This window comes from Bufo bufo, chromosome 9 (genome assembly GCF_905171765.1).
Source record: "Bufo bufo chromosome 9, aBufBuf1.1, whole genome shotgun sequence".
Lineage (NCBI taxonomy): Eukaryota > Metazoa > Chordata > Amphibia > Anura > Bufonidae > Bufo > Bufo bufo.
The window spans coordinates 171,014,147-171,086,235 of record NC_053397.1 but is presented as its reverse complement, the minus strand read 5'-3'; the positions used below and the strand labels follow the sequence as shown (position 1 = coordinate 171,086,235).

General features: G+C 43.8%; 1 protein-coding gene across 1 annotated transcript; it reads left to right on the top strand.

The window, feature by feature from the left end:
- The first annotated feature begins 27,839 nt into the window (after window positions 1-27,839).
- On the top strand, window positions 27,840-70,917 carry NCF4 (neutrophil cytosolic factor 4). Its single transcript, XM_040407264.1, has 11 exons — window positions 27,840-27,914; window positions 41,083-41,143; window positions 42,217-42,301; window positions 45,192-45,345; window positions 45,589-45,659; window positions 47,598-47,725; window positions 52,492-52,540; window positions 56,054-56,152; window positions 69,239-69,369; window positions 69,461-69,526; window positions 70,432-70,917. The coding sequence occupies exons 2-11, from the start codon at window positions 41,112-41,114 to the stop codon at window positions 70,625-70,627; spliced, it is 1,011 nt and encodes a 336-aa protein (XP_040263198.1). The 5' UTR covers window positions 27,840-27,914; window positions 41,083-41,111; the 3' UTR covers window positions 70,628-70,917.
- The last annotated feature ends 1,172 nt before the right edge of the window (window positions 70,918-72,089 follow it).

Below are 72,089 nucleotides of genomic sequence, written 5' to 3'. Positions count from 1 at the left end.
GGGGGTGGGTAAAAAAAAAAAAAAAGGGTTATTCACCTTTAGAAAGTCCCACTGTTCCAGTGACATGGCTTCCATCCCTGACAGTTCTGACCCCCCTGGATCACAAGTGATGACATTCCATTCTCATTCATAGTAATAATGGGAAGAGGGGGCAAACTCACCATGGAGTGCAAAAATGGTTTTAAAACTATAATAAACATAAACAAGACCAAGAAAAAACACAATAAGAATGCACATCACAAATGACTAAAATCTAATACCAGTTTTATTAAAGAAAAACACAAACATGGTAAAAATTGTATACACTAGGTAAAGTGGCAGAAATAATGTGACCTAGCACAGACAAAAGACTAACCAAGTCCAAAACAAGGACAAAGCATATAAAGTCACGGACAATATACAAACAAATAAGACAGGCAAAAAGAATCAAAGATAATGTGACATCAATAAGTGTAAGACTATACCTGTATATAAAATAAGTCCCAGACTAGAATGTGAGCATTGTCAGACAACCCCTTTAAAATGAATGCATCATCAGAAAATAACATTGTTCAAATCAAGTTTTTATGTTAAGCATTGATTTTCTTTAAACTGTAAAATAAAAATAATCTTGAAATCTTGCATTTTTCACTCCAGCTCACTTCTGGCCCCAACAATAGGCTGGCATTTCCCATTTTCTAGAGATCACTTTCAGCATATTATCACAGGATTGTATTGAAAAATTGGAGGCAGGTAATGTAGGATCCACCATTAACGACTTGTGATGGATACAGCTCACCTCTTCCCCTTCCTGCAAAATGCCTTTTGCAAAGATCACAGCGCATGTTCGCAAAATTCTCCCATAGAAGTAAATTTTACCAAGTCTTGCACATTCACAGTGTCAGGAAGATCCTTGTACAATGTAAGTTTTGGAACAGTTTATTGACTTTTAACATACAATATAGGTGGAGGTACTTTATGAGCACTTGTCTTCTAGAAACAATTGTATCAAATAATGAGACCTTACAAATGGCATCCCATCTTTTTTTGAAAATCCTTATTGTGATGTAGTACATGGATTTTTTTTTAATAACAACCATAATTCTTTCTAACCTATTTGACTCGAGTAGCTAATGTTGTCCTCCCCTTTCTCTCAACAATATTACATTCAAAATTCAATTTGGAATGCCCCTTGAGGTGAAGCCATTAACTATCTGCTCTAACTCATATTGATAATCAGATTATCTCTAGCAGGTTTGTTTAACCCTGGTTATCCTTTGAGGGATAGCCTCGATAATATGCTCCAGGTGACAGCTCACAACTTTGAGAATGATGTTAGCAGCCGTCGGCTGTTGACATGTAATTGTGTTGTCCTTATGCGAAAGAAAAAGATCTGCATGTGATGTGGGATCCAAAACAATTCTGAAGAACCTCAAGTATAAAATATATACCTATGAGTTCATAAGCAAGATAAACACTTGAGTAGTAGTTACTGTATGGACCCCTCTAGCCAAGGGATTCTTAACCAGGAATCTATGGAACCACAAATAGTCAGTGGACTTTAAGAGATCTGTAAACCTAGACTGGAAAAAAATCTGCATTTTCATTAAGGAGATTTTAAATGTATCCTCTATTCACAGGATAAGAAATTAGTGTCTGATCGGTGGGGGTATGACTGCTGGGAGAACAAGAACATGGGTCCTGTGTCTCCCCATATGAATGGAGTGCGCCCAAGCTTGGATTCTGGTGGTCCATTCATCTCTGTGGGATCTCCAAAGAGAAATAGAGTAGAGTGCTCAATCAACACTGCCCTAAGGCATGATGGGACAGCAGTCACATGACAAACTAGGAAGTAGGATTCAAGCAAGGGAGATAAGAGAATACTGCAAATGAGGTATATTTAAAAAAATATATATATCCAAGGAGGAATGGGAGCTAGAGTAATCGATGAAATACACTTTAGATAGAAAAAAATAGCTTATGGCACAACATCTTTATCACGTCTCATAAACACTGACACAGAGTCTGTACTACAGTGTACAAAGCCATCTAGCCATGGAGCATTGCTGTACTGACAGACATTAGTCGTGCTGCAAAGTGACTTTGAAAATATCCCTCACTATATTCACTAAAGAGATCTCTCCCATCATCTATTTATACCAAAGGACAAAGGAACATCTTCTACGTCTAGAGGAAAGAAGGTTTCTACACAAGAAGATTCTTTACTGTAAGGCTACTTTAACACTAGCGTTTCTATTTTCCGGTATTGAAATCCATCATAGGGTCTAAATACCGGAAAAAAACGCTTACGTTTTGTCCCCATTCATTTTCAATGGGGACAAAATGTAACTGAACAGAACGGAGTGCTCCAAAATGCATTCCATTCCGTTGTCATACCGGAGAGCAAACCGCACCATGCTGCTGTTTGCTTTCTGTCCTGGGATACGGAGCAAGATGGGTCTGTCATGACCCACAATGCAAGTCAATTAATGGGGATGGATCCATTTTCTCTGACACAATCTGACACAATAGAAAACTGATTCGTCCCCCAATTGACTTTTAATGCAGTTGATGACGGATCCGTCTTGGCTATGTAAAAGATAATACATAGTTGTATTATCAGTAACAGGAGCATTTCTGCTGAACCCTGCAGGATCCAGCAAACACGCTAGTGTGAAAGTAGCCTAAGAGTAGTGAGAACTCTCTGCCCGAGGAGGTGGTGATGGTAAATTCACTAAAAGAGTTCAAGAGGGGTCTGGATGTATTTCTGGAGTGTAATAATATTACAGGTTATAGTTATTAGATTTCTGGAGAAGGGTCGTTGATCCAAGGAGTTATTCTGATTGCCTGATTGTAGTCGGGAAGGAATTTTGTTCCCCTAAAATAAAGAAAATTGGCTTCTACCTCACAGGGTTTTTTTTACCTTCCTCTGGATCAACTTGCAGGATAAAAGGATGAACTAGATGAACATATGTCGTTTTTCAGCCCTACAAACGATATTACTATGCTACTATTCCCTGCATTACCTTTACTTGTCATTTTGGTATTTGGGTCTGGTTTTTGGGATACCTACTGACTTAGAGCATAGGGTGTGAACAGCTGCCAACTGATCCCTAAGGCTTGTTTACCAGAATGTATAGAGTAAATCACATTTTGTTATACTCAGGGCTTGATAAAGATCTAAAGAGAATCCTGGAAAACGTATTAGGACTATATATGTTGTTTAAATGGATGGTTATGAAAGTGGCAAAACAACTTTTACATACTTTGCTCAAAAAGAGAAAACGTAGACCTACATAGTACCAATATAAATTAAGGGGCAGTGTTAGTTTTTTTTTTCTCCGCTACCTCTAAGAGGTGACATCGCAGCTCCTCTTGCCTAGCCTTTAAAGCATTACTTGTTATGGTAGATGGGGTCAGCACAAAGGCTTCTTCCGCAAGCTTCATATTGACATGTTTTTGTAAGTCGAGCTCTCTAGATTTAGATTTAATCCAACTGACTGATTTAATTAGGGAGCCCTTGAGAAAGGCCTTCATCGCCTCCCAAACAACTATCGGAGATGCAGTTCCCTCATTTAGGCGGAAGTATTCCCTAAGGGATTTAAGCGTATCAGACGTATCACCCATCAGTGTTAACCAGAAAGCGTTCAAACGCCAGTATTTTGCCCCCGGTCTGGCTGTCTCAGAAATATCAAGGGCGACACTAAATATGGAGTGGTCCGATAGGGTCCTGGTAAGATACTCTGAGTTCCGTACAAGTGGAAACATGGGAGCATTCACCAAACCCATATCTATACGCGATAGGGAGCCATAGGTCGAGGAGTAACATGAGTACTTCCTTTCCAGGGGGTGGGTCTCCCTCCATATGTCCGTCAGACCTACTTCCCTCAGTAGTCTCGCGAATGGAGTTTCACCAGTACTACCATCACCAGGTGTGACCTGGCATCTATCTAACGAACTATTGAGCACGTTATTAAAGTCTCCCACTGTTAGCATTGGAAGCTCAGAAAATTCTGCCATAAATCCCAGAAGCTTTCTCAAAGGTACCGAGGAAAATGGTGGGGGTATATAGATTGTCGCCAACACCATTCTCATCCCTTGGACCACACAATGTACCCCTATAAACCTTCCCTCCTCATCCACACATTCCCTGAGGCATTCAAATTTGATATTTTTATGGACCAGGATACTAACCCCCCTGGAATGCGAGGAGAAGACTGAATGCACCGAGTATCCCAACCACGGCTTTTGCAGTACATGTATAGATTGTTTGGTCATATGCGTTTCTTGCAAGCATATTATTGCTGGCTGATATCTAGATAAGTAGCGAAATAAACCGTCTCTTTTCGTAGCATCTACCATTCCCCTCACATTCCAGCTAAGTATTCTTGTAACAGATCCCATAAGAGTGTATACAAAAATAAAAGTAGGTTAGGGCAACATACATCTCCGAGTCCCACAAGCTGCAAGAAAAAGCAATGTTAATCAACAGAGTATAGTCCCCCATCTCTTTCTCATTTCCCCCATCTAGGTGGATAAGGACTGTACGTTTCAACATCTTAGAACTACTATCATTGACACAGTTGGCAGTAGTAACCCTTAATAACACCCTTCCCTCCCCCCACCCACCCATCCCTACCCTCACAAGAAACATAAGTAGCATAACCGGATTTACTAAAGAACCTGGGGCCAATAGTGTGAACCTGGCCCAACAGCGCCTGGAGCAGCACAGCATCCAACACAATACCACTGGCAGGCACGATGAGATAATGGGGAGCATCCAAAGGCGTACGCTCTACCCAAGAAGCGTCTCCAGCAACCGGCTAGAGACAGAAGAGAAATGTCAACAGCAGCGAGTAGATAATCCAGGAGACACCAAAAATCCATCCGAAATCGAACATATCCAAAGCACAACTGGAACAACAGTTTCAGGTGTCAGTCGATGGGATCCTAAGGCGACGCTCATTCTGATCTAACCACTTGACCGCGGCATCCGAGTCTTCAAAGAACACAGCGGATCCAAACGCCACCACTGTGATCCTGGCCGGGAACATCATGGAATACTGGACTTGCAAGTCTCTCAGCCTCCTTTTAATATCCACAAAGCGAGCCCTCTTCTTTTGTACATCCGACGAATAGTCCGGGAACAGTGATACCTGCACCCCATTGATTTTCAAATCAGGGTGGGACCTCGCGGCTCTCAGTATAGTGTCCCTGTCGCGATAGTGCAGGATTTTAGCGAGTATTGGGCGTGGTGGACGCCCTGGTGGCAGGGGTCTGGTGGGGACCCGATGTGCCCGTTCAACCACATATAGTGCAGAAAGTCCTCTATCTCAGAATTTATCCGCAATTCACTTTTCAATGAATTCAGTAGGGTCTGGGCCTTCTGATTTCTCTGGTATTCCCACCAGCCGAATGTTGTTGCGGCGAGAGCGGTTTTCAAGATCATCGGTTTTTGCATAGAGCGCCGCTATGTCTTTTGTCGCGGTACGGCTCTCCTTCTGCAGAGTAGAAGCCCCATCTTACAGGTCCGAGACCCTCCTCTCTACCTCTGAGGTGCGTTCAGCCACCTTATGTAGGTCATGACGAATAATGGAGATATCAGCCTTTAGGCTTCCAATATTTATATTCATAGACTTGAGGGTGGCGTTGCAGTTAACAATAGCTGCCATCACATCTTTTAAAGTGGGCTCAGGAGTAGTGACATCTGGCAGACCTTCTTCAGTGCTGTATGGGATACTGCCCGCCCCCCCTATCTTGCTGGCTGAGGAGCTGCTGATCATCAGCACAGGGGCCTTCCCGCTCCCCTATGCCCTCATCTGATGGTGTCAGGGTGCCATCACTTGCACCCCATTCATGCCTGGGGGACTGCTGTGATTTGTGAGCAAAGCGCTCTAGCCGCGCTGCAGCTCCCTGACTCACCGCCGACCGCAAGTCAGGCCAGTCCTCCTCACAGCGCCATCTTGGAAGCGGCCTTCCTTCTCCTGTCGGCTCGGTGTTTTGCCCCTTTTCACCAGCATGATCCCTTGACACGGAGCCGGATCACTTGCGGAGTGTGTCCCCTGCCTCTCAGAGCAAATTCAGCGAAAATCGCCACCGCTGAAGGTGAAATATTCAGGATGATAGCCGGAGCTGATGCGACGTGCGCCTTACTCCATGCGCCGCTAGGATCCGCCCACCACCAATATAAATTAAGGGGCAGTGGTTTAAATATTATTTGCGGGATACAGGACCCATTGCGTAAATTGCGGAACGGGTGCGGACCCATTCATTCTCTATGGGGACGGAATGGAGGCGGAGAGTTCACTATGTGCTCTCCGCATCCGCATTTCCGGAGCGCGCCGCCAATCTTTCAGTCCGTGGCTCCTGTAAAAAATAGAACATGTGCTATTCTTGTTCGCAATTGCGGACAAGATTAGGCATTTTCTATTATAGTGCCGGCGATGTGCGGTCCGCAAAATGTGGAACGCACATTGCCGGTGTCCGTGTTTTGCGGATCTGCAAAACACATACGGATGTGTGAAGGGACCCTTAATCTAATAGTTATACTCTATCCAACTTTCTACTGGAATACCCCTTTGATTGTTAGATTGATCACTACCCTAAGTCCCATTTGCCATTAGATAATTGGTTGTAGAGAACCTGTAGTATAGTCATGTCAGTCTGGATCTGGAAAAGAGTCACAGCTGCCGGGGAAGAGCCCTTCTCCTCCTGCCTGTTGATGATTAGCAGTTTTCTCCTAGAGAGTAAACTAAGGAGAGAACTACCAATGATCAGTGAGTGGGTGGGGAGGGCAGGAGTTCTTTTGAATAAGGGCTGTTTCACACGAGCGGATGCCGTGCGTGGCATCCGCTCCGTGAAAGAGTGCCAAGACCCAATGCAGACTTCAGAGGCACAGAGCATTAACATGACTGATAATGCTCCGTGCCTCTCTGTGATCTCTTTACTACGAAATCACAGTGACAACTGTGATTTCGTAGTAAAGAGGTCACAGAGAGGCACGGAGCATTATCAGTCATGTTAATGCTCCGTGCCTCTGCAGTCTGCATCGGGTCTTGGCACTCTTTCACGGAGCGGATGCCACGCACGGCATCCGCTTGTGTGAAACAGCCCTAACCATTACTCTTCTCCGGCAGCCATGACTCTTTTCCAGGCCTAGGCTATGATGATTCTCTGGCTCTGCGCAGCCACTTAATATTCATGAAAGACACCCTGCTGAAATCAGCATGTCTGTCACTACGTTATGCTGCCCCAACTAAAGCATAATAAACTTGATGGCAGTTTCAATTTCTGCGATTTAGTTTTTTTACTCCCTGCTTTCCTGGAGCCATACCTTTTTCTGTTTTCCCATTCACTTAGCCATATACAGTAAGGGCTTGTTCTTTGCAGTACAAGTTGTACTTTATAATGATACTATTTAATATTGCATACAATGTAGTGGGAAGCTGGAAAAAAATTCCAAATGGGGTGGAATTGGAAATAAAATCACGCAATTTTGACTTCCGGTTCCAGCGCGCGCATGTAAGGCAGCAGGAGGAAGAAGCTCAGCCGTTCAGTGCCCAGGACTAAGCTGCCAAACCCTACAGAGGGGATAATTCCCTGTTTACAGTGTCTGCACCTCTCCAGCGGTTGATGGAGAGGTACTTGGTCAGAGGTTGCTCGTCTGCAGGAGGCCCTTTACCTCGAAGAGAAGGACGACACTAGAGTGGCAAGATGGCGGCTGCGCATGAACGCGCCATGCGCTCCACTCGATCTTGCTCACAGGCCTACAGGACTAGACTCGGAGGAGGACAAGGAACAGGAGGTACTAAAAGGGTTAGCCATATTTTGCAAAACACTAGCAGTCAAGGTGGCGATATAAAGACAACAATAGAGGCAATGGTGGCTGCAACTCTGACGCAGCTCCAGACAGACATTGAACTGCACTCCTCTCAGATAACGGAGGTAGAACAACGCCTGAGATTGCTAGAAGTCAGATAAACTAGACCCAAATGAAGCACATTCTGAAATCCAACAAATTCCTTCAAGAGAAGGAGGACTTAGAGAATAGATCCAGAAGGAGTAATGTGTGAATTATAGGCCTTGCGGAATCGGTTCCCCCTGGGCAGCTCTCCCGGATTTGCACCATAGAGATCCCTCAAGCCCTAGGCATTAATGCTTCATGTACAGTGGAAAGGGCACACCATATAGGACCACCAAGGGACTTAGAAAACAACAATGAGGACTCAAGGCCTTGCTGAACCATTGTCAAATATCTGAACTATGCGGATAAAGCAGCCATTTTGGGCAAGTTTAAAAAAGAAGGAAGGCCCATAGTAGTCATAGGCCATAACCTACTTTTATTTGGGGACCACTCTGCAGAGGTCTCAAGAAAAATAATTTGCTCAGCTTTGGTAAAGAGGAGACAGAAATTTGCCCTACAATTTCTCATCACCGGCCAGAAGACATCAGCAACAGAACAGTCCAGGCTCATCCAAGTCATCCAGATTGCCCAGAGGACGACGTGGGGTAAAACAGGAGACCACCTATAGAGACTGGGACTGAGTAACCTTATTCTTCTGCCGCTTCTCATATATATTTTTTTTTAATCACTATTATTATCTATATATAGGAAACATAATTTCATACACATCGGCTCATAAGAAACAGGCGAGAGCTAAGTTTCTAGATGCCACAACTACACTGCTTTCTTGCAGAATCCCACAGAGCAAAACAAACTTAGATGGGTGACAGCTAAACATAACTTTGACCATTATACTGAAAAATTAGAGAGGGTATATGCTGATCATACATCATTTTTAGGTAAATAAATTGGGCAAGCTTTTGGCAAGGCTTGCAAAAGGCAGGAGACCGCAACAACCAGTACCGAAACTCAGATCCAACATAGGAGGGATAACAGATGATCCTAGAGATACATTACAAATATTTAAACATTACTACGAAGCACTATATACACAGGATCCATATGACATGCAGATAAAGAAAGCCTTTTTGGATGATATACATCTACTGCAAGTGGAAGATCTTGCCATCCTGAATGCCCAAGTCACTGAACAGGAAATACATTCAGTAATTAAATCTTTGCGTAACGGGAAGACACTGGGTCCAGATAGAGTCCCGGCTGAGTTCTACAAGGTAGCAAGGAAATAACCCCCACCCTAATGTCACTATTCAAAATGTTATCCCATCAGGTAAGGTAGTTCACATTAAATTACTGCCCAAGCCAGATAAGGATCTAACTCACCCTGTATCCTATAGGCCGATTTCCCTGATCAATCAAGATTTGAAGATCCTATCCAAAATAATGGCCAATAGATTGGCTGACATTCTTCCTAAAATAATAGGTCATCAGGTGGGAATTGCCAAGGGGCGGTCAGCCACCACAAACATACATACTGTAACGGCAGTGCAAGATTAGGTAACAACAAAAGGAAATGAGAAGTGAGGGGGCCAAGCACTCTTGGTGATTGACGCAGAAAAAAACTTTTGATAATGTAAATTGGGAGTGGCAATATATACCTCACCGCAGACGAGAATTTGCCTAGCCTGGTTCCTGTCTGCTCCGATCCAGCTCCAGAAAGGGATAAGACAAGGGGTGCCCACTTTCGCCGCTTTTATTCGATATAGCATTGGAACCATTGGCCCTGCATTTATTGAGATCAGAGGTATATGAGGGGATAAAGATAGGTAGACAGGATGTAAAAATAACCTGTTTCGCTGAGGACATGTGTTACGTGCCGGGGGCCCAAGGCAGACATCCGAGACATGTTGCAAAAAGGACACAGGCAGAAACAGACCAGGGAACAACAGAATACTTTATTAAACATGCAATAAAAGAACATGACAGTACAGCAGGATAAGCAATAATGGTAGCACTACCAAAGAATCAAGTGCACCGGCAGACCAGAAGGCGGAGAGCCAGTGAGCCCCATTCTTCACAGAGCCCCTGGGCCGAGGGCTCACTGGTCACTACCTGCAGAGAACCACGCTGGTAAAACCACCAGTGGAACAGACAACAGAACTAAAACTCAAGCAAACACATGACATGGATCAGACAACAAGACAAACGGGAACCAGCACAGAAGCAGGTGCCTGGACCCCATGAGGAATGGAAGCATGGCGGGCTCAGGCAGAGCTGCACACAAACTAGAGATCTTCCCTCCAGAGAACCCAGGGACCCTCTCACGAAGGCAGGCCAAACACAGGAACAGAAGCAGTAAGGCACTGCAGGACAGACAAGGAACAGATCTGATCAGAAGCAGTAGGCACTGCCAGGCTATACATAGAACAGACAGGATCAGAAGCAGTTGGGCACTGCCAGGCTATCAGACTCAGTTAGAGCACTGCTAGGCTAAACATGGAACAGCGTGGATCAAGACACAGAACAGGTACAGAAGATCAGGCAAGGCATGGACAAGGATACAACAACACCATCAATAACATCAATGCTTTACCAGGCGACACCACACAGAAGGGCAGATGGCAAAAACCCCTGGATCAGCGACAAGGGGCTACACCCAGTAAGGTGCAAGACAAATGTAGTGTCCCACTAGGTGAATGTGGGCACTACACAAGGGTCAATTGGGCCACATGGTACTCCTACTCCTGAGGGACAGTGGCAGTATATTTAACAGTCCTTTTTAATGTATTTTCTATATGTTTTTATATGTATTGTTCCCCTGTGACATGTACAGCAGGCCTATTGGGGTGTAGTGTAGCATCCTAGACACTAGAGGGAGATAGGGAGCCCCTAGTATAAATGTTCAGGCCCAGACAGGGTGGAGTTAGTCTGTAGTCAGGAGTCTGTGGAGACAGAAGTGAGAGGGCACCAGCCAGAGATATGCTGAGGGCCTCCTCCTGACATGCAGCTAGATAGTCCAGGCTTCTAGTTGCCACCAGAAGGCTAGTGAAGGATTACAGCCTGCCTGAAGAACATGAGCCATAGTTAGCTCAGAAGAGTCACCCCATGAGAAGAGTTTGCCTCCTGGGAGAAACGTGCAGTTCCCACAAGCCAAGCAGAGCCAGTGTATCCAGCTAAGGCTAATTTCACACTAGCGTTCGGGGCTCCGCTTGTGAGCTCCGTTTGAAGGCTCTCACAAGCGGCCCTGAACGCATCCGTACTGCCCTAATGCATTCTGAGTGGACGCGGATCCGCTCAGAATGCATCAGTCTGGCAGCGTTCAGCCTCCGCTCCGCTCAGCAAGCGGACACCTGAACGCTGCTTGCAGCGTGCGGAGGCAAACGGATCCGTCCAGTCAATGGGGACGGATCCGTTTGAATTTGACACTATATGGCTCAATTTTCAAACGGATCCGTCCCCCATTGACTTTCAATGTAAAGTCTGGACGGATCCGTCTGAAGCTACTTTCAGAATTTTTTCTACAATATAATGCAGACGGATCCGTTCTGAACGGGTCCAAAGTCTGCATTATATGAGCGGATCCGTCTGGGCAGACCCCAGACGGATCCGCTCTGAACGGTAGTGTGAAAGTAGCCTAAAGCCTCATGCACACAACCGTTTTTTTTGGTGGTCCGCAAAAACGGGTTCCGTTTTTCCGTGATCCGTGACCGTTTTTTCGTCCGTGGGTCTTCCTTGATTTTTGGAGGATCCACGGACATGAAAAAAAAGTCGTTTTGGTCTCCGCCTGGCCGTGCGGAGCCAAACGGATCCGTCCTGAATTACAATGCAAGTCAATGGGGACGGATCCGTTTGACGTTGACACAATATTGTGGAATTTCAAACGGATCCGTCCCCCATTGACTTTCAATGTAAAGTCAGGAGTTAATATACCATAGGATCGCACCTGAAGGGGTTAATTGTGCGTATCATAGCCCCCTGTAAGAGATCAGGGGCTGCCAGGCAGCAGGGGGCAGACCCCCCTCCCTCCCCAGTTTGAATATCATTGGTGGCCAGTGTGCGGCCCCCCCTCTATTGTAATATCATTGGTGGCCAGTGTGCGCCCCCCCCCTCCCTCCCTCTATTGTAATATCATTGGTGGCCAGTGTGCGGGCCCCCCTCGCCCCCCCTCTATTGTAATTTCATTGGTGACCAGTGTGCGGCCCCCCCTCCCCCCCCCCCCCGCCCGATCATTGGTGGCAGCGGAGATTCTGATTGGAGTCCCAGTTTAATCGCTCTTGGGCTCCGATCGGTAACCATGGCAACCAGGACGCTACTGCAGGCCTGGTTGCCATGGTTACTTAGCAATATTACAATATTAAAAGCATCATACTTACCTGCTGGCTGCTGCGCTGTCTGTGTCTGGCCAGGAGCTCCTCCTACTGGTAAGTGACAGATCATTAAGCAATGCGCCGCACAGACCTGTCACTTACCAGTAGGAGGAGCTCCCGGCCGGACAAAGACAGCGCAGCAGCCAGCAGGTAAGTATGATGCTTCTAATATTGTAATATTGCTAAGTAACCATGGCAACCAGGCCTGCAGTAGCGTCCTGGTTGCCATGGTTACCGATCGGAGCCCCAGAGCGATTAAACTGGGACTCCGATCGGAATCTCCGCTGCCACCAATGATCGGGGGGGGGAGGTCGCACACTGGCCACCAATGATATTAATACAATAGAGGGGGGGCCGGGGGGGGCCGCACACTGGCCACCAATGATATTACAATAGAGGGAGGGAGGGTGGTCGGGGGAGGCCGCACACTGGCCACCAATGATATTACAATAGGGGGGGGGCGGGGTGGGCCGCACACTGGCCACCAATGATATTACAATAGAGGGAGGGGTGGGGGGGCGCACACTGGCCACCAATGATATTCAAACTGGGGAGGGAGGGGGGTCTGCCCCCTGCTGCCTGGCAGCCCCTGATCTCTTATAGGGGGCTATGATATGCACAATTAACCCCTCAGGTGCAGCACCTGAGGGGTTAATTGTGCGGATGACAGCCCCCTGTAAGAGATCGGGTGCTGCCAGGCAGCAGGGGCAGTCATGTACACAGTTCGTAGTATATTCTAACTAGAAGCGTCCCCATCACTATGGGAACGCCTCTGTGTTAGAATATACTGAATATACTGTTTCACGAAGTGAAAACTCATCTCTGAAAAAGCTTTTATGCAGACGGATCTTCGGATCCGTCTGTATGAAAGTAACCTACGGCCACGGATCACGGACGCGGATGCCAATATTGTGTGCATCCGTGTTCTTTCACGGACCCATTGACTTGAATGGGTCCGTGAACCGTTGTCCGTCAGAAAAATAGGACAGGTCATATTTTTTTGACGGACAGGAAACACGGATCACGGATGCGGCTGCAAAACGGTGCATTTTTCGATTTTTCCACGGACCCATTGAAAGTCAATGGGTCCGCGAGAAAAAACGGAAAACGGCACAACGGCCACGGATGCACACAACGGTCGTGTGCATGAGGCCTAAGACAAGTAAGCTGAAGGGCAGAGGAATCATTAAAGAGGACCTTTCACCGATTATTACACTATGAACTAACTATACAGACATGTAGAGCGGCGCCCGGGGATCTCACTGCACTTACTATTATCCCCGGGCGCTGCTCAGTTCTCCCGCTATGCCCTCCGGTATCTCCGTTCCCTAAGTTATGGTAGGCGGAGTCTGCCCTTGTTCTGCTCTAGCGCTGGCCAATCGCAGCGCAGAGCTCACAGCCTGGGAGGTTTTTTTCTCCCAGGCTGTGAGCTCTGCAATGCGATTGGCCAGCGCTACAGAAGAACAAGGGCATACTCCGCCTACCATAACTTAGGGAACGGAGATACCGGAGGGCATAGCGGGAGAACAGAGCGGCGCCCGGGGATAATAGTAAGTGCAGTGAGATCCCCGGGCGCCGCTCTCCATGTCTGTATACACTGCGTGCAGAATTATTAGGCAAATGAGTATTTTGACCACATCATCCTCTTTATGCATGTTGTCTTACTCCAAGCTGTATAGGCTCGAAAGCCTACTACCAATTAAGCATATTAGGTGATGTGCATCTCTGTAATGAGAAGGGGTGTGGTCTAATGACATCAACACCCTATATTAGGTGTGCATAATTATTAGGCAACTTCCTTTCCTTTGGCAAAATGGGTCAAAAGAAGGACTTGACAGGCTCAGAAAAGTCAAAAATAGTGAGATATCTTGCAGAGGGATGCAGCACTCTTAAAATTGCAAAGCTTCTGTAGCGTGATCATCGAACAATCAAGCGTTTCATTCAAAATAGTCAACAGGGTCTCAAGAAGCGTGTGGAAAAACCAAGGCGCAAAATAACTGCCCATGAACTGAGAAAAGTCAAGCGTGCAGCTGCCAAGATGCCACTTGCCACCAGTTTGGCCATATTTCAGAGCTGCAACATCACTGGAGTGCCCAAAAGCACAAGGTGTGCAATACTCGGAGACATGGCCAAGGTAAGAAAGGCTGAAAGACGACCACCACTGAACAAGACACACAAGCTGAAACGTCAAGACTGGGCCAAGAAATATCTCAAGACTGATTTTTCTAAGGTTTTATGGACTGATGAAATGAGAGTGAGTCTTGATGGGCCAGATGGATGGGCCCGTGGCTGGATTGGTAAAGGGCAGAGAGCTCCAGTCCGACTCAGACGCCAGCAAGGTGGAGGTGGAGTACTGGTTTGGGCTGGTATCATCAAAGATGAGCTTGTGGGGCTTTTTCGGGTTGAGGATGGAGTCAAGCTCAACTCCCAGTCCTACTGCCAGTTTCTGAAAGACACCTTCTTCAAGCAGTGGTACAGGAAGAAGTCTGCATCCTTCAAGAAAAACATGATTTTCATGCAGGACAATGCTCCATCACACGCGTCCAAGTACTCCACAGCGTGGCTGGCAAGAAAGGGTATAAAAGAAGAAAATCTAATGACATGGCCTCCTTGTTCACCTGATCTGAACCCCATTGAGAACCTGTGGTCCATCATCAAATGTGAGATTTACAAGGAGGGAAAACAGTACACCTCTCTGAACAGTGTCTGGGAGGCTGTGGTTGCTGCTGCACGCAATGTTGATGGTGAACAGATCAAAACACTGACAAAATCCATGGATGGCAGGCTTTTGAGTGTCCTTGCAAAGAAAGGTGGCTATATTGGTCACTGATTTGTTTTTGTTTTGTTTTTGAATGTCAGAAATGTATATTTGTGAATGTTGAGATGTTATATTGGTTTCACTGGTAAAAATAAATAATTGAAATGGGTATATATTTGTTTTTTGTTAAGTTGCCTAATAATTATGCACAGTAATAGTCCACTGCACACACAGATATCCCCCTAAAATAGCTAAAACTAAAAACAAACTAAAAACTACTTCCAAAAATATTCAGCTTTGATATTAATGAGTTTTTTGGGTTCATTAAGAACATGGTTGTTGTTCAATAATAAAATTAATCCTCAAAAATACAACTTGCCTAATAATTCTGCACTCCCTGTAGTTAGTTCATAGTGTAATAATCGGTGAAAGGTCCTCTTTAAGTAAATGCAAGGATAAATACGGGAGGAAGATTGTTTACCAAGGATAAAAGCCAGTATTGAGGTATCCGGCCTTGGGATAAAAACCAGACAGGAGTTCTAAGGAACAGTGTACGCTATTTCTGAGGAGAAGGTACAGCCTGATTCTGAGTGTGTTGTTGTTTACCCTCTGAGTATCTTGCAAGGAACAGTATACCTGCCATTGATGTGTAAAGCCTGCTTGTGAAGTATCTATGACATGTGGAACTGAATTGACACCCAACTGTACAAAGTTTAACTGTTTTCAGTAAAGCAAAGTTTGGTTCACCATACCATCTGTGTACCTCACCTTATTAATACTACCAATCGGTGTGCCACCGTTACAGGCTCTGGCGTCACGTTTCTTAAAGGGACCTTGCCCCAGGCACATAAAACACCTGCAACATCCAGGGCACCTCATCCACCACCAAGCCTGGTCCCTAGATACAGAGTGTGCCCCAGAGGACTCCTGTGCCAGCCTCTCCTTCACTGCTGTACGCCTGCCCAGGGTTCTCCTACGAAACTGTGAGTAACCCTTGCTTGCCCAAAAAAATGTGACCTCACAATTGCAATACCCTGCAGGTCTGGCGTGCTGTACAAACTGACCCCCTGGGTGAGCATCAAGGTGCTACTGGAAAAGAGGGCACCTGATATGCCACACCCAGGAACAGACCAGGGGAAGTTAACCCCACCAGAACCAAACAGGGAGGTGAGCCTGCATGAACAGAGAAGTGAACACACAGGCTGCAGTACTGAACGTTGCCCCTGGCAACCAGCAAACACGGATACACTCGCAGCCTGTACGCCAGAGCACAAACAACCCGTGACACAAACAGAAATAAGATTTTATTACAGCAATATTATAGATTTAAAAACATCTCTATTTAAAACATCATTCAAATATATGCGCATATAGCATAAAAACATTCAGTGAGCTTCAACATACGTCTGTTCAGATATATGTGTTAGACCCATATCTATACTAATAAAAGCCCTGTGTGCGTGCTCAGGGTTGTTGTCCGTTCGTGTGTGCTGATTTGTTAAGTGCGCATGCGTGGCACGCTGGCCAATCGGCACGCACGTACGGACACCGCTTGCAGCGCCCATACATGTGCGTCCGGCGGCAGTCTCTGTGAGTGGAGGTGAGAGGCCACATCCCTATGTACCGTCCCCTGTCATCCCGAGCTGCAGGCAGCTGACTCGGGGAAACTTCCCTTCCCCCCCTATTACTCTGACTACATCTGTACACTCCGGCCATTACATTAGAGAGAGTTAGGGAGGGGGCTACAGGGAATATATTGTAGAGATAGAGGGGGATACAGGAGGAAATACATTGTACTGTATGCATATTACACTCCAACCTCCATCATATTATACTCCAACCCCCATCATTGTACACATATTACACTCCAACCCCCATCATTACACTACAGCCCTCATTGGAGTGTAATATGTGTGAAATGATGGGGGTTGGAGTGTATAATGATGGGGGCAGTGTCGGACTAGGGTACCTAGGGCCCACCAGTAAAATGTATTTTGGGGGCCCACCATACAGATACATTCAAATATAATAAATAATCTAACAAGTTTTTTTATATGAACATAGGCTGGTTGAGGTGCTGTACATTGAATATATGTATGAAGTACAGTAAGTCTACTGTATTATATGCCACTTGTGCAGGGGGTGGGAGACTAGGGGCCCACCGGGGGATTCCCCTGTACCCCTGTGGGCCAGTCCGAGCCTGGGGTTTAATGATCCTGATGGCTCCCTGTGCCACGCATGCCCACTATAACAAACGGCACACAGACGCAGGGCACTCACACAGGGATTTTATGTGATGGGGGCTGGAGTGTAATCCTACATAATAAAATCCCTGTGTGAGTGCCCTGTGTCTGTGTGCCGTTTGTTATACTGGGCATGCGTGGCGCGGGGACCTATCAGCACACAGCCCTCCATACGCCACCCGCACCTGCGCCCAGCTCCGCCGTGACTCCTCCTCCCCTTCCAGCTTCATCTGCAGACGCCTTACACCCCAGGATCCCCATCATTATACACATAGTACACTCCAACCCCCATCATTACACACATATTACACTCCAATCCCCATCATTACACTCCAATGAGGGCTGTAGTGTAATGATTGGGGTTGGAGTGTAATACATGTGTAATGCTCTCTGCCTGTGATAGCTTCCCTCACTTGCTACTGTGCGGCCATTTCCTGACTTTGGTGGGCGGGGTGAGGGTGAGATAGGAGCGAGTAGGATGCGGCCGCTGCGGGGACTTACATGTGCCCCCTGTGCTGACAGATACCCAGGGTCCAGAATCGGAGGTCCTCATCCCCAGTGCTCCCAGCTTTGTCCTCCCAGGCTCTTTGGGAGTTCTATGAACTCCAGGATGCAATGCTGCAGCAGGTACGGGCCACTCTATGCCCGATGCGCAGGTGTGGGCAGTGCTTAAGGGTGTCGGTGTAGGATACGTTGGGGCCAGCGGCGGTTGTTGGGCCCAGATCCCGGGGTGTCAGTCAGCTGCAGAGGAAGCCGGAGGGGTAGGAGGAGGCACGGTGGAGCTGGGCACAGCAGCGGGCCGATGCGCAGGGGTGGGCGGTGCGTGCGGAGTGCCGTGTGTTGATTGGCCGCCGCGCATGCGCATTTAACTAATCGTCGCACACGCACGGTTGCACTCGCACACAGGGACTTTATTATAGAGGATATATATCTATACTAATAAAAGCCGTGGGTACGTGCTCAGGGCTGTTGTCCGTGCGTGTGTGCCGAATATTGAAGTGCGCATGCGCGGCGCACCGGCCAATCAACACACGGGGCACCACACACAGCCCGCACCGCCCACACTAAAAGGCAGGGAAAATGGCAAAAGGCAGGAACCGAGACCGAGCTACACAGTGGCGTACTAAGGGGGGGGGGGGGGGCAGGGAGCTGATGTCCTGTCACTCACCGCTCAGCTCCCCGCGCTCCTCCCCTCCTTCAAGCCAGCGGTGCTCTGAATGGTGAAGCATGAAGACTTCTCTCCACTCCACCATTCAGCCTGCAGGCACGGATCGCGCGGCCAGCAAGTGTGTGGGTGGAGCCTGCAGCCGGGAAATCTGCATAAGCTCCACCCCCACACAGTGCTGCAGAGCGATCTGTGTCTGCAGGGAAGAAAGGACTGTGAGCTACAGGAGCGGGACAAGATGAGTTTGTGTGGTTTTTTTTTAATACAGAAGGGGCACAGAGGACTTTGTCATTGTGGAGGGGGCGAAAGAGGACTTTATCAGTGTTGAGGGGGCAACAGAGGACTTTATCACAGTGGAAGGTGCAACAGAGGACTTTATCAGTGTAGGGGGCAACAGAGGACTTTATCACTGTGGAGGGGGCAACAGAGGACTTTATCAGTGTGGAAGGGGCAACAGAGGACTTTATCAGTGTGGAGGGGGCAACAGAGGACTTTATCACTGTGGAAGGGGCAACAGAGGACTTTATCACCGTAGAGGCGGCTACAGAGGACTTTATCACTGTGGAGGGGGCAACAGAGGACTTTATCAGTGTGGAGGGGGCAACAGAGGACTTTATCAGTGTGGAGGGGTCAACAGAGGACTTTATCAGTGTGGAGGGGCAACAGAGGACTTTATCACTGTGGAGGGGGCAACAGAGGACTTTATCAGTGTGGAAGGGGCAACAGAGGACTTTATCACTGTGGAGGGGGCAACAGAGGACTTTATCAGTGTGGAGGGGTCAACAGAGGACTTTATCAGTGTGGAGGGGGCAACAGAGAACTTTATCACTGTAGAGGGGGCAACAGAGGACTTTATCAGTGTGGAAGGGGCAACAGAGGACTTTATTACTGTGGAGGGGGCAACAGAGGACTTTATCACTGTGGAGGGGGCAACTGAGGACTTTATCACTGTGGAGGGGCAACAGAGGACTTTATCACGGTGGAAGGGGCAACAGAGGACTTTATCAGTGTGGAAGGGCAACAGAGGACTTTATCAGTGTGGAAGGGCAACAGAGGACTTTAACAGTGTGGAGGGGGCAACAGAGGACTTTAACAGTGTGGAGGGGGCAACAGAGGACTTTATCACCGTGGAAGGGGCAACAAAGGACTTTATCACAGTGGAAGGGGCAACAGAGGACTTTATCACTGTGGAAGGGGCAACAGAGGACTTTATCATTGTGGAGGGGCAACAGAGGACTTTAACAGTGTGGAGGGGGCAACAGAGGACTTTAACAGTGTGGAGGGGGCAACAGAGGACTTTATCACCGTGGAAGGGGCAACAAAGGACTTTATCACAGTGGAAGGGGCAACAGAGGACTTTATCACCGTGGAAGGGGCAACAGAGGACTTTATCATTGTGGAGGGGGCAACAAAGGACTTTATCACCGTGGAGGGGGCAACAGAGGACTTTATCTATTAAGCGGGCACAAAGAGGGCATTACAACTGTAAAAAGGGGCACAGAGAGGGCATAGCTACTGTGAGGGGACACATCTGTACAAAACTACTGTGAGGGAGTACAATTTTTTTAAAGTAGGGGGGTGCCAGAGAAAGTACCCGCCCCAGGTGCCAGACACCCTAGGCACGCCACTGGCGCTACAGCCAGACGAAAATAACCTGACAAGTATTCATAAACAAGACAGTAAAACATGATAATATACCAACTGATGTCAGTATAACACAAAAATATACCACTAGATGTCAGTATCCTTTGTAATAAAAGCCCTGTGTGCGTGCTCAGGGCTGCGTGTCCGTGCGTGTGTGCCGATAATTAAACTGCGCATGCGTGGCGCGCTTACTAATCAACACACGACGTTCCACTTGCAACCGTGCTGCCCACACCAGTGCCAGCAGTCTCAGCCATCAGTCAGTGCCACCAGCCACCAGTCACAGTGCCAGCAATATCAGCCACCAGTCAGTGCCACCAGCCACAGCTACCAGTCAGTGCCAGCCATCTCAGCCATGAGTTGCAGCCAGCAGTCTCAGCAACAGTCAACGCTCAGTGCCAGCAGTCTCAGCCACAGCCCCCAGTCAGTGCCAACAGTCTCAGCCGCAGTCAGCAGTCTTAGCCACAGCCAGCAGTCTCAGCCACCAGCCACAGCCACCAGTCAGTGCCAGCAGTCTCAGCCACAGCCACCAGTCAGTGCCAGCAGTCAGTTCCCTTGCCATTTAATATAGACTGTTCCTACTAATGTTTATGCACTACTGTTATAGCGCCCGTTATTGTAACAGGCTTAATGTCTAGTAGTATATATTAGTATATGAGGGGTGAACAAGTATCGTGTTCGTGTTTCCTTGGTATGGTAAGTTAATTGCTCACATCCCTCTCACACCAATATATTGTCACAGTCCAAAATAAACTATATCGATGCATTCCAAAAAATCTTTTTCATTGATATAAATATGATATGAGATGAACAATCTGTTCTTTTATCTCTTAAATAGAGGCTATCGTTGATATAATGAACTGTGCAAGGCTGCGATGTCCCCCTCCACACTGTATATATGTGACAGTGGCAAAGTACAAAGTTTGGTAACTCAAAACAGTTGTAACGTTATATCCTTTAGAATGTAGTTAGTATACTGGTTCCGTTGTTATCTTTTAATGTATCCAAAGATTTGAAACAGTATCCACAGATTAAAACAATATAATTGTAAATCTTGTATTCCGATGTCACTTTGATCCAAATATTACATCAATATTCATATGTGTAGATATATCGATGTATTACTCACGATTGGATGTCATCTCTTTATGAGTAGTGAGAGTGGCGATCCATAAATATAAGCGTAATCGTGTACGGTATTTTCTTATCTCCTTATCCTTGTGTTGGTGATAGATCTGTTTGTTAGAACTACTTGGTTTATGACAGAACAAATAGCCAATGGTTTGGGAAAACTAGCGGTATAGTCTATTGATCCAAGGACCCCACAGTGCTGAGGGTTTTTGTTGGGAGTGCTTGGGGTGGAAGAAGGGTTTGTTTATACAGAAAAAAAGGTCAGGATATACAAATGTATAGATAAAAGAGGACCGAGAGGTATGCAATTCTTTATGGAAGTGCTCCAGAATGGATAAGATGTACTTTGTATTTCTTGTACGATGTAACAATATTACTTATTCTCTATGTAATGAGCACTGCAGATCCTGATCCGAATAAAATTTTACTTAAAAAAAAAGTAATCACGCAATTCTGCCACAGAGTTCCCTTTCTGGTAAAAGTGACCTGTTACCTTCACTTTCAGTCAGCACTGTTACAACAATACCACATTTGTTAAATTTTTCTTGTGTTTTAATACTGAAAAAAATAACTTATCACCATATTCTGACCCCATAACTTTCTTAATTTTATGTCTACGGAGCTGTGGAAGGGCTTATTTTGTTGAGGCGATCTGTAGTTTGTAGCGATACCATCTTGGAGTGTGCATGAATTTTTGATCACTTTTTATGAAAAAAATTTGGAGGAAGTGAAGCGATGAAAAAACGGCAAATTGGTCATTTAGATTTTTTTTCTGCTGCTGTGTTCACCGTACAAGATACATACATTTATATTTTAATAGTTTGGACATTTGCGAATGCGGCAATACCTATGATGTATTTTAATTCTGGGGAAAGAGGGGATGATTTGAATTTTCATATTTTTTTATATTTTTAAACTTCTACCTTTTTTAAAAACTTTTTTAACTCAACCACGGTGATTATACCACATAATAATTAGAAACAGCAGAAACCGGGATGCATTTTTAAATACCGTTACATCTGCCGTACATTTTAATTTCACCTTCATGTATCCCTCACCGACAGTCCCATTAGTTATATGGAGAAAACTCCGGTGATTGTGTATGTGCGTATCACTAAAGCAGAGCTATAGGCCGTCAAACATGTACACGGACAGTGGCAGAGCCACACTACAAAGTGTGCCACTACCTTCCAGTCCAAAACCATTCAACGCTTATGGTCACAATAGGATAGGGGCACCCCCCGGGGGAACGGGGGAATGCCTGCTTGTTCCATGCGACCGCCATTGCGTATGTTAAATGCTTTCTCCATCCAACCGGTAGGAGGAGGCGATTTATCATGTACATCTGACCTCATCAAAAAATGGGGAGTGTGAAGAGACCCATCCCTGGGTCCCCCACTCCCTCAAGGGGTTACCATTCACACCAGCCAAAAAACCTAGCTATAGTGAGATCGCACAATGATAAAAAATAAAATAATTAATGGCCAATAAAGTAAATAGACTGTCTCGGGGGATTGGTGTGTATACACTTGTTGATACCTATGTTCTGTATAGACAAAGAACAAAATTACCCAGTTGGTAATGGTTCTAATAGCACTCAGCTTATTGTCATTATAGTCCAATCGTATGGTCATGTTATAGCTACCAAAGCCCAACCAGTCGATTGTAAGGGAGAATTCTGTCACTGTGACCCTGCCCACCAGACGTCCACTCGGGGTCCAATCTGTTAAAATAAAGACATATATTAGTCTCTAAAATCATAACCAAACGGTTAGGCACAATACTTTAAATTACATTGTGTAGTACTCGGTATTAAAAACACAATATTCCTTCTGGATCAGTAGAGCGTGCCAATCCTGAAGTCCCTATTCAAACCGTTCGGTTCGAGCGTTTGGAGTTCAAAAATCCATTTTAACTCAAGTCTCTTAAGTTTCTTTTCCCTATCTCCTCCCCTTCTCTGGGGGGGTATACCATCTATGATACGGAAGCGAAGTTGTGCAATATTATGCTTGAACTTCAGAAAGTGTTCCGGTAATGGTGGCTCAATTTTTTGTGCCTCCTCGTTCTTTCCTCCTGAGAGCAATTTACGTATCTGGTAGGGGTGCTGGTTTAGTCTATTTCTCATCTCCTGTGTTGTTTCGCCCACATAGAGTAGCCCACATGGGCACTGCAAAATATATATTACGTACTCTGACTTACATGTATAATATCTTTTAATAGGGTACCTTTTCCCAGTTCTAGGGTGATTGAAACTATCTCTCTTAAGCATACCATTACAGTTACAGCAGCTCAAGCATGGGTAGCAGCCTTTCTTTTTGATCCTAGGTCCCTCGTAACATTTAGTGTCAGCCCTTATTAGTTTGTCCCTCAGATTCCGTGATCTCCTGTATGACAAATGTGGTGCTGATTGAAATTCTGCTATTCCCGGGAACGTTTCTTTTAAAATGTGCCAGTTAGATTTGAGAACTTGTGCAATGCGTCTACTCTGGGTGGTATGTGTAGAGACGAACGGTATCCTCTTTTTCTTGTCTGTTACACGTTTTGGGCCCAATAGCTCTTTTCTCTGACATTTTTGTGTCTATTGACCAAGCTTCTGGGATACCCTCTCTCATAAAACTTGTGGCACATTTCATCTAAGCGATGCTCTAATCTGTCATCATCTGAGATAAAACGTTTCACCCTCAAGAGTTGGCTGTACAGTAATGACTCCTTCATGAAGTCAGGATGGTCACTCTGAAATAAAAGAATGTTATTCCTATCTGTCGGTTTAACAAACAGGTCAGTCTTTAACTGGCCCCCAGCACTGTAGATTGTCGTGTCCAGAAATTGTAACTGTGTCTGTGAAAATACTAGGGTAAACTGTAGTTCCTCATGGATAGAGTTGATGTACTTCATGAAGTCCATCAATTCTTCCAGTGTGCCCTTCCAAAGGAAAAAAATATCATCTATATACCTCATCCAGCCAACCACATGTGTATAGTGGCTGGATGGGTATATAATCAGTTCTTCAAATCGGCTCATGAAAACGTCGGGGCCACATTTGACCCCATAGCGGTCCCGCGTCTTTGAATGTAGTAGGAGTCTTCAAATAAAAAATAATTACAGGTCAGGACTATCTACAATAATGATAATATGAAGTGTGACTTCTCGTCCTCTATTCCATCCCTTGTCAGGGCCCACTCAACAGCCTCTAGGCCCTTAGTGTGATCTATGCTTGTGTACAAGTTTACCACATCAAACGAGACCAGGTAATCCCCTTCACTGTAATCAATCTGTTGTTGTCTCTGTAAAAAGTCTGGACATATGATTTAGCAGATGTTGCATAGTTCCTGAGAAATTTGTCAAGGAAGGTCGCTGGAGAAGAAAAAACAGACCCTATCCCAGACACTATTGGTCGTCCAGGGGGATCCAAGAGGTCCTTATGAATTTTCGGTAGGGTATATAATATGGGTGTTACTGGGTGTTCTGTAAGTACATATTCATGTAGTTTTTCGTCAATTAAGTTAGCAGCATAGGCATCGTCAACTAAGAGATTGAACTTCCTCATTATAGCAAATTTAGGGTCAGAGTCAACTCTACGATAAACGTCAGTGTCACCTAGCTGTCTAGAAATTTCTGCCTTATACTTCTCAGTGTCCATTATTACAGTGGCTCCACCCTTATCTGCCTTTTTAATTGTAATATCTTTTCTTGTGCATAGACCGCGTAGGATTTTACGTTCCTACTGTGTCATGTTATTAGTGACCTCCTGTTGTTTGTTCTGTTGTTTAATATGCTCAATCCCTTTCCTAACCAGGTCTATGTATGTGTCTATTGCATGGTTAAATACTGGTGGTTGGAACTCACTGTGTAGGTAAAGGCCCATATCTTTTAATCTGATCATATTCAGAGCTCTGGATGGATTAGTTACCAGTGAATCGGAGTTATCATTATGTTCAAAAAAACACCCGTAACTTAATACGTCGAAAGAATTTTTGTAAGTCTATTTCACAATCAAACCAGTCAGTATCAGTGGTTGCACAGAAAGTCCCTTTTCTAAAATAGAGAGTTCAATAGGGGTTAAAACACTGGATGAAATATTTACCACTAGATTTTTCTTCTCCATTACCAAGTCCGTTGATTCTATTTCTCCTGATGATTCAGGCGTGTTTTCAAGTCCAGTGGTGGTTTCCTGGAACGTTTCATCCATGTGTTGTCTTTTCCGTTTCCTGTGGTGCCTTCGTCCTCCTCTTCTGGTGGGTCTTTTCTTTCCTGTATTTTCCTTGTTCCTAAAAAATTTCCCTCTCCACTGGTTTCACCTGACGTCTCCGACTCCGTATTGTGGAAGCCCCTGTTCCTCTGCTTAGGCGGTTTCCCCCGCTTCTGTTGTCTTCTCCTCTGTGGTTTTTCATTTTGGTAAGGCCCATAGATGTCGCCTTTTAAGTAGTCATCCTGGTCACAGAACCACTTCTTTCTTTTAGACTTCTCTATAGCCAGTCTGTATCCCTGTAGGTCTTTCTCTGTTTGTTCCTTTATTTCGCTGTACTCTTGAGTCATCATGAGGGTCTTGAGTTGTAATTCTAATCCTTCTATAGTTTTTTTTACGCTCGAGCAGTTCTTTTTGGAGATATTCCATGTTAAGTAACATTAAGTCCATTGAATATCTGTTTGAGATCTGTGCAAACTTCATACAAAATTCACTGTTTTTAGGTAGTAGAATAGGCCTCAAATGTGACCTAAGTCCCTGCGGTATTCTCTCTGCTTTATAGTATCCTCTCAGAGTGAATATATGCAGTTCATAATTAATGTATTGCTTCATCTCATTTTCCCACTTCTTTCTAATCAAATCCTTTGTCGGTCTGCTCAGTAATGATCCATCTCCCTCTGCTCCTTCCAGAATCCTTGTAACTTCTTCATCCGAGTAAACTGATATATTTCCATTGTGAAAACTCCCATTAAGGTCACTTCAACAAATGTCCGTTGTGATACCCTGTGCAAGCTACCAGACTGTAATCAACATAACGGTAGAGTAGGACTAGCAGCACATAGGGGTATACTGGCCTTATATGTGGTGGTGCACGCAGTGTTAGACGCCAGTCCGTAGCGTCCCTCCAAGCAGGTATCTATAGATCAAAGAAACCGCAGCACTCTCTCGTCTCTTTTGTATCCTTTATTCCATCAAATTCATGAGACATTTCGACCAGAGCGGTCTTTTTCAAGCAACTGACAATAACTCATTACCAGGCTTAAATATCCTCCTTGTAGGAGGGGCTACCACACATGTTATAAGAAATCACAACAATGTTAAAATGATATAGGGTAAGGCATCCTTTCAAATCAGCTAATCAGCACTTACTTTAGAACGCCCGGTCGAATGCTGGTGGGATGTAGGGTCATCATATCCCAAAGTGTCATGCCGGTAAGTCAGCGTCTCCCTAGCTCCTGTGTGCTTGCGCAGGCGTGCTTTGACAGAATATCCGCCAAAAACTTTAGTATATCGGCCTCCCTTGGTTGACAGTGCACAGGCGTGCCAGAGCGGAACTAGCGCATGCGCATGCCGTCAAACATGTACACGGACAGTGGCAGGGCCACACTACAAAGTGTGCGACTACCTTCCAGTCCAAAACCATTCAATGGCGGTCGCATGGAGCAAGAGGGCACCTAGATGCCTATTATTGCGCTGGCCAGCTGTGTATTTGTGCGCCTGCGTGAGCCCCTTTCTTAAGCGCTTGCGCAATAGGACCATGGACTAGCAGTAAGCAGGTGCGCATGCGTGAGCTCTGTCCTGGTACGTCTGCGCGCAATGAACGCGCATATGCGCATGCGCTACTTCCGCTCTGGCACGCCTGCGCACTGTCAACCAAGGGAGGCCGATAGACTAAAGTTTTTTGGCGCGTATTCTGTCAAGGCACGCCTGCGCAAGCGCACAGGAGCTAGGGAGATGCTGACTTACCGGCATGACACCTTGGGATATTATGACCCTACATCCCACCAGCATTCCACCGGGCGTTCTAAAGTAAGTGCTGATTAGCTGATTTGAAAGGATGCCTTACCCTATATCATTTTAACATTGTTGTGATTTGTTATGACATGTGTGGTAGCCCCTCCTACAAGGAGGATATTTAAGCCTGGTAATGCGTTATTGTCAGTTGCTTGAAAAAGACCGCTCTGGTCGAAACGTCGCATGAATTTGATGGAATAAAGGATACAAAAGAGACGAGAGAGTGCTGCGGTTTCTTTGATCTATAGATGTCCTATTCTTGTCCGTTTTGCGGACAAGAATAGGCATTTCTACAATGGGCCGCCTGGTCCGCTCCGCAAATTGCGGAAGGCACACGGGCGGCTTCCGTGTTTTGCGGATCCGCAATTTGCGGACCGCAAAAAACTGAACGGTCGTGTGCATGAGGCCTTAGTAAATCTCTCTCTCTCTCTAGGTCTAAAATCAGCCTTCACTTCATACACAGGAATTGAGATTCACAGACATGCGAAGCACCTTCCTAACGCTAACCATGCAATCGTCAGTTCCCAGAAAATGGAACTGGTGTTAATACACTGACAGAAGGCTCCTACATGTGCAACTCCACTGCCCGTAGCTGTCATCAGTGTTGCAAATAGGAAGAGTTGAAATAGAGACTCAGAAGAGCAGCTGGTGGAAGAGGTAAGTCCGACTTGTGTCACCACTTCCTATGACTCTCCTTCTGCTTTTGCTCACAATTTATTCTATATACTTCCTTTTTCTACAGACACAACAGTGAACCCGCCGTGGCGTGCTAAGACAGTAGGACAGGTGAGAGATGGGAGCAGCATGGGTCTGTAGAGTTGTGTGCTTCAAGATGGGACCCAGGGGATAACTATTTGCAGGTCGTAGAGTTACACCATGTAAACTGCATTGTCCATGGCAGATTAGAAAGCTGATAATACGTCTTACTGTGTGCAATGTGTTAGAGATATGTGGTCGGGTACATTCCTGGCAGTTTTCAGGTCCCTATGAGGTAAGAGGAAGATTTCAGGCTAGCGTCCTGATGCCTCGCTACATGATTGCCACAATATATAGAAATCTGACATTTTTGAACGTGCAACTGCTGAACTCAAGTGTTTGCTCAAAATGTGCATCTGGACATTTCCCATAGAAAAATACATTTGCAGTAGATAAAATTGATTATCCATTTAGAAAACTATGATACATAATCCAGCAATATTAAGGTGCTGACAATTCTCTTTCCTGAGTGTCCCAGTAAGCTTCTATGATAGTTGGGGGTCTCAGTCCGTTTCTCTGATAGGTAGGGGTCCCAGTAAGACTACTTTCACACTTGAGTTGTTAATTCTGGCATTGAGATCCGGCAGAGGATTTCAATACTGGAATTAAATGGATCAAATGCGGTTGTGTGAACTCAAAATGAAACGGCACTAAATACATTGAAAGTCAATGGATGACGGATCCAGTTTTTTAGGCTCCTAATAAAACGGATCTGTCACCATTGATTTACATTGTTTTCAGTGACCAATTTTTTTCTGTTTTTTTGACAGGACACAAAACCGCAGCTCGCAGCAGTTATGTGTCCGGTCTCAAAACGGAATGCTGCCTGAACGGAAGACATCCTAATGCATCCTGAACGGATCTCTTTCCATTTAGAATACATGAGGACTAAACAGAAAAGTTTTTTTCCGGTATTGAGATCCTCTGCTGGATTTCAATACCGGAAAACAACAACGCAAGTGTGAAAGTAGCCTGAGCTTGTATTGTTGGTAGGGATCCCAGTAAGCTTGTCTTGTTGGTAGGGATCCCAGTAAGCTTGTCTTGTTGGTAGGGATCCCAGTAAGCTTATCTCATTGGTAGTAATCCCAGTAAGCTTGTCTTGTTGGTAGGGATCCCAGTAAGCTTGTCTTGTTGGTAGGGATCCCAGTAAGCTTGTCTTGTTGGTAGGGATCCCAGTAAGCTTATCTCATTGGTAATAATCCCAGTAAGCTTGTCTTGTTGGTAGGGATCCCAGTAAGCTTGTCTCATTGGTAGGAATCCCAGTAAGCTTGTCTTGTTGGCAGGGATCCCAGTAAGCTTGTCTCACAGCTGGCCTCTGATAGAACAGTACTATCCTTGTCCGTTATGTGGACAATAAGGCCTCTTGCACGCAAACGTTTTTTTTTTCCATTTCGTTATGTTTTTTGCATTCCGTATACATATTCTGTTTCTGTATTTCCGTTTGTCCGTTCCATTTAAAGATAGAACATGTCCTATTAGGCCTCTTGCACACGATCGTATGGCTTTTTCAGTATTTTGCAGTCCGCAAAAAATACGGATGACGTCCTTGTGCATTCCATTTTTTGCAGAACGGAACAGCTGGCCTCTGATAGAACAGTACTATTTTTGTCTGTTAGGCCTCATGCACACGACCGTTGTTCGTGTCCGCATCTGAGCCGCAGTTCTTGCGGCTCGGATGCGGACCCATTCACTTCAATGGCCCCGCAAAAAAAATATAACATGTCCTATTGTTGTCCGTTTTGCGGACAAGAATAGGCATTTCTACAATGGGTCGCCCGTTCCGTTCCGCAAATTGCGGAAGGCACACGGACGACTTCTGTTTTTTGCGGATCCGCGGTTTGCGGACACCAAAAACCGGAACGGTCGTGTGCATGAGGCCTTATGCGGACAATAATAGGACATGTTCTATTTTTGCGGCCTCTTTCAAACAACTTTTTTTTTTTTCGTTTTACGGGCCGTTTTTTGCGTTCCATAAACGGTTCGTATATGGAACCATTCATTTCAATGGTTCCGCAAAAAAAATAGAATGTACTCCGTATGCATTCCGTTTCCGTATTTCCGTTTTTCCGTTACGCTGAAAAATAGAACATGTCCTATTATTGCCCGCAAATCACGTTCCGTGGCTCCATTCAAGTCAATGAGTCCGCAAAAAAAATTGAACACATACGTATGTCTTCCGTATCTGTTCCATTTTTGCAGAACCATCTATTGAAAATTTTATGCCCAGCCCAATTTTTTCTATGTAATTACTGTATACTGTATATGCCATACGGAAAAACGGAACGGAAAAACGGAAAGGAAACGGAAACACAACGGAAACAAAAAACGGAACAACGGATCCGTTTAAAATGGGCCGCAAAACACAGAAAAAGCCATACGGTCGTGTGAAAGGGGCCTTACTGGGATGCCTACCATTTTTTTTGGTAAGCCTAAGCTTGTCTCGTAGGTAAACCGAAAAAAAAAAATGGTTGTGTGAAAGAGGTCTAAACTCAAAGATAGAAACTTCCTTCCAGCATCAGACCTTCAACTTCTCTGGACATAGACAAAAACACCGAACTGCCACGTGTGGGCACCTCTCATCCAACACACTCCTATAGGATAACAAGACGACGCACTGATAATAAAGCACTGGTGGTGATTAAAAGTAATCGAAGTGGTTTATTATACTCACAAACACTGTCTTTTTAATAGCATATCACAATACATAAGGCACTATTCGTCCTCCTACCCGACCCGAGTTTCGCTTTCACCCTTCGTCAGGGGTAGAACCTCTTGTTATCCTATAGGAGTGTGTTGGATGAGAGGTGCCCACACTTGGCAGTTCGGTGTTTTTGTAAATGTCCAGAGACGTGGAAGGTCTGATGCTGGAAGGAAGTTTCTATCTTTGAGGAAAAAGCAGCGCGGTCCAAACACAGAAACGCATGGACTATTTAATGTGAACTTGACCCACTTCACACTTGGACCTGCAGCGCTATAAATATAGGCAACGTATTTGAGTTCTTTCTATTTTATTTTTATCCCAGTAAAACTGTCTGATAGGTGGGGGTCCCAGTAAGCTTGCCTGATAGGTGGAAGTCTCTGTAAGTTTGCATAGCTCTCTCAGAAATTCCTATACAGTGCCTTGCAAAAGTATTCACCCCCCTTGACTTTTTTAATTTTTTGGTGCCTCACAACCTGGAATTAACATGGATTGTTTGAGGATTTGCATCATTTGATTTACAGAACATGCCCACAACTTTGAAGATGTTTTTTTTTTTTTTTATTGTGAAGCAAACAACAAATAGGACAAAATAACAGAAAAAGTCAATGTGCATAACTGTTCACCCCCCTAAAGTCAATACTTTGTAGAGCCACCTTTTGCGGCAACCATTGATCCAAGTTGTTTTGGATAAGTCTCTATGAGCAGTTGCTACATCTTACCACTGGGATTTTTGCCCATTCCTCCTTGCAAAACTGCCCCAGCTCCTTCAAGTTGGATGGTTTACGCTTGTGAACAGCAATCTTTAAGTCTGACCACAGATTTTCTATTGGATTGAGATCTGGTCTTTGACTCGGCCATTCCAATACATTTACATGTTTCCCCTTAAACCAGTCAAGTGTTGCTTTAGTAGTGTGTTTATGGTCATTGTCCTGCTGGAAGGTGAATCTCCGTCCTAGCCTCAAATCATGCACCGAGTGGTACAGGTTTTGCTCAAGAATATCCCTGTATTTAGCACCATCCATCTTTCCCTCAACTCTGACCAGTTTCCCAGTCCCATCCCCACAGCATGATGCTGCCACCACCATGTTTCACTGTGGGGATGGTGTTCTTTGGGTGATGTGTTGTGTTGGGTTTGCTCCAGACATAGCGTTTTCTTCGATGGCCAAAAAGTTCAATTTTTGTCTCATCGGACCAGAGCACCTTCCTCCATACATTTTGGGAGTCTCCCACATGCCACCCACTCACAACATGCCTTTTTGTTTTTAGCTGAAAGTAATGGCCACTCTGCCATAAAGCCCAACTCTATGGAGCGTACGGCTTATTGTCCTCCTATGTACAGATACTCTAGTCTCTGCTGTGGAACTCTGCAGCTCCTCCAGGGTTACCTTAGGTCTCTGTGCTGCCTCTCTGATTAATGCCCTCCTTGCCCGGTCTGTGAGTTTTGGTGGGTGGCCGTCTCTTGGCAGGTTTGCTCTTGTGCCATGTTCTTTCCATTTGGTTATGATAGATTTGATGGTGCTCCTGGGGATCATCAAAGATTTGGAAATTTTCTTATAACCTAACCCTGACTTGTACTTCTCAACAACATTGTTCCTTACTTGTTTGGAGAGTTCCTTGGTCTTCATGGCAGTGTTTGGTTACTAATGCCTCTTGCTCAGGTGTTGCACCCTCTGGGGCCTTTCAAAAAAGATGTGTATATATAATGACAGATCATGTGACACTTAGATTGTACATAGGTGGACATCATTTCACTAATTATGTGACTTCTAAAGGTAATCGGTTGCACCAGAACTTTTTATGGGCTTCCTAACAAAGGAGGTGAATACATCCGCACATGGCAATTTTCTGTTTTCTATTTCTAAACAATAGTTTTATTTATATATTTTTCTAATTTCACTTTACCAACTTAGACTATTGTGTTCTGATCCATCACAGAAAATTCAGATAAACAAAACATTGAACTTAAGACTTAAAGGGTTTCTGTCACCCCACAAAACTAATTTTATTTTTTTTGGATAGTTAGATTCCTTATAGGGCGATATAGGAGAATATAATAGTCTTACTTACTTTCATGCGGCCGATTCTTTATAAAACTAAGTTTTATAATATGTAAATGAGGGCTCTACCAGCAAGTAGGGCGTCTACTTGCTGGTAGCTGCTGCAGAAATCCGCCCCCTCGCCGTGTTGATTGACAGGGCCAGCCGTGATCTCCTCCTCCGGCCGGCCCTGTCAGTAATTCAAAAATCGCGCGCCTCTGGTCATTCGGCGCAGGCGCTCTGAGATGAGGAGGCTCACTCCCTCAGTGCGCCTGCGCCGATGACGTCTTCTCTTTCGGTGATGTCATCGGCGCAGGCGCACTGAGGGAGTGCTGAGGAGACGAGCCTCCTCATCTCAGAGCGCCTGCGCCGAATGACCAGAGGCGCGCGATTTTTGAATTACTGACAGGGCCGGCCGGAGGAGGAGATCACGGCTGGCCCTGTCAATCAAAACGGCGAGGGGGCGGATTTCTGCAGCAGCTACCAGCAAGTAGACGCCCTACTTGCTGGTAGAGCCCTAATTTACATATTATAAAACTTCGTTTTATAAAGAATCGGCCGCATGAAAGTAAGTAAGACTATTATATTCTCCTATATCGCCCTATAAGGAATCTAACTATCCAAAAAAAAAATAATGAGTTTTGTGGGGTGACAGAAACCCTTTAAGGCTGTAATGTAACAAAATCCGAAAAAAGTCAAGGGGGGTGAAAACTTTTGCAAGGCACTGCATATATATATATATATATATATATATATATACTTGAATGTAGAGAGCTGCAAATGTACAAATCTGATTACAGACCTTTAATAGGCTCTTCAGTTCTAACATTCACTAATTTGGGTCAATAACTTAAATCAGTGGCTTACCTAGAAAAGAGGGGGCCCTATGGCAAATATCGAATGTTTACTCCCACCATTATAGTGCTAAGATTTGCCAACCAGGATAGAAGCCTGTTTTTCACCAGCTTCCCACCTCCTTATTTGCTAATAATCGAGTTTCTTTGAAAATGGTGTCTCTCTCTCTCTCTCTCTGTCTCTCTCCAAAGGGCCCAACTGCAGCCTTATGTCTATCTTGCTATGTATGTGTTTGACTATAGGTTACATTATACCTTAAAAAAATTCTTCCCTAAGGACTTGTTCACATCAGCGTTGTGTTTTCAGTATTTCTGAGCAGAAAATGACAAAAAGAAAAAAAGCATGGATCGCACATCCACATGCCATGCATTGATCTAAAGCTTCTCAGCATAATTTATAACAGGGGCGTACATAGAAGTCACTGGGCCCCATAGAAATAATCCAAATTGGGTATCCATGCCCATTCATAGTCGTTCCTGGCCAGCAGCGTACTGATATATGAGGTATGAGGTAGAAATTACAGCTCGTACCTCACATATCAGTACACTGCTGCATATACTATACATCTGCACACACTGCATCTATTGTACTTTGTACCTCAAATATCAGTACACTGCTGTATATACTATATATCTGTACACTCTGTATCTATTATACCTCGTACCTCACATATCAGTAAACTGCTGTATATACTATACATCTGCACATACTGCATTTATTATACCTCGCACCTCAAATATCAGTACACTGCTGTATATACTACATATCTGTACACACTGCATCTGTTATACCTCGTACCTCACATATCAGTACACTGCTGTATATACTATACATCTGCACACACTGCATCTATTATACTGTACCTTGTACCTCACATATCAGTACACTGCTGGGTATACTACATACCTGTACACACTAAAAATGTGGAATGGGGTGCGTGGGGTGCAAATGAAGAGAAAGTAGGAGGAGCACCTCCTCTTACCACTCCATTCTAGTCTCAGTAGAGAGATCATTGTTCATGCTGTTGGGGGTTGAAGGAGCTTTGATGATGCTCTGCTTTGCAGCTCTTTTGCTAAATGTACAGGACCTGTGATGAAGATGATGATAATGTGATCCCAAGTCCTGGCAGATGCTTCTATCTAGCCAGGGAACTACACCATGCTCTGTGCAGTTCCCTTACTAGATGTACAGGACCTGTGATCCTGAAGATCATGTCATCACAGGTCCTGGAAGATGCTCTTATCTAACCTAGGAACTACACCATTGTTTGTGCAGTTCCTTTACAAGATGTACAGGACCAGTGGTGACATCATCACATGACCTTTAGCGTTCTCCATCGATAGTGGGAATACTATACTGGAGCTGAGAGTAAAGAGTGTAATTAGGGGGCAGTGCCTATCCTCCACTGCGGGCCCCTTTTCCCCACAGGCCCCATAGCAGCTGCATCATCTGCCTCTATTGGAGGTATACCACTGACAGTACAATAGGTACTTTGTATACTTTTTGATTAAAAAAGCATAAGCCCACTCACTACGTCAAGGTGACCTCTTTCAAGTGGGTCTCTAGTCTAAAATGGAGCAATGCCACACGGTGACCACCAATGCCACATAACATAACCTGACAGGTCTCTCTGTTTTCCTCTTAACATGTTGTTGTTTGGCAGGATCTCACCTCTCCTCAGGTTCTGCTCGTTATCAGTCATGAGGCTCTATTTAGGTCTGCCTCACACTGCTGACCATGCGGTTGATATTTCCTGTTGGAGTTGCTAGAGCTTGTTTGTTTTGGATCTCCTTCTTCTCCAGACATCCCAAAGCTAAGTGCTTGTTGCCTTTTCTGTTTGTTTTTCGCTGGTGTGTTTTGTTCTAGGCCTCAGGGAGACGCGGGTTCCTTCATCTGGGAAAGAACCAGTTGTCTCGTCTCCTACTACCTAGCCTAGGGATCGTCAGTTTCAGCAGGCCCTAGGTATACGGTGTATGAGCATTTCTACCACCAGGATCTGCTCATACTGGCAGGAGTTAGGGAAAAGCCTTGGAATTACTAGGAGGTCACCATGCCTCTTCCTTAACTTTTGAGGCCTAGATTGTTGTCTATTTCTTTTGTGTGTATCGGGTGGTTTCCCCTTCCCCATTACACCTGACATTATCAACCGCCCAAAAAAATGTTATCCTTTTTTTTCTTCAGTGCAGTTATGGATACTGTTTCTGCACTGGTCGATCGTATGCAGGGGTTGTCTTTGGAGGTGGCTGACCTCCGCACGGCCGTTGCACAGTTTCAGATAACCAGGCTGCCCTGAACCTAAGGTCGCTCTCCCGGATAGGTTTTCCAGGGGAAGTGACAACTTTGTTCGGTTCAGGGAGTCGTGCAAATTATATTTTAGACTATGTCCTAACTCTTCTGGGGACGAGAGTCAAAGAGTGGGGATTATTATTTCATTACTGAAAGGTGACGATCAGTCTTGGGCTTTCTCTTTGCCAACCGGATCACAATCCCTCCGGTCGGTAGATTCATTTTTCAGAGCTCTGGGGCTTATCTACAATGACCCAGATTGGGTTTCCCCGGCCGAATCTAAGTTGCGTGGCTTGTGGCAGGGAGAGCATTCTGCAGAGTCCTATTGCTCTAAATTTAGGAGGTGGGCAACTGATACGGAATGGAATGACCCAGCTCTCCGTAGTCAATTCTGTCAAGGGCTGTCTGAGAACCTGAAGGACGCCTTGGCATTTCACGAAAATCCTGAATCATTGGAGGTGGTCATGTCTCTAGCTGTACGTATTGATAGACGCCTGAGGGAGAGATCTAAAGTTCCTCTCGCCCAGGACGTACTATCATATGGGGAAGTGGCTGCTTCTGACACTCTGGGTAAAGAGACACTCAAGCTCATGTCTGGTGATGAGCCAATGCAATTGGGGCAGGTAACTCCTGGACCAGGTGATAAAAACTTTAGGGTTAAGAAAATACTTTTTCGATGGTAAAGGAGGACATTTTGTAACGTATGTCCTTATATTAAACATCAAGGTGAAAAGGGAAAAAAAAAAGTCTAATGTGTTTAGTCCTCCTCTCTTGGTAGTGTGGGTGGGGAATCTGAGAATGTACTTTTGTCATTTACCGGTAGTACCAAATTTCTCCTGCCTGCCAAGGTAGCGCTAGACTCCAAAACTGTGTAAATGGAAGTATTTATTGACAGTGGGGCAGGGGTTAACCTAGTGGATCGTCAGTTTGTCCGTATGCATGGTTTGACAACAAGCGCATTAGACAAAGATATTTCTGTGTTTGCGATTGATTCTGTCCCTCTCTCTCAAAAGTGTCTGTCTCAAATGGTGCAGGACATTCACCTAAAGGTGGGAGATTATCATATTGAATCCATTTCATGTTTTGTGCTGGAGAGCTTGCCTGCTCCTCTGGTGCTAGGTTTACCATGGTTAACCAAACATAACCCTACCATCGATTGGCAAGCGAGACAGATTCTTGATTGGAGTGATTACTGCATTGACAACTGTCTCAGCACATCGCTTTCTGTTGTAACTACTAAAATGTTACCTTCCTTTCTTTCGGATTTTTCTGATGTATTCTCTGAGAGTGGAAACCAGGAGTTGCCTCCTCATCGGGAGTATTATTGCCCCGTCAACCTTATTCCCGGAGTTAGATTGCCAAAGTCTCGGTTGTATAATCTTTCTGAACCCGAAAGAGTAGATATGCGAGAGTATATGACAGAGAGTTTGGCTAAAGGTCATATTAGACGATCCAAATCACCAGTGGCTGCAGGGTTCTTCTTTGTTAAAAAAAAGCTTAATCGCATCACTGTCTGTGATCCCTATCCCCTTCCTTTGATCCCAGATTTATTCAATCAGATTGTCGGCGCCATGGTGTTCTCTAAATTGGATTTGAGGGTGGCATATAATCTGGTAAGAATCAAGTAAGGGGACGAATGGAAAACGGCCTTTAAAACTCCTGAGGGTCATTTTGAGAATCTGGTCATGCCTTTTGGTTTGACCTTGGTTTGACCAATGCTCCTGCTGTTTTTCAACACTTCATCAATGACATCTTTCATCATCTGGTGGGCAGGTTTGTGGTAGTTTATCTGGATGATATTTTAATTTATTCCCCTGCTATGGAGACGCATAAGATTCACGTGAGACTGGTTTTACAGATTCTAAGAGAGAATAAATTGTATGCTTAGATGGAGAAGTGTGTGTTTGCGGTCCTGGAAGTACAATTCCTGGGGTACCTACTCTCATTTCGAGTTTTCGTAAGGATCCGGAAAAGTCTGTGCTGTGTTGGACTGAAGGCACTCATGCGATTTTTGGGGTTCATCAACTTCTACCGTAAATTTATCTTGAATTTCTCAACGGTTGTTAAACCATTAACTGATATGACTAAGAAAGGTGTGGATTTCTCAGTCTGGTCTGAAGAAGCATTACATGCTTTTTCAGAAATAAAGGAATGTTTTGCTTCTGTTCCTATTCTGGTGCAACCTGATGTGTCACAACCATTCATTGTGGAAGTTGACACATCAGAGGTAGGAGTTGGAGCAGTCTTGTCGCAGGGTCCTTCTCCTAGCAAATGGCGCCCTTGTGCTTTTTTCTCTAAAAAACTCTCTGAAAAAAATTATGATGTAGGTAATAGAAAGTTGCTCGCCATTAAGTTGGCTTTTGAGGAATGGCGTCATTTGGTTGGAAGGAGCGATTCATCCCATTACGGTAATTACTGATCACAAAAATCTGGCTTACCTGGAGTCGGCTAAACATCTGAACCCAAGGCAGGCCAGATGGTCATTGTTTTTTTACTAGATTTAATTTCATTATCACTTATCGCCCGGGGATTAAAAATATCAAAGCGGATGCTTTGTCGCGTAGCTTTCCTAGGGGGGGGGGGGGGGGGGGGGTGATTCAGAGGATCCTGGTCCGATATTGGCTGATGGGGTGGTTAGAGGCCCAGGGAGAGGCACCTGATTTCTGTCCTCCAGGAAAGTTGTTTGTCCCTTCGGAACTACGGCACAAGGTGTTTAAGGAACATCACGGTACTGTTCTTACAGGACACCCTGGGAGCAGATCCACTGTGGATCTCATTTCCCGGAGATTCTGGTGGCCAGGGTTACGTAAATGTGTTGAGGGCTATGTGGCAGCTTGTGAGACTTGTACGCGTGCCAAGGTGACTCATAATCGGCCTTCAAGATCTCCAATTCCCTTGACTTTCCCATCCCGACCCTGGACTCATTTGTCCATGGACTTTATCACAGATTTGCCTAATTCCTCTGGGAAAACTGTGATTCTGGTGGTTGTTGACCGCTTCAGCAAGATGGCACACTTTATAGCTTTATCAGGTTTACCTAATGCCAAAACTCTCACTCAAGTGTTTATCGATAACATCGTGAAACTACACAGCATTCCCTCTGATGTGGTGTCTGATAGAGGGACTCAATTTGTTTCCAGATTCTGGAAGGCATTCTGTACTCACCTGGGGGTCCAATTGTCCTTCTCTTCAGCCTTTCATCCTCAGTCGAACGGACAGACTGAGCGCACTAACCAGAATCTGGAGACTTATTTGAGATGTTTTGTCTTCATTTTTGTCGTTGGCCGAGTTTGCCATAAATAACCGTAGACAGGAGTCCACTGGTAAGTCGCCGTTTTTTGGTGCATATGGGTTCCATCCGCAGTTTGGCACATTTTCTGGTACTGAGACTTCTGGTATACCTGAAGAGGAAAGATTCTCATCTTCATTGTCATCTATTTGGCAGAAGATTCAAAACAACTTAAAAAAAATGGGCAAGAAGTATAAACGTATGGCTGACAAAAGACATATGAGTGGTCCGGACCTGAGAGTGGGTGATTCTGTGTGGCTGTCCACAAGAAGCATTAAGTTGAAGGTACCCTCTTGGAAGTTGGGGCCAAGACTTATTGGGCCATACAAGATCTCTGCCATTATTAATCCGGTTGCTTTTCCTCTTGAACTTCCGTAGGCTTTGAAAATTTATAATGTGTTTCACAGGTCATTGCTGAAAAGATATGTCGAACCTGCTGAACCATCCTCTTTGCCACCCCCTCCTGTCATGGTGGATGGTAACCTTGAGTTTCAGATTGCCAGGATACTGAACTCACATATTCTTTGTGGATCTCTTCACTAATACGTGCACTGGAAGGGTTACGGTCCAGAGGAAAGAATGTGGGTTCCTGCGACCGACATGAATTCCAGTCGCCTTGTGAAGGACTTTCACAGGGCGCATCCTGATAAGGTTGGTCCTGGGTGTCCGGAGGTCACCCGTAGAAGGGGGACTACTGTCACGGTCCCTCCCGTGACAGAGGTGAGAAGATCGGATAGACTTGCTGCACGTGAGGCTATCTGACAGGTCTCTCTGTTTTCCTCTTAGCATGTTGTTGTTTGGCAGGATCTCACATCTCCTCAGGTTCTGCTCGTTATCAGTGATGAGGCTCTATTTAGGTCCGCCTCACACTGCTGATTATGCGGTTGATATTTCCTGTTGGAGTTGCTAGAGCTTGTTTGTTTTGGATCTCCTGCTTCTCCAGACAACCCAAAGCTAAGTGCTTGTTGCCTTTTCTGTTTGTTGTTCGCTGGTGTGTTTTGTTCTAGGCCTCAGGGAGACGCGGGTTCCTTCATCTGGGAAAGAACCAGCTGTCTTGTCTCCTGCTACCTATCCTAGGAATTGTCAGTTTCAGCAGGGCCTAGGTATACGGCGTATGAGCATTTCTACTATCAGGATCTGCTCATACTGGCAGGAGTTAAGGAAATGCCTAGGGGTTACTAGGAGGTCACCATCCCTCTTCCTTAGCTTTTGAGGCCTAGACTGTTGTCTATTTCTTTTGTGTGTATCTGGTGTTTTCCCCTTCCCCATTACCTGTGACAGGTGGCTGCTGTTACTGTGGTACTGTGCCTGTGGTTTGGTGTAGCCCGGTGCCATGGGAGACTTAGTCTGACAGCAAAGGTGTTGCTGGGTTGCGTTTCATACACGTGTGTTCTGGCAGTGGTCATCTCGTGGTGCTGCACCATTTTAGATCAGGGACCCACACTAAGAGGTGGGTCACCTTGACGTTAGTCGGCTTATGCATTTTGATCAAAAAGTATACAAAGTATCTTATGTACCATTTAAAAATAAATTATACTGAGAACAATTAGATCAATGCATAGCATGTGGTTGTGCAATCCATGCTTTTTCTTTTAGTAAAAAAATAAATGGCTCCTTTTTTCCTCATTTCTTTTGAGCATCAGTTGAGCTCAGTTTGTGTGTGTTCCATCAGTTTCCTTTATTTTTGATGTAAGATAAAGGTCTGTCTGCTACAGACTAAAAAATAACAAAAAAATAACAAACATGACGGAAAGGAGCTTTCTGTTGTTTTTTTGGTTAACACTGAAGTCAATATTTGTATCCGTCATTCAGTCTGTCTTTTTCTTTTCATCCGACGGAACAGAAACACGGAAAACACAGTGCTAATGTGAACAAGCGCTTCAATGTAATCTTTGAGACTGGCACTGTATAGGCAGAATCTGGTTTGCAATACACATACCCACTCTTAGAAGTACCTCTCATCTTTGTACAATCTCTTCAGAAGACCGTTCTTATTGCAAATTCTTATAAACATTTTTATGAATTATACAGGTCTGCGGTCGTCCAGCTGATACCTGAAAATGTCCCTCCCTCGCCAGCTAAGGGATGAAAGGTATATGGTATATGACAGAAATGGATGATAAGATACAGCTTAAACGGAAAGTCCATCTTTTTATTACTGATCCAGTGCATCTAAAGTTAAGAAAATGAAGCAACTTTCCAAATAGTCGATTAAAAAATATCCAACCATTTTGTGTCTACAGCTCCTGTGTATATTTATGTGTCTCCATAATTACAGACTACAAACCCTGTTTGGTCTGATCCATCTCCTTTCCATGTGACCCCCTACTTCTTGCTAAATCAGATACAGGGAAAAAATAGAGTGAGGGCGTTTGCGAGGAGATGGGCGCGATTCAATTAGGTAGTACAACTTCAGGTGATGTGTAATTTATTGGCAAGGCGTTTTCCGTCTTCGAAATAGTGACTTTATCAGTCCTACTTCTTGCTAACCTACAAATGGTGGGGTGTAATGAAAAGATCAGATTACACAGGGTTGTTTCTAGTCTGCAACCATGGAAACACATAGCTCTGCAAAGGAGCTGTAGACAGAAAATGGTAAGGACATTTGCTACTTGCACAGTTATTTCATATGTTTTACATTTTAGATGCAATGGGGCAATAAAAGAGGTTGGAAATGTGGACCTAGCCTTTGAGATATATTCAAACTAGCTTTCAATTATACAATAATATAGCAATTTAATGTTAGGGATTATATATTGATTCTGGGGCACAATTGATAGATTTTCCTTTTTTTTTATGCCTTTAATTTATTTTATTTTTTTAACCAACTAGTGTTTCCCAGTACACTAAGGATCACAGAAACATAGAGTGGTGGAGACATTCGAAAATCATCACCTTGGACACCAAGAGAGCTTATCCCACCATTGGTAGCCAATGTTAGTTCCAAGGAGTTTTCTCATCAAAGAGATTTCTATGGCTATGGAAGCGTATTAGCAACGTATCACGTGTATGCTTACACAATGGAATAGGCTCTTACTAGTTAGTAGTTGGCCTTTATCTTTCGGGTGCAGGTTAGACAATCGCTGTTTGTGGTCGTACAGGCATATTTATCATCTGTTATTCATTTATGTTTCTGATTTTTACGTCCTTTCTTTATTGTACTAGTGACTTTGAGCAGCTTCCAGAAGACGTTGCTGTGTCTGCCCATATTGCTGATATAGAGGAGAGAAGTGGTTTCTCAGTGTACTACGTAAGCAGATGTAAATGTATATGGCAAAATTATTACTAGGTTATTACCCCTTTCAATCTAAAAACATAGAATTTATACTGTCTGCTCCAGCATATACCATTAATGTCCTCTGAGGCTTGCACCTATCTCAAGAACGGGACTTTGTTAAGGACCGTAGGGAATGAAGAGGTGGCCACGCATGCACTGCTCTCTATTCATTGTCATGAGAATTCCAAATATAGCCAAACATGCTTATTTGGCTATTTTCGGAACTCTCATAGATGTGAATGGAGAGAACTGTGCATGTGTGGACACCTGAAGAAGTCCATGCAGCAGACCTAAAGCTGGATAGACCTGAGATATAGGCCAGTGCGAGGACATTGTGCTGGGTGGAAAAAGGCTAGAAGACCACAAACATAAAGTGTATTCAAGAGTGGTAGGCCTTTTCATTCATACGATGATTAAAGGGGTTGTCTCACTTCAGCAAATGGCATTTATCATGTAGAGAAAGTTAATACAAGCCACTTTCTAATGTATTGCGATTGTCTATATTGCCGCCTATGGTGGCTTGATTAATTTCTTCATTATATACTGCTTGTTTCCATGGTTACGACCACCCTGGAATCCAGCAGTGGTGGCCGTGCTTGCACATTATAGGAAAATTCAAATCATCCCCCTTTCCAAAAATTAAAATACACAATTTAAAAAAATAACATTATGGGCATTGCTGCGAGCAAAAACATCTGTCAAAATATTTTTAAAAAAACTTAACCCATATAGTGAATGGCGTAATGGAAAAAAACAAAAAATAGGCCATTTGCCGTTTTTTCATCACTTTACCTCCGCAAAAAATTGAATAAAAAGTGATCAAAAAGTCATACACACCCCAAAATGGTATTAGCAACCACACGTCTCCGTAGGCATAACTATAAAAATGTTATGAGGGTCTGAATACGGCGAGGACAAGAAAAAAATTTTTTTTTTCAAAAGCTTTTTTTTTTCTGTATTAAAATGCAAGAAAAACTATACATGTGTGGTGGTGTGTGGCCATAATCGTACTGACCTGGATGAAGAGTACAAGTCAGTTTTACCACATAGTGAATGCCATAAGAACAAAACCCGTAACTGTGGCAGAATTGCTTTTTTTTTTCAAATTCCACCTGATTTGGAATAGACCTCTCTACCAGCTAGAGATGAGCGAAGTTTTGAAAAATTCTATTTGGCCGACCGCCAAACTTCGACAAGAAGTTTGATTCCTTCTAAATTAATTAGTCACGAATCAAGATAAATCTGGAATACCCAGGCAACTCTGCCTAATTATATTCATTCCACTTGGTGACCCAATCTTGAAGGTTTGAAAGTTAAAGTACCTTTACATGAGTAGATGATTGGTACGACTGAGGAACGAACGAATTGTTTCTTGGTGTAGTGAACGTTTCAACAGTGACCCTTTAGACATGCTGATTATCGATCACAAAATCATAATTTCGATCGCATATTCCATCATTTGTAAATTAGAAAGTTCCATTTGCACAAAGCAAACACACCCGTGGTGTAATTGTCTGTACCTCGTGTAAAGGTACCTTGAGGCACAGTAAGTCAATCTGTAATCTGTAAAACAATGGATTAACTATGAGTTTTGCAGCAGTTGAACAAGATGCATGCAACGATTACATGCATCCTGCAGTCTACCTATGCTCTCCCTACAGTCTCAAAAAACTCTCCCTATGATCTCCCTGCATTGTCCCTGCACTCTCCAATATTCTTTTTTAAACTCTTTTCAGCAACACTGTCCCTAGCACATGAACGCTTGCCACCAGTGATGGCCAGTTTGCAGTGTAAGAGCTTACCTGTGCATCGCCGGCCGGGTGAGTTTAACCTTACTAAAGATGGCAGCCCGCATGTGTTCGCTGGCGAACACTGCGAACTGGCCATCACTGCTTGCCACGTCTCTCCCTATGCTCAGCTCACAGTGAAATGGCAGAGACCGCATGGGATGAGGCTTTCATGACATCACCAAGGGGAGGGTTGCTGACAGTGGATTGGCAGGCTGCACGGCATTATGGGTGATCTCGCGTTCCCAGGCTTCTTACTGTCACTGTGTAACATGCGCACCTGCCAGTTTAGAAAAAAAACATTTGTTACCACGAAGTGCGAGGAAATTCAGATTCATGTCAAATCAAATTTTTCCTAAATTTTGGATCAAATTCCACTTTGGATGCTTCGATTGGCTCAGCACTAGTACCAGCACATGCCTCTAGTTTAATAAGTGGCAGCCTCCCTTAGATTCTGCAGATTCTTAAAGAATCATTGAAGCAAAGCTTCCAGAGCAGTTCCATATTATGGTGCTACGTGGAGAATCACACAGAGTCCATAGTAAGTGTACCAGTGTATAGCCTCTGTATGTAACAGCCCTGCCATGTGCATTTTGTGGTTGCAAAGATAAGTAAAGCATGGTGTCACCTGGTAGGTGATTTCAATCTCATTACTATTGTTGAGAGAATAGAAATATCCGAAGGGGTTCAATGACGCAGTACGACGCAATCGCCATTCCCTGTCATTGTGCCAGCTATTCAGAAAAGAAATGCGCTTCATAACAGCCAAATCAAATTTTTGTAAGCTTTGCTCATCTCTAGCCATTACTGTTTTCCCCAAGGCTGCTGGGTCACTGAAGGTCATTGTTTGTTGCTAAGTGAAGTTATTAGAGCTTGATCTTACACACAAGTGACCATGACCTTGGTGAGCAGTGCATCTCTGTCAGGTCATAAGCAATAATCCAAGTAGAAGCCTCATGAACTGAACACTTGAAAATATCATTAGTAATGTAGAAATTATTAGCGATGATCTACCACTTTCCATTTTGTTAATTTTCATTTTTCAATTTTGTTTTTTATCTAATATCACTTTCCAGACTTTTGTGATCGAGGTCAAAACAAAAGGTGGATCTAAGTATTTTATATACAGGAGATATAGCCAGTTCTTCACTCTGCACGCAAAGCTGGAAAACAATTATGGACCTGAAAATGGCATGGCACCTTATATTTGCACCTTTCCACCATTACCACGTAAGCAGCCTTGGTATTTTCCATGGTTTCAGAACATTCATTGAATGTCTAATTGAATCATTCCATCTCTTGGGAACTGACAGAGCAGTTCTTTATTTTCTGGCAAACAGCTGTGGTCAGTGCCATCTGTACCTTTAGCCAATGACCTGCGTTCCTCTGGAGCCTAATTTAACATTGATTTGATGTGTTAGCTGTTAGGTGTGCTGTGCCCAGTGTAATCTTTCTCATAACCTTGTCTTGCAGAAAAGATTTATGTTGGGAACAAAAAGGAAATTGCTGAGAGCCGCATAACTATCTTGAGTGCCTACATAAAGGTAAAGTTTGTGCAATCCATTTCTGAACATGTCCCCTGCACAGTGTCCTCCAAACTAACCAATCATTTATGGGGGTTGTCTGGTAGAGAAACCTCACTTTCAAATTCATTTTTAGAGAATTCTACAATGGGTTAATAGAGGGGCCCTCATCTATTAGCCAGAATGGAGAATGGCTTCAAAGAGGGTTTTATGGTATGGAGGACTCAGGACGCCATTGGATTACATGGACAGCCCATTGATTTCAGTCGATGCAATATAATATATAATCATTTCCTTTGTGATGGCACTGTCAGATTTTCTAGTCATTGAGGTTCCTGGTAAAGGATACCATACAGCCAGCTTATCATTGCGAGACCCTTCTAACAAAAAAAATATTTTTTTAAATAGGAGAACCCCTTTACGTTTCACGCAGAACATTTGTAGAATGGATGGTCCAGGGGGTGAACACACTACCTATAGACAAGGGGGCCCAGGGCTAAGTAAAACAATAGTACTACAGTCTGGTTGATCACACATCATGGTCTACACTCTCATCTGTGTCTTCCATTTGGCCTCCAAAGGACGCCTGTCCATTTTTCTTCCAGGAGAAAATAGTTGTCTTACGTTTGGCACATAGATAAGATTTCTGGGGAGCTAAGAATGAGAAGGTCTATGGCTAACACCCCACTATTATCAAATTATCAGCTAGAAAACAAGCAAAGGTCTACATAAAATGTTGGAGACCAAGTGGCTGCAACAGAGCCACTGGAGAGATGGGACCCTGCCCTAGTTGGACTTCCATATTCTTTGCTGTTGGGTGACAAGAACCTATGTAGGAACTGTAAAGGTTGACCCAAGAAATCGTAAAAAAAAAATGGTGATGGAGAGGGGGAAAAAAATCACCAGGTCTTTTTGTCGATATAAAAAGGGGGCTATGGTGCCCCCCCTCTTTTGTGTGTACAGCAGTGAAAGCATACTGTACAGGGGCCTCTGTCAGTGACTGCCCCTGATAAATGAGGGTAGGGGTATCATGTGACTTTATTAACTAGCGCAGTATATTCATAAAAGTACATAATCAGTCTCTAAATATACTTGATGGAACATCATCATCAGCATTATATCATTCACCTTGGTGTGGTGATGTAGAGTTGCCTCTTTATCGCTAGCTCAGACATTACCGTACTAGGGGGATGAACGAATCCATAAAATTAGGAGGAGGGATAGGTATTCCGCCATGTTTCTTGGTATGTATTTCTTCATTTCTCCACCCTCGCCATTTTTTGATTTTTATGGGCTTTATTTCTAGCAGACTAGAGGTATTAAAACTTTTCTTTTTTGCATTTCCTATCAATAATTCCTTTGTCCAAAATGGCTGCTTGCAGAGATCAATGGATTGTATGAAAATGTAGACTTATTATTGGTTTAAAGGGAATCTGTCACCAGGAGATTCGCTAGCTCAGCTGAATGTAATGATACCTTTCCCTTAGCGATCTGTTGCTTACTTTATTCTGGGAACAAAAATACTTTCAATTTATATGCAAATTAGCATTTAAGTGCACTGAGGGTGGGCACAAGCCTGTCTGTGCAGCATGGCTCCTACAGCTTCCTCTTCCAGCTTCTCCCACTCCTTCTTTAATAACAGGGCCAGCTTTCCATAGTCATCTCCCTTGGTCCTGTCAATCAAAGAGAGGGAGGGGCTGGTAGAGGAAGCAGAAAGAGCAAGGTTGCACAGAGAGGCTTGGGCCCAACCTCAGTGCACTTAACTACACATTTGCATATAGATTGAAAGTGTTTTTTCTCCAGAATGAAAGGAGCAACAGATTGCTAAGTGGCTCATAGACAAGTATGGCGCTGCTTTTGGATAAAAAAAAAAACTGAGCAATAAAGTAGTTTGTTGTAAAGGTTTCCACAACCACGTCTGAAAAGCCTTGCATTATCTATCTCATGTCTGCTCTACAGGCGCTTCTGAATTTACCTACCTGGATTCTATTAGATGAAGACCTTCGTTTGTTCTTCCACCAAACAGCAGATGACAGTGTGAGAATACCTCGAGCCTTGCGCAGGTTACGTCCACCTACCCGAAAAATGTATGATTTTCATTGTAAACTGCATATTTAGCATATCAGGTCTTTTTCAATAACTATGGTAGGGATAGAGTGAGGGTCCACAAGCTGGGGTTAGCGATGACATCATAACAGACACAGTGACATCATTTAAAGCAAATATGTACCCATAATAGGCTGTCCCAATAAGGGGAGGTCTGTTGTACTGTCAATCTTGCACAGAATTCATAATTATAAGTACTCTCCCCCACCCCCTCATTTACAGTTGTAGCCGAGCTAAACTTGATGGTTAACGCGTTAAAGGGGTTGTCCCACAAAAAGTATTCTATGGTTTACAAACCAACACCTGGATCTGAATACTTTTGTAATTGCATGTAATTAAAAATTTAACATAGCCACTAAGTTATTCAATAAAGTGTATCTGTATAGCGCCACCTACTGTTTGTCTTTTTCTTATTTATTTGTCCTTCTTACTGAGATGGCCGCACATGCTCAGTTTTATCCTTCAACTGCCTCCTGAGCTGTGATAGGGAGAGCTGAGACACGCCCCCTTAGCTCCAGCAGAAAAGACACTCCCCTTGAGCTTTCAGCTTCATATAAAAATAACAGAGCAATGAATGTGGAGATCTCTGGATCCATGTGAGGTACAGGGCTGGTTCTAGCTTTGTTAGAAATAGGTTGTTATGTACTATATGATTTCTGATTTTCATTTTTACATTAGTTATGGGATAACCCCTTTAAGTAAAAAATGGCACAGAAAGGTTAACTAACTCTTTCAATGTATTTCAATGGCTTTTTTCACAAGATGGCATGAGATAACACTGTAACGTGCTATCAGAGTTAGGCTTCTTTCACACTAGCGTTTTTTCTGGATCCGGCAGGGTTCAGCAAAAAAAAACTTCCGTTACTGATAATACAACCACCTGCATTGGTTATGAACGGATCCAGTTGTATTATCTTTAACATACCCAAGACGGATCCGTCCTGAACATCGTTAAAAGTCAATGGGGGACGGATCTGTTTTCTATTGTGTCAGAGAAAACGGATCCGTCCCCATTGACTTGCATTGATGGGTCATGACAGATCCTTTTTGCTACGCATCCCATGACGGAAAGAAAACTACAACATGTTGCGGTTTGCTCTCCGATATGGGAACGCAACCAAATGAAACGGAAAGCTTTTTGGAGCATTCACTTCTGTTCAGTTCAGTTTTGTCCCCATTCATAATGAATGGGGACAAAACGTGAAGCGTTTTTCTCCGGTATTGAGATCCTATGACGGATCTCAATACCGTAAAATAGAAACACTAGCGTGAAAATAGCCTTATCACGGTCAATTTTAGTTTGGCTACATCTGTACATGTATACACACGCTGGTGAGGGGAAGAAGAGGAGATGGGGGGAGCACTTCCCTCTTGAAGTATTATTATTGTTATTTTACTTATATAGCAGTGGCATATTCCGCAGCGCTTTACAGATATTATCATCACTTACTGTCCCCAAGGGAGATTACAATCTAAGTTCCCTCTCAGTATGTCTTTGGAGTGTGGGAGGAAACTGGAGGAAACCCACAGAAACACAGAGAGAACATACAAACTCCTTGCAGATGTTTTTCTTGGTCAGATCCAAACCTAGGACCCCACTGCTACCGACTGAGCCACCGTGCTGCCCAAACTCTTTGCTTGGTAAAATCGACCAACTCGAGTTATAAGGGAACAGCACTCTGTAATACAGCCAGGTCCATAAATATTGGGACATCGACACAATTCTAAGATTTCTGGCTCTATACACCACTACAATGGATTTGAAATGAAACAAACAAGATGCGTTTCAACTGCAGACTGTCAGCTTTAATTTGAGAGTATTTACATCCAAATCAGGTGAACGGTGTAGGAATTTCAACAGTTTGCATATGTGCCTCCCACTTGTTAAGGGACCAAAAGTAATGGGACAGAATAATAATCATTAACCAAACTTTAACTTTTTAATACTTGGTTGCAAATCCGTTGCAGTCAATTACAGCCTGAAGTCTGGAACGCATAGACATCACCAGATGCTGGGTTTCATCCCTGGTGATGCTCTGCCAGGCCTCTACTGCAACTATCTTCAGTTCCTGCTTGTTCTTGGGGCATTTTCCCTTCAGTTTTGTCTTCAGCAAGTGAAATGCATGCTCAATCGGATTCAGGTCAGGTGATTGACTTGGCCATTGCATAACATTCCACTTCTTTCCCTTAAAAAACTCTTTGGTTGCTTTTGCAGTATGCTTTGGGTCATTGTCCATCTGCACTGTGAAGCTCCGTCCAATGAGTTCTAAAGCATTTGGCTGAATATGAGCAGATAATATTGCCCGAAACACTTCAGAATTCATCCTGCTTTTGTCAGCAGTCACATCATCAATAAATACAAGAGAACCAGTTCCGCTACTATTTGTTGGTAACATGTGCCTTGTCATCTAATGTGATTTTATTTATATTCCTCACAAATGTGCATATTCTAAGCCTGTTAATTGTATTTGCTGTAATTTTCATGTTCACCAGCAGGTGGCAGTTTAGTACATTCCAGTTTAGCTCCCCCCTCTTTGAGCAGAGTGGGCTCGCCCATGTCCCGCCTCATGGGGAGAGAAGGAAGTTCAGTTAGTGTGCCAGCCACCCCGTCTAGGGGAAGGCTGTGCTGGTAGGAGCTCCCAGTTCTAGGGATCCCAACCCAGGATCGTTTCTCGGCTGAGACCCAAGATCACCATTCCCAGTCTGAGCCTTCAGCCTCAGCTGGTTGACAAGCAAGCAGCCCTCTCCAGAGCTCCGGGACAACCATTCCCTGTGAGCATAACTGTGAGTAACATCAAGCCAAATTACTCCTTAGCTAGTCAGTCCCATACACAGCAGAAGATAGACAGAGCAGAAGATATAGATTCCTGCCATATTCTCCAGGCATATGATAGAAGCAGAAGGGATAGTAATCCCTGCCATATATTGCCAATACCTGCTGGGACCCAAGACTATTGCTGTATCTCATGTGGATTGATGCTGCCTCCAGTAAAGACAAGTTGAATTATATTTCAAGTCTGGATCTCATTCATTACTACCAAGTTCCTCAATTACTCCTACTAGCAACACTCATTTATTGCAAGTGAGCCAGGATCCAGGAGTCCAGCCGTACCAAGGTAGGAGACACCGTTGACACTATACCTGAAACCTGAAAGAAACCTGAAAACCCACCTCTTCATACAACCAGTGACCCTGCTGCCTCCATACCGCCATGACCAACTTCACCCACACCTACTGTGTCCTTCTCCCATACCATGTAGATTGTAAGCCCTCACGGGCAGGGCCCTCTCTCCTTCTGTACCAGTTTGTAACGCGTCTTGTTTATGATTAGTGCAATTGTCTGTATTATGTATGTATACCTCTTCTCATATGTACAGCGCTATGGAATGAATGGCGCTTTAATAATAAATAATAATAATAATATACCTACTACTACACAGAAACATTATACCACTCTGGCATTCCTCACCTGGTACGTGAGTTGCAACACCTTAAAGGGCCCTGAGATTGTACCCTGCGCACGCTGCAATTGGCGTCACGAACAAAAACTCTTAACTATCATTTACACCTGACCCAGTCATTGCATATTATAGCGTCGGTGTGCATTATTCCAATACGGCTTACTGCATATTGGCAGCCATACATGCCCACGTCATGACACTACCACCACCATGCTTTACTGATGAGGTGGTATGCTTAGGATCATGAGCAGTTCCTTTCCTTCTCCATACCCTTCTCTTCCCATCACTCTGGTACAAGTTGATCTTGGTCTCATCTGTCCATAGGATGTTGTTCCAGAACTGTGAAGGCTTTTTTAGATGTCGTTTGGCAATCTAATCTGGCCTTCCTGTTTTTGAGGCTCACCAATGGTTTACATCTTGTGGTGAACCCTCTGTATTCACTCTGGTGAAGTCTTCTCTTGATTGTTGACTTTGACACACATACACCTACCTCTTGGAGAGTGTTCTTGATCTGGCCAACTGTTGTGAAGGGTGTTTTCTTCACCAGAGAAAGAATTCTTCAGTCATCCACCACAGTTGTTTTCTGTGGTCTTCCGGGTCTTTTGATGTTGCTGAGCTCACCGGTGTGTTCCTTCTTTTTAAGAATGTTCCAAACAGTTGTTTTGGCCACGCCTAATGTTTTTGCTATCTCTCTGATGGGTTTGTTGTGTTTTTTTCAGCCTAATGATGGCTTGCTTCACTGATAGTGACAGCTCTTTGGATCTCATCTTTAGAGCTGACAGCAACAGATTCCAAATGCAAATAGCACACTTGAAATAAACTCTGGACCTTTTATCTGCTCATTGTAATTGGGATAATGAGGGAATAACACACACCTGGCCATGGAACAGCTGAGAAGCCAATTGTCCCATTACTCTTGGTCCCTTAACAAGTGGGAGGCACATATGCAAACTGTTGTAATTCCTACACCGTTCACCTGATGTAAATACCCTCAATTCCTACACCGTTCACACTTGGATGTAAATACCCTCAAATTAAAGCTGACAGTCTGCAGTTAAAGCACATCTTGTTCGTTTCATTTCAAATCCATTGTAGTGGTGTATAGAGCCAAAAATATTAGAATTGTGTCGATGTCCCGATATTTATAGACCTGACTGTATATACTGTCATTTGTAGCTGTGTGAAGCTGAAGGTGTAAGAAGAGTCTGTATTATGTTTCAGTATAATCCCATACTGGTGTGAATGGGTAACCCCATGGAGTAATCTGTATTTTTTTTATCTGGCAGTAAGAAGAACTCCCAGCACATTTCAGATATGGAGCGACCCCGGGCGGAGGTAATACTGTTATATGGAGGAAATGGTCATCTCATAGAGGAAGAGTCTACTGTATATTCAAATCATCAACTCTGTTATACAAGTCTGGGATTACCTATATATCTAGAAGGGAAGTTCACCTCTAGGGTAAATGCACACGTTCAGGATTTATGTGCTGAGAATCCGCACTGAAATCCGCAGGTGTTCACAGGGAAATCCGTGCGGACAATCTGCATCAATTGGTGCAGATTTACATACAGATGTGCAGTGCATGCAGATTTGATGCAGATTCTGTGCAGATTTTACTCTTCCCGTTGAAAATCCGCACCTCAGGTCAAAATCCACACGCAAATCCGCACTAAAAAATCTGCATGCTATCCTGATCGTGTGCATTTAGTCTTAAATGCAGATCTGGTGCGGATTTTCCGCATGCTGATTTTAATCTCCCCAATGGATTGAATAGAGAAAATCCGGTCAGAAAAAAATAAAATAAATTGACATGCTGCAGATTTTAAAATCCTCAATGTAGGTCAAAATCCGCACAGAAAAAATCTGGATCGTGTACATGAGGATTTAAAATTTTCATAGAACACAATGTACATGACCTACAGTGCGGATTTTCCGCACTCAATCCTTATCGTGTGCAATTAGCCCTAGAGTCATCACTTCACCCGATCTGCACTATAGAGGAATCCAATATGGCTGATTACCATACACTTTCAACAATCCAGTTTTAATGGTTTAATGTTGTACATACCATGGTCTCCAGGAACTGCTGTAGACAGTCTTGGCACTGTGCTAGGGATTACGGCCGCTCAATATAATGAGCAGACTAATGTATTTATAGAGAGGGGCTCAGAGCTAAACGTCTCTTTTCCTATAATAGGCTGATATAATTCTGTCCCTGCCTGTGATGTATGTATAAATGAGAGATCTGATTAGATATATATGTAAATGAGATGAAGTCATATAGCGAGCGGTGGGGGGATCTTATCATTATGAGTAGCAAAGGTCAAAATTTGTTTTTGTATGCCCCACATACTTACACTAGGTGCCTGGTAAAGTAAGTGGTATAATGTATTGAAGTAGTAAGTAAGATATGATGTAGTAAGCTTTTTTTTTTTTTTTTTTTAGTTTTCTGGATAAATACATTTTAAAATATACCTGAATGACACTCACTAACTCAATCAGGCAAACTCTGGTTATGTTATACCATGACATTACAGCATAACCTTACAGACATTAGGGAATAGCCTAGTGAAAGTAATCTGTCAGACACATTACCTTGTAGGACTAGCTCAGCTGCCGTGTAACCGAACCCTTAAAGAGGTTGTCAGGGTTCATCCCCATTTTCACCCAGGTAGTCACCTGCTGCCTCGCGCAGGGCAAGGGCCTTTTTGTTTACAAACTTTCACTGCTAGGTGGAGGCTTCCACCTAGCAGTGTTGTTGGTGACTTCACCGGCACTTATTGATGGGCTTTAGCGCTGCCCTAGCCGTTTTACAGGCTAGGGCAGTGCTAAAGGGCGCCCATTAGTGGCGGTGACATCACTGGGCTCACTGCTAGGCGGAAGCCATGGAGATCCCAGTAAGTCACTGTATCTCCAGGCCTTTGTCCTGCACGATTCAGTGCAGGGCAAACAAGAGGATCAGAGGGTTCCCTGCCTAGGACTCACCTCTGTTAGCCAGAAAGCTGGAAAGTGATACAAAGATCCATTTTGTCATGGATTTTGTAGCTGATTTGCCATGAATTTCACCCTAAGCATTGTAGAGGATGTGCTGAGAGAATTGACATGAAACCTGCACCAGATGTAACTCTCTGCATGGGTCAGATTTTTAAAAAATCCCATCCACTTTGCTGCTACTGTAAAATGCTGCGGATTTTCCACTGCAAATCCGGATGGACAATCTGCAGTGTATCTGATGTGTTTGAACATATTTCTAATAGCTCATTTACAGTCTAGAAGTGAATCAGTAATTTTCCATAAGCATTACTCCAATAATTAAAGGGGTTGTGTCACTTTAGCAAGTGGCATTTATCATGTAGAGAAAGTTAATAAAAAAACTGCTTGTTTCCATGGTTACGACCACCCTGCAATCCATCAGCGGTGGCCGTGTCTGCTATAGAACCATGCGAACACATATAGGCTAGTGCTTTTTTTTTTAATAATGTGCAAGCACAGCCACCGCTGCTGGATTGTGCATCCATAATGTGATGGAAAAATGAATCCAGCCAGCAAAGGAGGCAATATGGCTAATAGCAATATATTAGTAAGTGTCTTGTATTAACTTCCTCTACATAATAAATGCTATTTACTAAAATGAAACAACCCCTTTAAGGTTGCCCTAATAGTTGTGCAGCTCATAATTAGCCCTGGGCCATTTGTGCCACAGTTCTCTAGGAGGAAAAGAAGCGGTCTAAAAGTGACCTCGGCTGGTCTCTGGGAGAACATGGCTTACTTTGTGCTCTGTGCAGTACCTTTCCCATCATGGTGTAGCATGTAGTGCCCAAATAATATTACTGTAAGGAGATCAAATAATACTGCCCAATCAATAAACTAAGGAATGTAGTTGCATCTTGTACAGATGCCGTTTTACAGGCTTTGGCACCAACTGTAGGTTTAGGCCTCATGCACACGACCGTTATGTGTTTTGCGGTCCGCAAAACATGGATGGCGTCCATGTGCGTTCCGCCATTTTGCCAAAACTGCGGCTCGGATGCGGACCAAAACAACGACCGTGTGCATGAGGCCTTAGAGGAGCTCCAGGTGCTTTATCCATCATGGCCAGTGGCACTCCCTTTGGTAATGACAGGCCTGTGTAACCGTATTAGTCACATACACCCTAACGCCAGCCCTGGATTGTCTAATAATGACTGAGATTTATCAAAACTGGTGCAAAGAAAAAACTACTTAGTTAACCATTGCAACCAATCAAATTAGTACTTTCATTTCCCAAAGGAGCTCTAAAAAATGAAAGGTAGAATCTGATTGGTTGCTCTGGGCCGGTAAGCCCATTTTCCTCTCTCCTACTGTGTTTATACATGGTGCCCATAATTAGCTCACATCAATAGAGAGAATTTCAGTGTCCATATTAGCATACTTACTCACATCGTAGTAGGTAAATTATTTAGGGCATGTAATCCTGCCCTGGGAACACCCAAAACCCACCTGGGATACCCCACTTTTGGGTTGGACTTACACTCGATTTTGGCATAGGACATCACTAATTTGCTGGGACTGTCTCTAAAAATTAGGGACAGCACCTGCAAATTCGGGACTGTTGGCAGCTATGTCAGTGTCTTTTCTTCTGGACAGCATCTCTTGTGATGTTCTTGCCCGCATCTGCATATACGTTTTCTCCCTAGTAGGCGAATGTGCACATTTACGTCACTGAATTTTAACCAATCAACAATTGCAGCAAAGGTGTAAAGTTAATGTTCCAATAAGGCTCCTCCCAGGTTTATATACTGTATACAGGGAGAATCTATCTCCAGCATGTTCGCCTGGTTCATGCTTTTCTTTCCTTTTCCTTAGGCTGTCTTTGACTTTAAGGGGAACGCTGACCAAGAACTTAGCTTTAAGTCTGGAGATCTCATATATCTTTTAAGTCGAGTCAACAAGAACTGGTTGGAGGTAAGAAGAGGAGGTGTGGGCTGAATTTCAAGGGAATATTCATAAATGCCTGTATCAGGAGTAACTTCAGGAGTTGCCAGCAGAACCCAATTGGCTGCCAATCTGTTAGTTAATATTAAAAATGATCATGTATCAAATCTATCTAAACTGGATTCAGCAACATTAAAACAAATCCTGTGTAATAGATGTGGTATAGGCGGCAGCTGTAGATTCTGTACACGAGGAGAGGTCTGTGCTGCTTACATGTCTGTAACAACAGGGTCCGTAGACATCATGCGGACCTTGGGATAAAGCAGCTCCTCGTGATTTGAAGATCTGTAATATACATGCATTATGGCTCCTGTTCTCAGGGACTAGGGTTTCATAAGATCAAGAGCACAAACCCCAAGACATACAGTACAGACCAAAAGTTTGGACACACCTTCTCATTCAAAGAGTTTTCTTTATTTTCATGACTATGAAGGCATCAAAACTATGAATTAACACATGTGGAATTATATACATAACAAACAAGTGTGAAACAACTGAAAATATGTCATATTCTAGGTACTTCAAAGTAGCCACCTTTTGCTTTGATTACTGCTTTGCACACTCTTGGCATTCTCTTGATGAGCTTCAAGAGGTAGTCCCTTGAAATGGTCTTCCAACAGTCTTGAAGGAGTTCCCAGAGATGCTTAGCACTTGTTGGCCCTTTTGCCTTCACTCTGCGGTCCAGCTCACCCCAAACCATCTCGATTGGGTTCAGGTCCGGTGACTGTGGAGGCCAGGTCATCTGGCGCAGCACCCCATCACTCTCCTTCATGGTCAAATAGCCCTTACTTTCAAAGTTTTACCAATTTTTCAGCTGACTGACTGACCTTCATTTTTTAAAGTAATGATGGCCACTCATTTTTCTTTACTTAGCTGCTTTTTTTCTTGCCATAATACAAATTCTAACAGTCTATTCAGTAGGACTATCAGCTGTGTATCCACCTGACTTCTCCTCAACGCAACTGATGGTCCCAACCCCATTTATAAGGCAAGAAATCCCACTTATTAAACCTGACAGGGCACACCTGTGAAGTGAAAACCATTTCAGGGGACTACCTCTTGAAGCTCATCAAGAGAATGCCAAGAGTGTGCAAAGCAGTAATCAAAGCAAAAGGTGGCTACTTTGAAGAACCTAGAATATGACATATTTTCAGTTGTTTCACACTTGTTTGTTATGTATATAATTCCACATGTGTTAATTCATAGTTTTGATGCCTTCAGTGTGAATCTACAAATTTCATAGTCATAAAAATAAAGAAAACTATTTGAATGAGAAGGTGTGTCCAAACTTTTGGTCTGTACTGTATATCAGAGACAGCTCTTTGTAGTATACCTATAAACAGGGGCCTCTGACAGAACAAACAACGGATCTCTGACAGAACTGACACAAATGGGTACAGTGTATGCTCAAAATGAAGGATCCGTGTTTTAAAAATGTTTCTGTTCTTCTGATGGATCCACCCTAACAAGAGAATGGAGGGTAAGTATTAACCTAAGGCAGTGATGGAGACTCTTTTAGAAACCAAGTGCCCAAACTGTAGCCCAAAACCCATTTATTTATCGCAAAGTGCCGACACGGCAATTTAACCTGAATACTACAGTCCAATATAGTATATCTTCCATGTACTTTATCACTTATCTATAATAGCCTGCCTACATTCAATGAGCCGCCTGTGCTGTTCATAGTGCGCCCTGCTCTGATGAATGGCAGGAAAAGTCTAAGGCATAGCGGTACACCATAGACTTTTTCCCAGCCTGGGTGCCCACAGACAGTGGCGTCGCCAGGGGGGGGCCAGAGGGGGCCACGGCCCCCCCTACATCACGCTGTGCCCCCCCATGTGCCCCCCCAACTAAAATGCCCCCCCCAAGTGAGCCGCCGCCGCCGGGCACAGGGAGATGAGCGCTTCCATTGCGCTCATCTCCATAGTAATCTGCCTGTGCTGCAGCGGTGCAGGGGAGGGAGAGGCATGTCCCTTCCCCTTCCTCTGATAGGCTGCAGGCACTAGGCCGTCATCGCACCGCCTGAGCCATACAGCGCGGGACACAGGCCGGAGGAGGCCTGATCGCATCGCTGACACTGAGGTAAGTATAAGCGGCCGCTTAATCCTGATTTAAAGTTAAAGTTACTGCAGGATATGGATTACAGTTTAGAAATGTCAAATGTACACTCCTGTGAGAGGCGGGGAGGGAGATCTGTGGATGACACTGTTATAGGGAGGGGAATCTGTGGATGACACTGTTTTAGGGAGGGAGATCTGTGGATGACACTGTTATGGAGGGGGAAATGGGGATGACACCGTCATGGGGTGGATCTGTGGATGACACATATAGCATAAGATGCTATATACGGTATGTGGCATCCACAGATCCCCCCCATAGCAGTGTCATCCAAAGATCCCCCTCTCTATAAAAGTGTCATCCACAGACAGCAGGACTTTTCTTCCCTGTTGCGGTTTTAGGTATTGGGTAAAGTATTGCAGCATTTCTAAGTGTACTTGTGTAAATGTATCGTTGTTATAGCTGCCCCCCCTACTTTTGTCCTGGCCCCCAGTGTGCCCCCCCAAAATTTGAAAGCTAGAGACGCCACTGCCCACAGAGAGGGCTCTGAGTGCCGCCTCTGGCACCCGTGCCATAGGTTCACCACCACTGACCTAAGGGATGCACAACAGGACTTTTTTCCCCATGGAAAATAACGGATCTCTGACGGAACTGCCACAAATGGAAGCAAAATGAACACAACGGATGCCCAAAATAAAGGATCAGTTTTTTTTAAATGTTTTCTGTTCTTCTGATGGATTAGAAGAATGGATAACAAAACTGTAATGGGAACAAACCCTAACAAGAGAATGGAGTTAAGTATTAAAGGGGTTATCCGACCTCTGAAATAACCCCCATATGCCGCGTGGCCGCCGCTGCTTCTTCCCGTGCGCGGATAAAAACATCCGGTGTTGAGGGGGGAGGAAAAGGGGGGTTCAGCCAATCTCAGCCAAAACCAGTAGTGAAGCCTACAAAGAAATAAAGTAGAATGGAAAGATCTGCACCTGTTCTGTGTTTTTGACCCGCACCATGTTTTGGTGTGAACTCAGTCTAAGAAATACAGTGACTCTTTTCAAAAAGTATATTATGGCATATTTCATGAGGCCCTTTTGTATGAAATGTTCCAGCTGGCAGCACTGTGTTTCCACACCTGTAAACCCATCTACTGCACAAAATTCTGTTGTGTTGAATGTTAACACAAATGTTCTATTTTAAATTTGTAGTCTATAAAAGTAAAAAATTAGGACATGGAAAATAAATATGTAGACACTCATTGGGTTTAAATGACTAATGAGACTGTTGATTTAACACAACACGTTCGTTTCTATTAAATGCACGACAGAATTTATGCATTTAATAAAATCTCATGAAGACATATTAAAGTTGGTGTGTGCTATGCTGGTCTTGATGGGGCCGTAGGCCTCGTCCTAAATTACCTGCCTCCTCCTGCTCTCTGTGCACTGGAGGGAAATCTATGGCAGCTCGGAACTGCCAAATATTTCAGTCATTATTTACGCCAGTTTCTCGCCCTGCTCTCATGATTTCCTCACTCCACCTTCACCGTGACCTCATTTTGTAGACTTGGTGAGGGCAGCGTAAAATGCATATTGTGATGGGATTTGTGACTTTTCTGTGCCAAAAACAGGAGTCAAGTCCATCATAAGTCAGGGCCCAATAGACCAGTATGTGTGCAGCGGGCCCAAGAGTGGAGTGGAGGACAGGAGTTATGGTAGCAATGATGGTGGTAGTAATTGCTACAGAGGCAGTCATCACTGTGCAGTGATGGAAAAGGTGCACAATTTCATCCCTCCAGGGCACACCATTGTTATGGGGTTCTTCTGCCCGGTGTTAGATGGGGATCCTTGGGTGGATATGAGTTTTGGGGTGCAAGGCAGGCTGCCGACACTGGAAACTAAAGAGTGTATGGAAGGCTCTGTCCACTGTATAGTTTCCAGCGCCATAGCTGCCCGAAACATCTGATTGGTGGGGGTGCCAGGTATCGGACCCTGATCTGATACTGAAGATAGGCCATCAAAGTCCTGGAAAACCCCTTTAACTTTTTATTATTTTGTTTTATATTTCTGACACATAAGACCCATTTTCAGCAGAAAAACAACCTCTAGAGCAGTGTTTCCCAATCAGTGTGCCTCCAGCTGTTGCAAAACTACACCTCCCACCGGGCATGCTGGGAGTTGTAGTTTTGCAACAGCTGGAGGCACACTGGTTGGGAAACACTGCTCTAGAGATACAATGCAGAACTGATCTGGGTCTTCTAAGACCCAGCAGATTCTGCACCTGCCCAGGCCCAGTGGTCACTTGATCTCTGGGACTGTAGCAATAAGTATTATACAGTTGCAAGAAAAAGTATGTGAACCCTTTGGAATGATATGGATTTCTGCACTAATTGGTCATAAAATGTGATCTGATCTTCATCTAAGTCACAACAATAGACAATCACAGTCTGCTTAATCTAATAACACACAAAGAATTAAATGTTACCATGTTTTTATTGAACACAAAATGTAAACATTCACAGTGCAGGTGGAAAAAGTATGTGAACCCTTGGATTTAATAACTGGTTGAACCTCCTTTGGCAGCAATAACTTTAACCAAACGTTTCCTGTAGTTGCAGATCAGACATGCACAACGGTCAGGAGTAATTCTTGACCATTCCTCTTTACAGAACTGTTTCAGTTCAACAATATTCTTGGGATGTCTGGTGCGAATCGCTTTCTTGAGGTCATGCCACAGAATCTCAATCGGGTTGAGGTCAGGACTCTGACTGGGCCACTCCAGAAGGCGTATTTTCTTCTGTTTAAGCCATTCTGTTGTTGATTTACTTCTATGCTTTGGGTCGTTGTCCTGTTGCAACACCCATCTTCTGTTGACCTTCAGCTGGTGGACAGATGGCCTTAAGTTCTCCTACAAAATGTCTTGATAAACTTGGGAATTCATTTTTCCTTCGATGATAGCAATCCGTCCAGGCCCTGACGCAGCAAAGCAGCCCCAAACCATGATGCCCCCACCACCATACTCCATAGTTGGGATGAGGTTTTGATGTTGGTGTGCTGTGCCTCTTTTTCTCCACACATAGTGTTGTGTGTTTCTTCCAAACAACTCAACTTTGGTTTCATCTGTCCACAGAATATTTTGCCAGTACTGCTGTGGAACATCCAGGTGCTCTTGTGCAAACTGTAAACATGCAGCAATGTTTTTTTTGGACAGCAGTGGCTTCCTTTGTGGTATCCTCCCATGAAATCCATTCTTGTTTAGTGTTTTACGTATCGTAGATTCGCTAACTGGGATGTTAGCATATGCCAGAGACTTTTGTAAGTCTTTAGCTGGCACTCTAGGATTCTTCTTCACCTCATTGAGCAGTCTGCGCTGTGCTCTTGCAGTCATCTTTACAGGACGGCCACTCCTAGGCAAAGTAGCAGCAGTGCTGAACTTTCTCCAATTATAGACAATTTGTTATAAGATACTTTTATGACCATTTCCAGCTTTATGCAAGTCAACAATTCTTAATCGTAGGTCTTCTGAGAGCTCTTTTGTGCGAGGCATCATTTACATCGGGCAATGCTTCTTGGGAAAAGCAAACCCAGAACTGGTGTGTGTTTTTTATAGGGCAGGGCAGCTGTAACCAACACTTCCAATCTCATCTCATTGATTGGACTCCTGTTGGCTGACACCTCATTCAAATTAGCTCTTGGAGATATCATTAGTCTAGGGGTTCACATACTTTTTCCACCTGCACTGTGAATGTTTACATGGTGTGTTCAATAAAAACATGGTAACATTTAATTCTTTGTGTGTTATTCGTTTAAGCAGACTGTGATTGTCTATTGTTGTGACTTAGATGAAGATCAGATCACATTTTATGACCAATTAGTGCAGAAATCCATATCATTCCAAAGGGTTCACATACTTTTTCTTGCAACTGTATGTATACACACTGCATTCAGGAAGATACAGGAAGAAACCAACTCTGCCTTTTGTATGAGGAGTCCAGTCCGGCTGTCTTTGGCAGCTTGCTTCCCTTTCCAGCAGCTGCAGACTCTGTAAAGATGAACATTAGAGAATTGGAGCAGTCCTTAGTGGTTGGTTCTCACTGAGAGCTGCACATCCTGGATATACTCTGCAAAGACATTTACAGAATGTTCTGCAACCCATAAGTATTTCATCTTGAAGAACTGTATAATTATGGACATCCAATGCAACACATGAGTTGTTTTGAATATCAAAGAAGGCCCATAAAGCTGATATACTAATTTTGATATTGCTTTTAATAACACCAATAAAGTCCACAACAGGCATTATCATTATTTTATAGATTTTTTTTCATTTATTTTTAGATTAGGAAATCATACATTGTGTGTAACATATATAATTACCTAATTTTTTGGACTACAAGACCTAGGATACCTAGGATTTGGTGGAGGAAAATAAGAAAAATAAATATTTTCCAGCGGAGCTCAGGGCGGACCCCCAAATCAGACCCCCATTCTTCATCAGACCTCAGATCAGACCCCCATGCTCCATCAGTCTCAGATCAGCTCCCCATCAGACCCCTACTTCCATCAGCCTCAGATCAGACATCCCCCCCCAGCCTCCATTAGCCTCAGATCTGCCCCCATCCGACTCCCCAGGCCCTATCAGACTCAGATCAGACCCCCCCAGCCTCAGATTATAGCCTATCAACCTCAGATTAGAGCCCATCAGCCGCAGATGAGACCCCATCAGCCTCAGATTGGACCCCCATCAGACCTCAGATCAGACGTTAAAATAAATACATAAACTTTCCTCGCTTGCTCCACTGCAGATCCAGGACTCGCTGCTCCTTGCACCACACTGCTTATGCTTTCCTGCGCTGCACTGTGACCTGGTGTTGCATAGCATTAGGTCATATTGCGTGCATATGTGCACTATGCCCTGATGCTGTACATGGTTATGACACAGCGCACAGCAGGTCCCAGAAGCAGTGTACAGTGCTGCCCTCACCTCTCCATGCGTCCTGCATGGTGATGACCACTTCAATAATGGAAGCGGTTATTAGTAGAGATGGCCTTACGGTTTACCCGGCGGTCGTCTCGTGCGTTCGCCATTCGCCCATGACACATCCATGAGGTGGGAGAGGACAGCCAATTGAGACGTTTCAGCACATGGACACACACCCTCCCTATAACAGGACCCGATCTGGCAGCCATTTTACATTCTGTGTTTTGCCAGTGTAGGGAGAGGTTGCTTTATGGAGCAGGGACAGACTGTTAGGGACACCAAACGCTAGCTAATAGGGCCACAAAAGTCCTTTTAAGGATTGGTATAGGTGTACTAGCGATAGGTGTGATATACTGAGGGGTTTGATATACTTATAATATACTTTCTAACATAGAAATTATATTATAGCGCATTTGTATTGTGCAGCAGTTATATGCAGTTTTGCTGCGATACCGCAGCTATATAGAGGGACAAACGCTATTGAAATAACTAATTGCAACCGGTGTTATATACCTGTTGCCCCCCAAAAAAAATGATTGAGCGGTGTGATATACCTATAATATACTTTCTTACATAGAAAGTATATTGTGCATTTGTATTGTGCAGCAGTTGTGTCCGGTTCTTCTGCGATACCGCAGGTATATGGAGGGATAAGCGCTATTGGAACAACTATTTGCAACGGGTGTGACATACCTGTTGCCCCCAAAAAAACTGATTGAGGGTTGCAATATATCTGCTTCCACAAAATACTGATTAAGGGGTTTGATATACCTGTTTCCACAAAATACTGATTGAGGGATGCGATATACCTGCTTCCACCAAATATTGATTGAAGCCTGTGATATACCTGCTTCCACAACATACTGATTGAGGGGTGCGATATACCTGCTTCCACCAAATTTTGATTAAGGGGTTCTATATACCTGATTCCACAAAATACTGATTGAGGGGTGCAAAATACCTGCTTCCACAAAATACTGATTAAGGGGATTGATATACAGTCAGGTCCATAAATATTGGGACATCGCCACAATTCTAACAATTTTGGCTCTATACACCACCACAATGCATTTGAAATGAAACGAACAAGATGTGCTTTAACTGCAGACTGTCAGCTTTAATTTCAGGGTATTTACATCCAAATCAGGTGAACGGTGTAGGGATTACAACAGTTTGCATATGTGCCTCCCACTTGTTAAGGGACCAAAAGTAATGGGACAATCCGCTTCTCATCTGTTCCATGGCCAGGTGTGTGTTATTCCCTCATTATCCCAATTATAATGAGCAGATAAAAGGTCCAGAGTTAATTTCAAGTGTGCTATTTGCATTTGGAATCTGTTGCTGTCAACTCTCAAGATGAGATCCAAAGAGCTGTCACTATCAGTGAAGCAAGCCATCATTAGGCTGAAAAAACAAAACAAACCCATCAGAGATATAGCAAAAACATTAGGCGTGGCCAAAACAACTGTTTGGAACATTCTTAAAAAGAAGGAACGCACCGGTGAGCTCAGCAACACCAAAAGACCCGGAAGACCACGGAAAACAACGTTGGTGGATGGCCAAAGAATTCTTTCTCTGGTGAAGAAAACACCCTTCACCACAGTTGGCTAGATCAAGAACACTCTACAGGAGGTAGGTGTATGTGTGTCAACATCAACAATCAAGAGAAGACTTCACCAGAGTGAATACAGAGGGTTCACCACAAGATGTAAACCATTGGTGAGCTTCAAAAACAGGAAGGCCAGTTTAGAGTTTGCCAAATGACATCTAAAAAAGCCTTCACAGTTCTGGAACAACATCCTATGGACAGATGAGACCAAGATCAACTTGTACCAGAGTGATGGGAAGAGAAGAGTATGGAGAAGGAAAGGAACTGCTCATGATCCTAAGCATACCACCTCATCAGTGAAGGATTGTGGTGGTAGTGTCATGGCATGGGCATGTATGGCTTACGATGGAACTGGTTCTCTTGTATTTATTGATGATTTATTGATAAGTGCATTCGCCTAGCTCACGACAGTGTGGACTACCTCACATTTCTAAAAATGAATGAGGCATGGATCTCGGAGGAATTCGACACCTGTGATGACCACGTGTAGTTGATTTTCCTCATGCCAGCCCACACATATCCGCCACCTTACAGAACAAAGAAAAGTCCTTGTCTTATGTATATACCGCGGCATAAAAGGCGTTTTCTGTCAGGTGCATGCCTAATTTTTGGGGACTCTACTCCAGTGGCCTACAGTTAAATTTTTATCCATTGACCGCCTAATGTACCTCCAGTCACATAATCACTTGTTCTTTTCTGTCATGTGAATGCCTAATTTTTGGGGCCTGTACTGGCCTACAGTAAAAATTGTATTCAGTGACCGCCTAATGTACCTCCAGCCACATAATCACTTGTTCTTTTCTGTCAGGTGAATGCCTAAATTTTTGGGGCCTGTACTCCATTGGCCTTCAGTAAAATTGTTATTCAGTGACCACCTAATGTACCTCCAGCCATATAATCACTTGTTCTTTTCTGTCAGATGAATGCCTAATTTTTGGGGCCTGTACTGGCCTACAGTAACATTTTTATCCGGTGACTTCCTAATGTCCCTCAAGCCACATCTTAACAAGTTCTTTTCTGTCAGGTGCATGCCTAATTTTTGGGGACTCTACTCCAGTGGCCTACAGTTAAATTTTTATCCATTGACCGCCTAATGTACCTCCAGTCACATAATCACTTGTTCTTTTCTGTCATGTGAATGCCTAATTTTTGGGGCCTGTACTGGCCTACAGTAAAAATTTTATTCAGTGACCGCCTAATGTACCTCCAGCCACATAATCACTTGTTCTTTTCTGTCAGATGAATGCCTAATTTTTGGGGCCTGTACTGGCCTACAGTAACATTTTTAGCCGGTGACTTCCTAATGTCCCTCCAGCCACATCATCACAAGTTCTTTTCTGTCAGGTGAATGCCTAATTTTTGGGGCCTGTACTCCCCTGGCCTACAGTAAAATTGTTATTCAGTGACCGCCTAATGTACCGCCAGCCACATAATCAGTTGTTCTTTTCTGTCAGATGAATGCCAAATTTTTGGGGCCTGTACTGGCCTACAGTAAAATTGTTATCCACTGACCGTCTAATGTACCTCCAGCCACATAATCACTTGTTCTTTTCTGTCAGGTGAATGCCTAATTTTTGGGGTCTGTACTCCACTGGCCTACAGTAAAATTGTTATTCAGTGACCGCCTAATGTACCTCCAGCCACAGAATCACTTGTTATTTTCTGTCAGGTGAATGCCAAATTTTTGGGGCCTGTACTGGCCTACAGTAAAATTGTTTTCCACTGACTGTCTAATGTACCTCCAGCCACAGAATCACTTGTTATTTTCTGTCAGGTGAATGCCAAATTTTTGGGGCCTGTACTGGCCTACAGTAAAATTGTTATTCACTGACTGTCTAATGTACCTCCAGCCACATAATCACTTGTTGTTTTCTGTCAGGTGAATGCCTAATTTTTGGGGCCTGTACTCCACTGGCCTACAGTAAAATTGTTATTCAGTGACCGCCTAATGTACCTCCAGCCACATAATCGCTTGTTCTTTTCTGTCAGGTGAATGCCTAATTTTTGGGGTCTGTACTCCACTGGCCTACAGTAAAATTGTTATTCAGTGACCGCCTAATGTACCTCCAGCCACATAATCACTTGTTCTTTTCTGTCAGGTAAATGCCTAATTTTGGGGGCCAGTACTCCCTAAAATAAAAAATTTCTAGGCTTCAGCAGGGCACAATTTTGAGAGTTTTCCTTTAAGACGCATAAAAATGGTCCCTGATTAAAATAAAAAAAATTGTGAGAATTTTTGCCATTGTGGGACTATTTATGCACTTCTAGTAAGTATTTGGTGGCTGAAAATATGACCTGAAGGTTTTTCAGGTTCGCCTGTCATTATAGTGAATGGGGCCAGCCGCAAACGCGCGGCTTGCGAACATTTGATCGCGAACACGAGTTCGCGAAACGTCCCAGCCAATGTTCGTCCAATACTAGTTTTTTAGCATACGGACTATAGGACGCATTGCCACTTTTCTCTCACTTTTTGGGGGTTTTGGGGGAAAAAGTGCATCTTATAGTCTGAAAAATACGATAAACCTCTGCTCATAATCTTTTTTGTCTATAAAAATAAAATGGTAAAGCCCAAAGATCAGTCCATAGTGATGAATCCCATGAGCTAAACTTAATGCTCTAAACATGTTGCCAGTGATGTGACCCATCGTGTGACCTCTGGTATTCTGGTAACACTGCCCAGGTATCTAACAGGTGAATATTATCTGAAGAGCAGAACTTCTATGTTATTACTACCACCAGCAGCATCTCATCATCATGTCTGTATGTGTCTATTAAGAAACAGCTCTTACATTTTTCTCTATGCCCTTGGTGTGCTTTGTTTTTTTAACAGTTAACTTTATTAACAAAATGACTGCATCGCTGACCTGATTTGTACCTATGACACTGGTTGACCTGTTACATGTGCGCTTGGCAGCTGAAGGAGTCTGTGTTGGTCCCATGTTCATATGTGGCCGCATTGCTGAGAAAAATTAAGTTTTAATATATGCAAATGTGCCTCTAGGAGAAACGTAAGGGCTCTGCACTTTATGCAACTGCTACACCCTCTCCACTGATTGACAGGGACAAGCTGTGAAAACTTGATCACACCTTAGCAAAATTGCTGATGGACTTGATTAAAAATTTCCAACCATTTGTGGATACAGATCCTATGCAGATCTATACGTCCCTATGGTGACAGACGTAGTCATGAGAGCACAAAGGTCTGCATGACCTGTGTATTACTGTAGGGGTTGTCACTCTGATTTAGATGCAGTGAAGTAATAAAAATGTATGTAAAAATCTAAATCAAATGCGTTTTGCAACATAATTAACTTATTCCCTATCTATTTCTCCCCTATCTGATTAGTGGAGGTCTGTCCTCTGGGAACCCAATGACCATGAGAATGGGGGACTCATTTGCCGGAATGAAATGAGCTGCAAGTAAATTTTTTATGGGGCTACCAGAGATAGCCAAGTGCTGTACTATCTTCAGCAGACCCAGAGAGAATGAAAGGAACAGCAGCGATCATGCACAACCTGACACTCTATTCATTCAGGGGGATGGCGCCTCTGTTCTCGTGATCATTGGGGTCCCAGAGGTCAGACCCCCACTGATCAGATGCTTATTCCCTATCCTGTGGATAGGAAATACATTGATAATTTGGTACTGTTACTTTCATTGAGGGCTTGGAGCAAAAGTGGTGCATAACGGTCAGTTGGCGAAACATGTCATCCACACCCGGCAAGGACTGCGGCTAAGTAACATGCTTGGAAACACACCACATCTGATACTCGTTCTTTAGGTTATTACTAGAGATGAGCAAAGTTTGGTAAAATTTGATTGGCTGCTTCACCGAATTTTATAAAAATATTGTTACGAATTACTAAGTAGTGCGATTGCGCCGCTCCCCATCATTGTACTCCTCAGATGCCGCATTCATACATGATTGCAATATCTGATATACATAAATGTGTAAAAAGTTTAAAAAATCCAAATACTTACCTGATCCATTTATTCGCAATGGGCCGGCCGCCGCCATCTTGCTTGAAGGTCTGGCGCGCAATCTTGTGCAGTCCGAGATGACGTCATCACGCCAGCCGGTGTGGCAACGTCATACGTCACCGCGCACGGGATTTCGGCCGAGGTCTTCAAGCAAGATGGCAGCGGGCGGCGGCCCGTTGCGAGAAAATGGAGCAGGTTAGTATTATTTTTTTGTTTTTTTTACACTATTTCAGGTTAAATCGATTCGCTACCACGAAGCACGAGGATATTTGGCTTTGCAGTAAATTGAATTTATCCTGAAATTCGGATCGAATTAGACTTCATGGACTTTGATTCGCTCATCCTTATTTATTACTTATGGGTGATATAATAATTATAAAAGGGGAGAAATCAATTAGTAATTATGAAATGTATGTCATTTTCTGGTTATCAGGGATCTACTCCAGATGGAATAGGAATATTTCCCCAGTCCTTTGTGAGAATTATCAAGGATCTTCCAGTGGAAAAATTTCCTGTCAGCTGCCTACGATGTTATTTCCATGATTATGATGTGTGTGCAATCAGGTAATTACAGTAGGGGGCGCTGTTCCCGTCATCATTCACAATCACATCATGCAGTACATAGACGTACAGTATGCAATCTTCTGTGTTACAGAGATATCCCTCTAGAAGAGGATGTGAAGAAACGACCGTCATGCAATGAACTGCTAGAATTAATGAGGTATAATCTCGGTTTCGGATATAAAACAAGAGAGTTGGTTTATAAATGGTGTGATCAATAAATCTTATATTATAGCAGATTGGATACAATAGGTTTACCACAGGCATTAATTTGTTGGTTTATTCAATATGTGCATTATTACTGGAAAGGGGCATTTCCCTTGGTTTAAAGAAGGTCACTACTAATGGGCAGCATTGTTTCAACAAGTCTACAGTATGCAGTATTGGTATTTTTAGCAGGGAACAAAATCAATAGCCGCTAAAGAAAATAAAATTCATTTTTGTTATGTGACTTAATTGTCAAGACAATCCCAGCCATTTGCAGTTTATTAGATATATAGTTTTAATTTTTCTGTATCGATCTATGCCATTGAGGCAACTTTCATATTACATTTTGTAGTGTCCATTGGAGGTATCCCAGAAGCGTGCCCCACGCCCACCCAGTTTCCCAGTATACATGTGCCAATTAACGCAGAATGCAAAGAAAGATTCCAGAGATATTTGCTTTTGTTTAAAAGGAAGAAATTTTGAATACAAAAAAAGTCACCCTACGTCTCACCCACTTTATCCAACTCCTATGTGGGAATAATTGGAACAAGTGCTTCATAATTATGGTGCTCATTCTGACCACCATATTTCTCAATGACACGTTCCCACTGTTGAAATTCATATATAGGGTGTTTGTGTGAAATATCCACTTTTAAAATGCACCTGACGTCATCAAAACCTAGCTCCGGGAGTCACTGGGGCATATTGTCAGATGAGGCGAGTGACAGAATCATCTCCTCTATCACGCCCATCTTGCTCTCACAGACATCCCCCGGTATCCTGATATCAGTGTCTGGCAGTGCGAAATTAATTTGTTCTTTGCTGCTTAACACATTCCTATGTATTTTTTTCTTCCAGAAATCAGTTCCCTGACGTTGACCTGGCCTTGAATATGAAGGACTCCCATGGTGATCTGATTCGCCTGGTGGACAACAGTGACATGGAGCTTCTTGTTACAAAGGGAAAAAGAAAATTGCATCTAGAGAACTTCTTTCCCTGGGAATTACATATCACACGGAGTGATGACCTAGATGTGTATAAAAATGTGGAATGAGCTGGAAATCAGCTGCTGGAGATGTTAGAAATTGTAGGAAAAATTTTGAACCCCTGTCTCTGTGCAGCCTTGAGATTTTCTAGTAGCAGGATCTGAATTTTCACTCTGTTCCGTCAGGCAGCTCAGCTGAATGGCTCCTTGTCTCTCTCCTTGATACTCATTATAGCTTAATTGTTATCTTACTGATAAGAATGTGGCTTAAATAAGCGTTTATGACCTTTTGGTAAAGTGAAAGTTAAAACTACCATTCATACAGCTAGATAAACTGTTAACTCTTTTTGACAGAACAACTCAATATTTTAAGTGTATACGAGGTGAGAGGTGTTTAATAAAGGCTATGTGTTAGCCGGAACGTAACAACATTTTGCATGTTGATTCACTTAAGCGGCTCCCAATAAAGGGATTTTTTGTACCGGACATGCTGCCTCCATCATCATTTATTGGACACTACGAGGTGGGACCAGCAGTGCCGCTGACTCCGTACTTTCTTACCCTTGTAATATACGTATCAATATTTTTAATAGAGACCAATTAAAACAATGATTTTTACCCCAAAATGAGTAAAATGCAATCAGTAAAAAAAAATTGCCCCCAAAGGTGTACATAGCCTTTAAAGTGGTTCTTTAGTGGGCAGTGGCATGCCTAAGGTGTTTGGCACCCAGGGCGGGTCATTTCTCTGGCACCCCCCAATACTTAAAAAAATTGTGCACCCTCACAATAGTATTGCCCTCATTGTACAGCCTTCACAGTACTTATGTCCATATATGTGCCCCCTAATAATTTCCATATTGCCCCCTCGCGGTAGTTATGTGCCCCCTCACGGTTGTTATGCCTACACTGTGCCCCCTTAAAATACGTATACCTTCATTGGGCACCCTTTACAGTAGTTATGCCTTCTCTGTGCCCCTTTCCCAGTAGTTATGCCCTATCTGTGCCCCTTCAGGGTAGTTAAGTCCTCACTGTGCCCTCATAACAGTTATGACCCTTTACAGTAGTATGCCGTCTGTGCCCCCTTCACAGTAGTAATGCTCTCTATGCCCCCTTCACAATAGTAATGCCTATTGTGCCCCCTTCATAGTAGTAATGCCCACTCTGTGCCCCATAACAGTTATGTCCCTTCACAGTAGTAAAACCCTCTGTGCCCCCTTCACAGTAGTAAATGCCATTGTGCCCACTTCATAGTAGTAATGCCCATTGTGCCCCCTTCACAGTAGTAATAGCCATTGTGCCCACTTCATAGTAGTAATGCCCATTGTGCCCCCTTCATTTCATAGTAGTAATGCCCATTGTGCCCCTTCATAGTAAAAATGCCCTTTGTGCACCCTTCATAGTAGGAATGCCCATTATACCCCTTCACAATAGTAATTCCCATTGTGCTCCCTTCATAGTAGTAAAGCCTTCTGTGCCTCCTCTATGCTAATAAAACAGCTCAATTGATAACACAGTGTCAGTAGCAAATCAG

Bases quoted from the DNA above. Each gene is read 5' to 3' on its own strand.
- NCF4 (XM_040407264.1), top strand. From the start codon at position 41,112: ATGTCCCTCCCTCGCCAGCTAAGGGATGAAAG. The intron at 42,302-45,191 runs GTAAGCAGATGT...ATCACTTTCCAG, and splicing joins GTGGTTTCTCAGTGTACTAC to ACTTTTGTGATCGAGGTCAA. The intron at 47,726-52,491 runs GTATGATTTTCA...TTTATCTGGCAG, and splicing joins CGTCCACCTACCCGAAAAAT to TAAGAAGAACTCCCAGCACA.